Source organism: Vidua macroura, chromosome Z (assembly GCF_024509145.1).
Source record: "Vidua macroura isolate BioBank_ID:100142 chromosome Z, ASM2450914v1, whole genome shotgun sequence".
Lineage (NCBI taxonomy): Eukaryota > Metazoa > Chordata > Aves > Passeriformes > Viduidae > Vidua > Vidua macroura.
Genome location: NC_071611.1, coordinates 26,207,672 through 26,279,760, shown reverse-complemented (window position 1 = coordinate 26,279,760; position 72,089 = coordinate 26,207,672). Strand labels below are relative to the sequence as shown.

Below are 72,089 nucleotides of genomic sequence, written 5' to 3'. Positions count from 1 at the left end.
CATTGTGCAATGGAAACATAAGTGAGATCAGATAAAAGGATAAATACAGTGGTCACCCTATACGAATGCTAAAATTCATGTAACTTCTAGAAAAAAAATATAGTTAGCCTAACAAGTATAACCATCACATTAGTATTGTCTGCTGGGAGAAACTGTGTCAGAATATTCTGGACGTGGTCTGGCACTACAGACGGCTTTCCTAAATAGGAAATTATCTTCATAAGCACTGCTTTGTTAAGGTAGGATACCGCAAGATACTAGTAAAAACAGGAAAATGTAGCTTTTGGAAGACGTGTTATAGCAATAAATCAACAATTCAATCAAACAAATTATAGAACTGGATCTATAATAAGACTTTAGAAATACAGAATAGATTAAAAAAGAATAGAAGAGTTAATGCCTCTCAAAGACACTAATTAAGAATCCATACACCTTGTAGGTTTCCCAGCCATGAGCAGTGTCAGTCATTTGCTTGGCTTCCCTAAGCTGTCCTTTCAAATTTACCATTTCTCATTCTGTTTAGCTGCTGGTCTCATTGAATGTGTTCATGATCTGAATGTAGAAGGAGTAAATAAAAAGACAACAGATGAAAAAGTATGTTGGGTCTGATTACTTGTTAGGAATAGAGATTCTTTAACAAACAGGGATAGTTGGTTGCACATATTAGTATGTTCTCTAGCAAGGTTTCAAAGCGCTTTGCAAACCTATTACATAGTACAAGAAGCAACTAGAGCTCCTTAATCATCTTCTCAGTGAGGAACATAGATCCTTCCTTTTATCAATTATTAGCAAGGATAGGCAGGAGTATCTCTGGAAATCATGATTTTCTGTATGTAAAAAAAAGAAAACTATGCCTGTCTAAACAGACATAGTTACGATGTAGAGTAAACTGTAGAGTCTGTATCACTGAGGGGCTGACCTAAACCTCCATCTCTGATTAAATATAAAATAACATACAAGCACTTTAATATTTAAAATTGTTCCTTTAATACTAGGAATACAATGAGCTATAGAGCTGACAGTGTGATGCATTCAGTATGCAGAAATTCAAAAAGGACTATAACAGTATCTTAGATGTCATATATTCTTGCCATATAATGTAAGTGATGGTAACACTTAACTGTTCTGCACTGACACAATGCTACATCTGAGAAATCAGGAAAAAAAAGAAGGAAAAACTACTGACTTTTCTTAAGGGTTGCCAAGGCCACCATCTAGTTAGAGTCTTTGTGTAATTTACTTCATATTGCATTTCAATTGCTCCTTTTAAAAGTAAAGTAAAGTAAAAGTATATATATATATATTTCTTATATAGTTATATAGTTATTTCCAAGACATATCAGTATCTTTGAAGAAGTAAAACTGAAATGATAAAACTGTGGCATGAGGCAACATGAAGAAGAAAAATAAGATGCAGTCTTGCACTTAGTGTCTTAACAACTAAAACTTAATATACAGATTGCACTACCCTGCTTCATAATTATAGCTAAGACAATGTTTTATTTCTTTAAAGTATGTTAAAAGTCAACACAGATCACAGTCTCTGTTTACTGTCACATAACTTCACAGTTTTTTAACAAAGGTCTTCAGGAACAAAATCTACTTGCACATAGCGTCCTAAATGGGGAAGTTTAAATCTTTGAGTCAATTAAAATTGTAATAACATTTTAAAAACTAAAGCCTTGAACTTGCTATACTGAAGCATATCTTAACTATGTCATCTAACTAGAGAAAAATTGATTCCAGTTATTACTCAAAAGCCTCTTTTATTTCCAGGGCTCTGATTGAGACTATGTTGTTTGAAGAATCTGCTCACCATAAAACTAAAATGCAGCACTTTCAATAATGTCTCACAGGAAATGTTCTTGGTGCATTAATAATTTCCATCAGCAATGCTAATTCTACTTCCATCTTCCTGAATTATCTTTCTTAATCCAGCTCCCAGTTTTAGGATTCCCCTCTATCCCTCAAGAATTACTATTAAGTTAACTGATACAAAACTGAGTCTTACTTGTCTTTTCATTGTATCTACAGACAAAATTTTATAAGTTTCATTGGTAGGCATTTCAGACACTAGCAAGATCTCTCCATATATCCAAACTTACTTATCACTCAGCTAATAATTTTGCTATTTCTCAACAACTAAACAAAATCCTTGTCCTTTCCTTTCTGTGATGCAGTATTTCACAGCTGTGTTTATTACAGTAACAGTATACCCAGCTCAGAGATATTTTGCTAAATGTGATACATTATCAGAGGGAAAATCAGAATTGAAGCAACTTATTAACATCATGTAATTAACCAGCAATCAGTGATCTCTATATTTAACATTCAGCAATACAAATAAACCACAATATTAGATGCAAGCAAAATGCTAATAAATCACAATATTTGATGCATATGAAATGCTTACAATATACACAAACGAAAACTACCTCCTGCAACAACCCACCCCAAATGCCCTAATGACAGACACAGAAACACAGTTACAGGTGCACATCTTTCTCACAGGACCTCTGAGTAGTTACAATTGCACACACCTAATCTGGGTGTGCTTGTTGTCCTCCTTACACATCTACTGCTAGAGGTGTGGGTGGCCTAGCTTTCCGTGGATCTGTTCAGCTCATTACAACCTGCTGAATCACACACTAGTGGGAAAGAACCCCATGACTTCATATATGCACATCACAAGTGTAGGTATGTGTTATTGCAGCCTGAACTGGCAGTTTACTGGCTGGATGCAGACACTTCATGGTATCCAACACGGAGGATGCTTCTCCCTTAGATGGAGGTTTTAATTCCAGCAGAGAAGTTTCTCACCATGTCAAATGTTATTCTGAGTACTGCTGTTTCCAGTCCAATACTTCTTCTCCTCACAAATTCCCATGTTCCTTTTGTATTTCTTTTCAGGCTGTCACCTTCTTAGAAGAGCCAATACACATAACTACCTTTCTGTTAAGCTAAAGAAACGATAGTGATCTATCTCCCTATGTAACACTCCATGAAAACATGAATGTTGTGTCTTTGAACTTGAATCTGAAAAAGAAACTTGTTTTCTCCACACTCATTCTTCCTGCACCACAGCACAGTAAGGGTACCTTTACCTCAACAAATAATGGAATATTTCTCATTTAGCTTTAGATATCACCTGCATCCTCTAACAGGTTTAAGATTTCTGCTTTAAGAACAAAATAAATCACATATTTTGGCTTCTAGCTCAGATATAAGTCTGAGCTTTATAATTAAATTTATGCAAGCAAAATCTTATCCCAAATGTCTTCTAAATTAATGTCTTCTAAATTAGCATGAAGAACATACTTTTTTTTTTTTTTTTGTGAGAATTTGTTTAGTTGCATTTGCATTGGCTTCTGCCTTTGTCCAGAGTGAGGGAGTTACCATTTCTAAGGTTTTCTTGTCCTTTGCTGCATTTTCTTCTCCATTTTTTATTCCTGCTCCTAACTACAATCCATCAAAGTCAATTTGTAATCCAAAAGGAGACCAACACAAACACACACCCACAGTACTCTGTAGGTCAGATACGTTACTGGAAGTAATACAGGTTTCCCAGTTTCTGTATTTCAACCCAGTAGCTCATCCACTTGAGGCATTCTTTAAAGGTCTGCTTCTTACTACAATCTTTCAGTCACTAAAGACTTATTTTTTAAAATTCTCACGGTATTTTATTTTTGCAGGTTGTCTACTGAAAAGTCTTTTTCAGCTGAATTTTGAGTATTGTGTTATAATGTAATGGAAAGGAAAGCTGGGAGAACTGCAATACCTGCCTATAGATGGGTGGTTTGTTTCCAAGTACTGCAAAAAAAATCCCACATAGACTTTAGTGAGTATGAGCTTGATGGTAAAGAAAGTTAAAAGCTTTAAAGCTCTTCTAAATTATTGTCTTCATAGTAAAAGATATACATAATTGAATATAAGCACTTTGTCTTTATTTTAATACCAGTTTCATTAAATTAGTTCTGACTTTCTGCATCCAAACAGATACAAGACTGTTGAACAGGTAATGCTAAGTACTTTTGTGATCCCACATTCAATAATTCTGTTAAAATGAAAACTACATTGAAAGGGTACCTTTTCCCCTCACATCTCACATACACAACCACAACACGAGCAAACAGTTGTGCTCCTTTGTTTTCTTCCCCCAGGTACAAAGATCTATCTGCATTCACATCACATGCTGGAAAGTATAACATGCAGTCCTGAAGGATAGAAGTAGGAAAATGTGAATTACTGCAGCACTTCCCACAGATTTGGCACAGATTTGGTCCTCCTATACAAGAAACACAATGATAACAGTCTAAAATAGGAAGTCAGTGTTCTTGGTTTTGGCACAAATACACTTATTGCTCACTAAAGCTAGTGGGAGATAGGAAACTAAACAAAATCTAGCAAACTAAACCAAAAAGAGAAGCAAGATAGACTTTCTTCTTTGAGAAAGAAAACATCAGAGTTGAAACCTAGAAAACGGCAGAGTTAAAGATAATATGTCCCTTCACCACTTATTCTGCTATTTATAATCTTCACTAGTTTTGCTACAGGACTGACATACTCAAAAATTTTCAACATTTTTAAGCACACTCCTGAAACTACAATACAGAAAATTGTACTTCACACATAGAATAAGAAGGAATCGCTCTACTTTAAATGCAATCTGATAGATTTCATATATTTACCTGAAAAAATCTCAATATAAATTACACACTTGTGTTGTAATTCTGTTTTAACACTACTGGATAAATTGATTATTATTTAAAATCAGCTTTGTTTCTAACATGAGGGTGACTCTAGGTCAGGGCAAAGGCTACTGATTCATCAAGCTTAGTAACCATTCTCCAAAAAATCACCCAAAGTAAAAAGGGAACAATACAGCACATAATAAGACTTCATCAAATAATCTAACCTCCAAAAATTTGCAACATTTGGAATTCCTTAGCCAGTGATAATGTCTTTTTTTATTCAATTACTATTGGTATTCCTTCTCTAAATTATCCACTACTCTGAAGGCACGTAACATGTGTAGAGTGAATTTGTGAAGTTTCTTGAAAAAAATATTATAGATGTTAAAATGAGATAAGAATCAAGCCTTCTTACCTGCTTTGAGAAAGATATTACAGATGAAAAAGACATTGTAAATGCTAAAACAAGAAGAAGAACCAAGCTTTCTTGCTGGCTTTGAATGAAGCTCCCATTAGCTTCAATTGATGCTCAACATTTTTTTATTGGAAATGAGACTAAACAAGAAATCCTTAATGCACAACCTTCATACCATTTGGGGTTCTTTAGCCCTCTTTAATGTTTCCACAGAACAATCTTTTCTCCAGAGTAAAGAACTCTGGTTTGCCTAATTACTATTCCTATTGTAACATCACAATTTAGATCATCCTTTTTACCTTTCTTTGAATTTTTTTCCAGTTTAATTATAGCATTTTTAAGAGGAAAGGATAACAATCATTAAGAACCGAACTCATGTTGTTATTGCAACCAAAGACCTTGTTCCCAGGTAAAGATGGGCAGCTCAAAATCCAACATGGTGTGGGCAAAACTAGGGATGTTTTTATGTACATAACAATACATTTTAGATTCAGTTACATTTGCCACCTCAACCTTCAAACACTGTCTCAAGGTCTTCTTGTAAAGATAATCAGAAATGGTCTGTGAGTGCTAGCATTGCTACTCACCTTGAAATAAGAAAACTTTTTTGTGTGGTAACTAATGAATTTCAAAAATTAGTAAGTAAAACACAGTGTTTCTTGTGGGATTTCCAGAACAGTAGCCTCTGATTTTGCTGACTAATCAACTCATTCTAAAGTAGTCCCATACTCACTTTTCACCCTGTCACTAGTTCTGTTGGGCTTCACTCCAATGTCAAAGCTTTTGACATTCTGCCCAAAACACTGTCACTTATGTACACACACACACCTTCATATCCCTTCCTCTCCTTCTTCTTTCATTTAAGGCTACAAAAATTTCCATAAGCACTTTTTACTGCCTTAATTTTAGTTCACACTCAAGAATTCAGTTTTGTTTGTATCATTCCCTTCATATACACTCTATCTTCCTGTTCTCTTTCATAATACTACCTTATATAAAAGTTTCATTTCTCAGTTTGCTTATCTGCATGTTAAATACTTCACAAACTTTTATTTAAAGACAGCTGTGTTTTGCTATTTAAATTTGTTTTACAAATCTTAAAGAATGAGACATTTAAGCCTTTAACAAAATCTCTTCCTTTATATTGTTTTTACTATGTTTTTATAATGTTAATACAGTGAATTGAAATGGATCAGGCACCACCAGACTTATCTCTCACTTGATGTAGTGGGAGTTGTGTCTCTTTACTCCAAAAAATGGATAGAATGACTCAGATCAATGTGCAAGCCAGGCTTGTAGAGTCTGGGTGCCAATCTGAAAAAAAAAATAAATTGTGGCTTAATAATCAAATCCTTTGAGAACCTGTAGTTCCATTTGAAGTGCAATTACATTCAAAAGACTGGAATCATCTGAGTAAATGCAAATGTCTAAAATGTAGATATCTGAACTAGTTTTCTAGACTTTATAGTCACAACAGAATGATAAGCGCTTTTGTGGTATGATTCATCTGACCTTTTAGAAAAGTATGAGATCAACTGAACCCTGAAGGCACTTATTTCTTTGCTAGGAGTACAGAAGACTAGAAGACTTTCCAGATGAGGCTACCTCTGATGTCCCTTAAGCAACTATAAGGGCAATCCACAATGAATAGCCCAGAAGACGTCTGCAAAAAAAAGGCCTTAAGTTGGTAGTATGAATACCACACAAAACATTTCAGCCTGAATGTCACAGACATTGGAACATAAGTTTGAAAAGTCTTTTAATAGTAACCAAAGTTTTTACTACAGTCTAAATTGAAGGTGCTAGTCCTTCAAGTACTATGAATCTTTCTTTATTAGTGGAGAGAATTTTTTAGTAATTAGGTTCCAGAAAATTTGAAAGAAAAAGCTGTTGTAACACACAGCATTTTGCATCTTAAAATGAATGCCAAGAGCACTCTCTAAAACTTAAAAGGTACCTTTGGTGCATACTCTTACACCATTTAGACTATCTCATTGAATTCTTCCTTACAGTTAATGGCATTTAACCAGTCTTTGTCAACATTAATATAATAAGACATGTAATAACAACACTTAATTTGATTAAAAAAAAAAAAAAAAGGAGTAGCAGATCAGATCTGTGATGACTGAATTCTGCAGAATGCTGCATATTATAAGCGTTTTTTCTTTTAAAAACAGATCACGAGCAGAGCAGCATGATATGTTGCCACCTGGTGTAGAGGTGATGTAAAAATCCTCGGTGACTCCTGCGTGAGCAAAGGCTGCGTCACTGCAGAGGCACATCTCTGCGTGGCCCATGCCGGCAATGCCGTCAGCTACCTTGCCTGCTGACTCACGTCTCGGGAAGAAATCTGCTCCGAGGAATGTCCTTCAGCCCGCGGTGAAGCGGAGCAGGCAAGCACAGGGACTGCAGACCTTGCCGGAGAATGGAGAGAGAGGGAAATGATCACTGCAGGCAAAGGAGCTGAAAGCCTTCAAACCGGAAGGCAAATATACATGTTTACACCTGTCAACAGCTAAAGTGTTGATCCTGCCATAAGATGCTGAAGAGATGCTAAAACATTTTGACTGCTATACAATCTCTCAAGTAAATGGCAGCACTTGGAGGAAGGCTGACTGTCTGCTGCACATTAACCATTTCAAACTTTTCCTGCATTCATTTTCCAAAAGTGTCTGTGTTTTATGATGGAAATATCATCCAAAAATCTGCCTAGTATTCCTTTGTGTAAAGAACCTCTTAAAAGTGGTAAAAGCAAGAACAGTGTGCAGATTTCTTAAAGATAGCAATAAACATCACAATTGTTATTTATAAAGATTGCATTTTCCTTAGGAACAGACCATTAATACAATCAAGCTTGGAAAACCTTTCACTTATTTTCAACAAGAACAATTTAATTGCTGCCAACTCCTACAACAAATACATTTTTACCTTTCTGTAAAATCCTGTATGCTGCTGCAAGGAACAATTACAAGTCCAGCATTCATTCTTCATATATGATTTTCAACAGCATATTTCAGTGAGAAGTTCTAATGCTAGTCTTGGAAGAAAGCTGATGCTTTGCCTTTTACAGTCATTCAATACTCTAGAGCACAGTGGTGTTCGATTGCCACTGCAGCTGAATATGTCATCACAAATGTGTTGCACATTTGCACCCTGTCACTGAAAGATCTCTAGGGATGTTGATCTTTTAATATCTTATGAGAAGATATTTCACCTGTTCTCTACAGTTTAAAAGGAAAAAAAACACAAAAATATTCCCAGTGCTTTTTGGCAAAACTATTGACAGATCTGTTTTGGTATCACACTGGAAAAAGCAGAGAAGCTGGAAAAACAGGTGAATGTATAGTAAGCTAAGGTACTTAAGAGAAGCATTTTTTTCTGTGTAACTGAAAATCTTTATCTAACATAAGTTAATACATAATTATAGCAGAATTCATGAAAATAGCTATTCATGAAAAATCTCTTCATAAATTCTGTCATGATAGGTTGTCACTGATGGGGAAAAGACTGATGACTGACTGATGTCAAAACACTTGTTTGAGTGAAAAACACTCAAATGCCCTGGGAGAAATTTTTAAATACATATGAACATGCTTACTGGGCCTTTCATATTTATAGGCTCTTCAACACCATCTTGTGTCTGTCAAGATATAAGCTGATACACCTGTAAAAAAATGAAAAGGAGATTATATTTTCAGATAACAGCAAATACTAGACTTGAGACTATTTTCAAGCTCTAAATACTGATTACAATTCCCTTGGATATTTTTCTGAAAAACAATATATACTTGATATATGCACTAACCATTATATAAGAGACAGCATAGTCAGAAGACTATTTTTACAAGGGAAGAGAGGGATAATAGATAGAAGATAGAGCCCTTTAACACCGAGGTGTTCAATATTCACAAGGTAAGTTTGTTTCTATTATCAGCATTATCACAAGAAAAAAATGTCAATAATTTCCCAAATATCTGGAACAGCACTGCCACATTGCCCATATTCACTATGTTTACACATTATTTTTTGTATAAAATAAGGATTTCAATTGTGTATGAAATAGCGGTATTTTGAAAAACATTTCTTAATGTAGTCAGAACAAAAAATTCATTGTGAGGCTTGAAATGAGTGATCTGTCAACCATATATTTAATATTTCAGTTCATGTGGTGGAAAAGGAATGGTCCTGGAGCACCGAATTACAATGGTCCCACTGCACAAGGCAGTAGCCATAATGTCCTTTGAAAGTAAAGCCCCAAAAGATGTAGCTTAGTGCCTTCTGCCTGGCTCTTTGCCTCCAGACACTCAAGAGCTCTCTTTGAGACACCTGGAGCCATGGAGCACAAGAGAGATGGTGAGATCACACTGTACAAGGCACAGACGTACCTAGAAGCCAGGGCTGCATCTAGCACTCCAAATGAGAGGAGACAGATCTTCTGTTCACACAGCTAACACTCAAATAGATAATCTGGTAGAGTCAAACAATAACCACTCCAGTATCCACTGTTAAGTTATAACAAAATATCTGGTCTTTCATCACATAATTGTGATACTTACAGGGGGAAATACAAAACACTGGAAATGTGTTTCAGCAACCTATAAAACTACAGAAAAAACTAAAAATTCATTATTGTTTCATATAAACTGGATGATTTTTATTTTTAACTTTGAATTCCTCAAAAACTGTTCCAATGAAAGAAAAGGTGACTTTTTGACATTAGATGTGTTAATGCCATTAAGTCAGTTCAACTTCCTGCCTCCCTTCTATCTGTTTCCTTCAAAAGCTCCGGACAGCACCTGCTTCAAAACTAATTCTTAGTCTGCACAGACAACCAGACTTCAATCACTGCTGCAGCATTTGCTTGGGTAGAGCAGCAGATAAACATATGTGGTCATAAAAGCATAGAAAAATCTCCTTCCTCCTGTGAAAATAATTGTACATTCTATTGTACAATAGAATCCAACATGAATGATGGAAGGTATTTTTTAAATACAAATCAAAATCAGAAAGTTTCAACAGAAGGTTTCATCAGATACACCATAAAATCCCCAGTGTGGGAATAGGGTAATTATTGTAATTTCATTGGTCTCTAACTACCTACAAGTATCCCTTTATACTAGTAATCAGCTTGATACCATTTGATCTCCTTTGCTTTCTATCCATATAATTACAAAGTAGCAGTAGATGTTTGCATCACGAAGACTGACTGGTTTGAGTACTCATTGCAAACTCCTTCAATTTTCAAATGTCTGCATTTTTCCAAAGATGTAAGACTGAAAGCTAAACACATATTTAAAGGCTTTTATGTGCCAATGGTAGTCATGTATTTAAAAACTATTTTATGAAGAAAGATTCATCATACAAAACAAATTAGCATGAAAAACCATGATAGAAACATATGTCATCTCTCCCTTTTCATAAATAAACTTAAATTATTTGGTCTGAGACAGGAAACATGCTCTTTTTCACTAGCATGCACCAGTTCTGCTTTCTTATGACCTTATGTGAAACACACTCAAAAAAAAAAAAAAAAAAAAAAAAAGGTATATTTGGAGGCTGCTTTAGTAGTTAGAAGGCTCAGAAGGGCTTGTCTGGATTCTGTGATTTAAGTTAGTCTTTGGAAGATATTCTCTCTCACTCTTAGATGAGTGCCACCTCTTAAAACACCAGATATGTGTAGAGGAGATTCTGTGACCAGACATCTTGCCATGGTTCATGGCAACAAATGCCACTGTGCCTCCTGCGCTTTGCTATGAAGGCCAATTCAGTCCAGTCACAAACAGTATTACATCTCATGAGGCTTGTTTTAGAGTTGAGGGATGATCCAATCCTACAAAATCATTGCTGTTAGGGTACAGTAACAACTCTACTACTCCACTTTGTCCAGAAATACTTTGTTTTTCTGGTTTATTGTAATATCCTCCCTCATCTATGACCTTTTGGGGAAGCCAGCTGTGGCAAGGGAAAATAAGGTATGCTTTGCTTTGGTGTGGACATTGGTCACCAATATGTGATTACAGCTGAATGACAGGTTCAGTTCAGCACTCAAAAAAGGGAATGAGATGAGGTCTGAAGCCAGTGCTCCTGCAGTCCTTACAAAATGCAGTTCCTTTTTACCCCAAATTTAACCTTAACTGGAACTGAAAATCCTATCATAAATATTTGCAACCAAATTGATTTTAAAAAATATATATTTCTGAAAGCACACACTCCTTCATGCTTACTAAAACCCATCTGCAAATGCAGCCCTTCCATTCTGCTTTTCTGGAAACTAATATGAACCAATGTCGTTGTAGGCCTTAATGAAACACAATGACTGCACAGTCAGTGGCTTCTCAGGCTGGAATTTTTGCTCATCAAATCATGCTGATCTTATCAGATACTGCAGTTAAAAACAACCCTCCATTGCCACTTTGTCTAAATGAGAACTTTAACAAATGTTGAAGTAGGCTTCTACTGTGTGAAAAGGCTCACTGTAGGAGACCTTAAATGCCCCTAAGAGAGGTGAAATTTTTCGGTGGTCCTTACTTGCTCAACTGTTTCACAAGGGCAAAAGATTCTGGAACGAGGTCCATGTACTGCTGTGAACATTTATAAAGGACAAATAATGAGTTAGAGTTTTGTGCCTCTCTGCCTATTTTATGCCCAACCTATCTTTCTCATGTTATCAGACAAAATGTTGGTGCTATATAAGGTAAGATCTCATATTATAGAGCTTGACCAGAAGACTTGTGGCGCTAGCATGCCCAGTGCCATGCTGTAGCCAGAGTTCAGTGCCGTAAATAATTTTGAAATAATATTGCATCATTTTCAGTGATACAGCTTGCATACAGAAAGATCAATTACAATGTTATCAATTTAAAAGGATGGAAAATGAAAGGACTCTCTACTCCTTGATGCCTGAAATTAAAATCTTTAAAACCCACTGTTGTATTTCTTTCTATTACAACCCCGAGAATGCCTCAGGTGGGGTGTTTGACACACAGCCCTGCCACGGGGCTGGCCAAATTTAGCGCCGGAATCCATCCCGCCTGTCTGCCTACACAAAGTTTTAGGGAAAGCCTGTCCTGGAGAGAAATGCTGGAAACTACAAGCTAAGACCTCCTTCTGCAGCATTACTGTACAAATTATTTAAAACCCCTGCTCGGCGACGGTTTATGGCTTCATTATTAGCATAGATGGAAGCGCTTTAGAATGAAGGAGTTCCACCAAGGAATTCACTCTCTTCGTTTCCTTTTTTTTTTTTTTTCCTTTTTTAAATCTTCATTCTCCACAGGAATGCCTGTCAGCAGCTGCTCTCCAACACGGAGAGACCCAGGCCCCCCCATCAAAGCTTTTAATCTGGCACGGTCCCCTCCCCGGCACCGCCAGAACCACCACGCAGGGCTCTGGCGGCCAGCGCGGGGCACGGACTGGGAATGCGGGCCTGCGAGACCCGAGCCCGGCCCGTCGCGGTGCCCGGTCGCCGGCACGACGGGACGGGACGGGACGGGACGGGGCGGGGCGGGACGGGACGGGGCGGGGCGGGACGGGACGGGGCGGGACGGGACGGGGCGGGACGGGGCGGGGCGGGACGGGGCGGGGCGGGGCGGGACGGGGCGGGGCGGGGCGGGACGGGGCGGGACGGGGCGGGGCGGGGCGGGGCGGGACGGGGCGGGGCGGGGCGGGGCGGGACGGGACGGGGCGGGACGGGGCGGGGCGGGGCGGGACGGGGCGGGGCGGGGCGGGACGGGGCGGGGCGGGGCGGGGCGGGACGGGGCGGGGCGGGACGGGGCGGGGCGGGACGGGGCGGGGCGGGGCCGCTGCGTGCGCCTGCGCCTGCCCCCTCGCCAGTCCCACCAATCAGCGTGCGGGGCGGGGCTAGCGGCGTGCGCGCCCCTGGCCTGGCGACTCGATTGGCTGTTTCGCCGCCAAACCGCCCAATCGGAGGGTGCCTTGCAAAGGAATCCTGAGCCTATCGCAGAGGTGGTTCCTCTTCCGTTCCGGCAGTTTGAAACGGTCGGGGCCGGCGGGCGGCGGCAGGCTGGGGCCCGCAGGTGAGCGGGGGGGGGGCCGGGGCCGCGCCGTCTTTCCCACAGCACCCCTGCTCCTGTCCAGAGGCCGCACTGCCGCCCGCAACCCCACCCGAGTTTCCTGAGGGTGCTAGTGGGCACTCCCTGCCCACTGGTTGGGCTGGTTGCCTTAAATGACCTGTATAAGAAAAGCAAAGGAGAATCTCCTGTTCGTAATCTATCGCACTCCCCGCTGCCTGACCACCCCGGTGCCTCCTTGGTTTCTGTGGGACACTGAGCAGATTGTCGGTGTTTGTCCCCGGCTGCCATGGCAGCCGCGGTGTCGGCGCTGCCGGCATCGGGGGCAGCTACGGAGCTGCTGTAGTGAGGGGTTAAAAGCGTGAGCAGCGTGCTTTGCGAGGGGGTACAGCTAAAGGGAACGAATATGTTCTACCTCTACTGTAGGAGATGCGGTTCTATCACTGGCAGTGTCCCTCAAGGCTCAGTACTGGGCCCAGAACTTTTTACGTTTTTCATCCATTACATGGATGAAGGGGCAAATGCCTGCTCAGCAAATTCACTAAGAACACAAAGCTGGGAGGAATGGCCAACACTCTGGAGTGCTGTGCAGCCCTTCAGAAGGACCTTGCCAGGTTGGGGAGATGGGCAGAGAAGAACCATCTGAAAGTCAACAAAGGCAAATGAAGGGTCTTGCACCTGGGCAGGAACAGGCTCAGGCACCTGGGGCTGACCTGCTGGGGAGCAGCTCTGCAGAGAAGGACCTGGGGGTCTGGTGGACAACAAGCTGTCACTGAGTCAGCAGCGTGTCCTTGTGGCCGAGAAGGCCAATGGTATCCTGGGGGGCATTAGGAAGAGCACTGCCAGCTGGTCATGGAGGGTGATTCTGCCCTTGTACTCAGCCCTGCTGAGGCCACACCTGGAGTGCTGTGTCCAGTTCTGGCTCCTCAGGACAAGAGAGACATGGAGCTCCTGGAACAGGGGAGCAGAGGCTACAAAGATGATGACAGAATTGGAGCATCTTAATAGGAAAGGCAGAGGGAGCTGGGCTTGTTCAGCCTCAAGAAGAGACAGCTGAGAGGAGACCTCATCAATGTCTATAATTATGTAATGGGAGGGTGCCAAGGCAATGGAGCCGGGCACCTAGTGGTGCCAAACAGTAGGATAAGAGGTAGTGGGCAAAAACTGATGCACAGGAAGTTCCACCCAAACATGAGGGAGAACTTATCTCTATATTGTGCAGGGGACCGTGCACTGGAACAAATTGCTTAGAGAGATTGTGGAGTCTCCTTCACTGGATATATTCAAGAACCACCTGGATACAATCCTGTACCATGTGCTCTAGGATGACCTTGCTTGAGCAGGAGGATTGGACAAGATGACCCAGTGTGGTCTGTTCCGACCTTACCCACTACATGATTCTCTTTCTTAGGTGTTGAGTCCTCTTATCCGAATGAAACACTAAATTATTTGGAAAGCATCACCTTTAGTTAAAAACAAAGCCAAACCTGAGCACAAAAACCTGAGCACAGCTTAATTAATTCAAAATTAAGGAGAACAACCATGCCGAGTCAGACCAAGGTCTTTATAGCTGCATCCTGTTTCTTAAAAGTAGTAGTGTTACTATTGCAGTTGTATGCTTATGGTTTGGAAAAAAACTGCTGTTGTTAGCAGCAATCTTTCTTTAATGAAGTCAGAAATATATTTTGGCAGCTGCTCGGGTAAGAACCTGGTAGGCTTGAGGATATTCTTCTCACTTGTCTTTCACTATATAATGATTTGCAGCTTGGCAAGTTAACTTGTTGACCCAGTGGTGGTCTCTTAATATCCCTTTATTTCTCTTTTAGGAACTTACCGATATTTTGTAGTACTTAGTGCTTGTTCACTGAGATCAAAACTGACAAGTTATTCTTAGGCTGGCTTGGCTGAGCAGGATCTTCTGAAGGTAAGGCATATGCCCAGTGGAAAAAGGAAAGCATATGCCCAGTGGAAGCAAAGTCTGATTACATGGGAGAAATACAGAGATTCAGCTCTCCATAATAGACAAGAAATTAATGTGGCCAGAGCTCAGTTAGACTTGAAGCTGGCCGGTACTCTGGGGGACAGAAAAAGTAGTTTTTAAAAATATGTCAGTAATAAAAGGCAGTCCAGAAATAACATCATGAGGATGATCACCTCACAAATGGGGACACAGACATGGCAGAGATGAGTTCTTTGCTTCTGTCTGCAGCATTGATGCAGTTATCGATCACAGCCAGCACGGGTTCATGAGAAGAAGATCTGGCCTGAGAAACTTAATTCCCTTTTATGAGAAGGTGACCCACCTACTTGATCAAGAGAAACCAGTTGACGTGATCTTTTTGGATTTCAGTAAAGCTTTTGGTACTGTTTCTCCCAGTATCCTTCTGGAGAAAATGTCCAGCGCACAGCTGGATAAGCACATTATGTAATAGGTAAGTGGCTTATGGTGTGAGCACAGAGGGTTCCAGTGAATAGGGTGACATCAAACTGGGGACCTGTCCCTGTGGGGGTCCACAGGGCTCCATCTTAGGCCTGGTGCTTTTCAATATCTTCTTAATTGACTTGGATGCAGGCATTAAAGTAAGTTTATTGACAATACTAAATTAGATAGGGCCGTTGATTTCCGCAAAGGCAGAAAAGCCGCCTGGGACAGGGCAACCCTGGATGTAACAACAAACTGGAAAATGAGAAGCTGGAAAACAGCCCCACTGAAGTGGTCTGGTGAATCCTGGTCAGTTGCAAGTTGAACATGAGTCAGCAGTACCCTGGCAATCAGGAGGGCCAGCTGTGTGTTGGGGGGCATCAGGGACAGCATGGCCAGCTGGGCAAGGGAGGGGATTGTCCTGCTCTGCTCTAAGCTGGGGCAACCTCACCTCGAGTGCTGGGGGTAGTTCTGGGTGCCACAGTAAAAGAGAGACATTCTGCTATTTGAGAGCATCCAAAGGAAGGCAGTGAAGACGGTGAAGGGCCTTTACGGGAAGCTGTATGACTGACCGAGGACACTTTGCTTTGTCACTTGTGATAAGGAACCTTTTGAGTTTTGGAAGACCAGAGAGTAGTTTCAGTGACAAGTAGAGAGCTAGATCCACTTGATTGCATGTAAGGGGCATGATCTTAGAGAGCTGAAAACAGAATTCTGACAGTGGTCTTAAGTTATTGAACAAACTTCAGTAAAAACCTTTCTTTTCTACTTCCTTGGACATATCTGTTTTCACATTGAACTCCATTTGCCATCCTGTTTCTCAGAAAAATCAATTGTTTAGTTCTTTTGAAGTGTACTGAGAAGGGAAGGTATGACAATATTTCAGACTTCTGGCTGCAGAAAGTTCCTGTAAGTGCTAGATGGTTGGTTCTTTGTGGTCTTCACTAATGCACAAACACATCTTTGAATAGATCCAGGGTTTTTAGAGTAATAAGGATCCACAATTTGAGAAACTATGTAGGAAAGCATAGGAAGTTGACTTTTTAGGATTGCAGAAGTGTTTTTTGGTATTGAAAGACTTTATCAGCTAAAAGAAGGTAGAGTGTTTGTATAGACCTATTTCATTATATAGAGAGGCTAAAACCAAGGATATATATAAGGAGTAATTCACGTGAGAAAGGAAAGAAGAAAATTATCAGACCAGGAGGCAATGAAAAAGGCTGAGGTGATTAAGGCAGTATTTCTTCTGTCATCTACACATAGATATACAGGAATAAAAAGTACAAAGTAAACCTTCATTAGACTCCATTTTTTGTACTTAAAGAATGTGGTCGGTATATGAGGGCTCAGCAGGAAGTAGGAAGATGTCTTTTGAACCTTGAGCTACAGGAAATCTCAGCATTTGAAATTGTCTTTATACCGTTTTTTAAACATTCATCATCAGCATAGAAATGAATTTGCTGTTCTGAAAGGTGTAAAAATATCCATGGCAGAGAGACCTTTTATGCTGCAGGAGGAATCAGTGTATAGAACAGCTCAAAGAGCAAAAGGATAGTTAATTTCTATCTGTATTCCTATATAGAGAACTATGTGAGGGGTTTGATACTTTGAGAAACATTGATGGTGTTAAAATAGGATATTCCTGCCAGTTTTATGACAGTACAACTAGCAACTTAAAACTTACATTTCTGTCAGAAAGTGCATCTGTTTAAAAAACCAAGAATATTATAATTGATAGTTGTAAAGATCTCTCTAAAAATAAATTTTCCTTGCAAGTTGTTTGCTACATTGTACAGTCAGTCAGTTCCTCTGGTTATTTATGGTGGTATGCTTCCTTTCCTGACAGCTTCTTAGTGTGTATAATGGTCTTTCATGTGCATCAGGTACCTATATCGCACTGCCATTCATTCATTAACAAACTCACTTTGCTTTATACTGTTTCCCCTCATTTTGTACTTCCTTTCATCTTTCCCTCCCCTGCCATATCCTTTAGAGTCCTTTTCCCTTTATTCTGTCAAATCTTATCATAAGAGCTTCAGTTCTTCACTGAAGGACCTATACAAGGCTGTAGTTCATTAAAAGATACATATATCTTTTGCAAGGTCTTCAAGCTTCTTACCAATTCTTCAACATTGCCTACTTCCCAAATACTCAAAGAATGCCTCACTGTCTTGCTAAGATATTGCTGGTATTATTGACATTTATTGAACCTAAGGTTTTACTTGTCCTTCCATATCTGTTCATCTTCCTGGGCCAGAAACTCAAAAAAGTGATGAGAGACTGATGTTGACCAGTAAGATTCAGGGTATTGAACAGGAGTGTTCAGGGCACTATCTTATCTTGGGCTGTGGTTGAGGTCATGTAGTGGGTGGGCACAGTGTAGCCTAAGCATTCTCATGTTGCTCTGTAGGAATTTTGTACTGAAACAGCCTGATAAATTAAAAGGCAATACAGTGTGAATAAAAATGAAAGATTGACACAGGAGGTATATCTGTAACTGCAACAACTGACATTGTTGCTTTGGAGTCTTTCCTTGTTGTCTTATAAGTTAGTGAAAATATTTCCATTATTTTGAGTATGGTTTGAATCAGAGAGTTTCCAGCATTTAAGACTGTTCAACCAGTTTAGTGCACAGAATCGGCATTGATCCAGTTGTTACAGCAGAATCTATTTCTGGGGAAAATGTTGGTGAATATATGTTTACATACTGAAACTGAAAAATGAAGTTCTGCTTCTACTGTTTTATAGACATACTTTGTGCAGAATGTCATCTGATGAGAAGAAGAGCACAAGTCCAGTTTTCCCAGATGACTGTGTTCAGGACAGTTCTGCTTCTTCAAATTCTCAGGTGGGACAGAGGCAATATAATTTGATTTACTGTCGTGGCATTTTATTTGGCGAAGGATAACTATGAGGAAATCTAACTAAATGTGCATCTTTTTTATATTTTACATATATGGGAAAATATTAAAAATATTAGTGAAAAGAAACAAAGCAGACTGCAAAAAATACTGATACTAAAATATGTTCAGTTAGATTCCACTTTTGTGCATTTCACAAGAAATTTATGTAAAAATTCTTGCCTAAACTTTCGTGTTTGATCAGCTGCAAGTAAAATAGGTAGTTTTCTTACCTTTTTTCTCCTAGTGTTATTCTTTATTTATGTTAAGTCCTATCAAGAAGCCAGAACTTGATGCAGTGGGATAGAAACCCATGACTTTTGAGAGATGAAGAGTAACTATATTTTAGGCTTTCCCCATGATTCAGTTTTGTAAAAACTGAAAATTTTAAATGGATTTATTTCCCTTGGAGTAGTATTATGGCCAAGTTAATTACAGAAAGGAAATGATTGCTTTTTGTTTTGTTTTTTTTTAACTTTCTGCATCAAACACATTAGGAAATTCTGTAACTGTAATACTGGGGGTTGCCTTTTCTGTGCTCATCATGCTTTTGAGAGATACAATGATACTGGATAAAGTATCATTTATACAATTCTTTTGAAAGCAGCAGGTTTTCATAATTTAATAATTGGTTATTCCTATTTGCATAGTAGATTATGTAGTTTTTTTCCTTTGGTAGGATACAGTCCCAACCAGGACAGTTTTGGCAATAACATGTTTTGCTAGTTGCCCTGTGGATGTGCATCTCCACGTTTGTCACGTGGTGAAATGGGCATATACAGCAGCAGCAGCGCTGTTTAATTAAGGGGTTTTCTTCTTTCTTTTTTTACCGTTTGGATTGACTTGTACCTTTTAAACAACATTTTTAGGGGCAATTCATTTCTGCAGTTTGTATACTTCTCTATTTGTCCTTTTATCACACGGATAAATTTTCATAATCTTTGTTTAGGAATAGTAATGCATCTATGTTTCCAATGCTTTTTGTAGTCAGAGAACAAGATAAAAGCATCATGCTACAAATTTTGAAGGACCAGAATTTTCTGTTATGACTTGGTGGATTATCACGGAGGCTCTAAGGCCACCTTGTAGAGAATGATAAACTTATATTAATGAGTGACTGTTTTGTGACTGAGAATGTGTCTAGAGAAGAATAGTTAGAGTTGGAAGTGATCTATATCAATCGTTGGCCAAACTGCTTGACCATTTTGTGGCTGAGCAAAAGTTAAACCATGCTATTAGAGGGCATTGTTCAAATGCCTCTTAAACAGTGACAGGCTCGTGGCATCAAACAGTCTCCCTAGGGAGGGAAGCCTATTCAAGTGTTTGATTGCCCTCTCAGTAAAGAAGTGCTTCCTAATGTGAAATCTATCCTCCCCAACACAAATTTGAACCATTCCCACTCATCCTATCACTGGGTCCCTGGGAGACAAGATGGACATCTCTTCTCACTTCCCCTGCTCAGGAACCTATGCAGAGCAATGAAGCCCCTCAGTCTCCTTTTCTCCAAACTAGACAAGCCCAAAGCTACCCCTGGTAGGAGTTTGTTACTGTTGAAAAAGTACACTGAGGTCACAGCTGATCAATACGAATGTTGACAGGTAAGTACTCTACTCTATTTAGATAATTTTGGAAGGTCTGTTCTGTTTTGTTTGTTTGGGCCTTTTTGATGTGTTGCTTTTAGATAGAGACCATCTTATTACTTTTTCCTTACAAAAAGATCCACTGGCTCTTAGAGAATTTCCATTACTTATAATTGTTATGGAGGACTTTATCCATTCAATCTGTTCTTGTCATATTGTCTAGTAACCTTGACTACAATCCTTTGCAGTATCTGTAGATTTTTATTTTAAAAATAGAAAAAATTATCAAAAAAATCTGATTTTTTTGGTGCCATTTGTCCATTGCATCACTACATTTTCTTCTACAAAACCAAGGCATTAAATAGTCAAAATTCCACAGAGCTTCAGGTCATAGAATTATATTCCTCTAGTTTTACACATGAACAGAATTGTTAGCAGTTGACAGAACAGCTTGGAAGTTCTGTTTAAAGCAGAACCACGATAATAAACCAAAGATATATTGTTAATAATATTATGGTTTTATTTTAAATGTACTGGTCAATATTGCATTCCAGTTGCAGCATACTTGTTATGGAGTATTTAAGATTGAGGTAATACACTTAATCACTCAGTGTTTCCATACATATTCCCACTGCTCTCTCCAGGATTTTTTTTTTGTGTGTGTCTAAGTTTCTGATTACAATGAGGATACTGTGCTTGCTTTTAATATTTGCCTTTCAACTTCATTTCAACAGTGTTATAATATTGTAATTTATAAACATTTATTTCCAGATTTGTCACTGGATGCTGTCTATTGACACTTTGTTGGCACGTAAGCGTGCATATTCCTGTACAGATTGGATTCTTTGAGCTTTAATAAAAGAGTTAGAACTTGAAAGAAATTTCCTGACGTAGCTTGATACGTGTATTTTGAATGCTAGGCATGCCTATAGTAGGATAGATTGTTTGATAATGAATAAATTGGGTGACTCAACATGGGAAACCCACTTGCATCTGACATCTAACCTACTGGGTCTTTTGAATTGACTAAGATAATCATGGAGGCAGCTGGATCAGCTCTGTCTGAGAACTAACTTGTTTGTTGGGAAGAATTAGTTTTAAGTTGCTATTTGGTTACATGATCTCTTAGAAGAAGACAGAGGTATGATCTAACATCTTCTGTAGAATCATTTAATTTTTATTAGTTAAGGCTAATATTGGCTTTTTTACTCCACTGAGATTTTGCTGCAGGGAGTTTTGTATGGTTCCATGTAGTTCCTGATTGAGTAACAGGTCTAAAGATAACAATTTTCTTCTTTTGATATCTTATAAAATTTAAACTATACAGTTAGAAAGATATGGCTGTGGAAAAAAGCCATGATAACTTGTTGATTTGCAGCTAACTATACCTTTTACATGGAATGTGACACACTTGCGTGTCCAGAAGATAGATCACGTATTAGTAATTCTATAGCTTCATATACATTTATTTAGACTTCTACTTTGAACATAATAGATTAGAAGATGGGAAATGGACATTTAAATGGAAACTAGAATTCAGATTAAATGTACCAAACCTAGCTTCTTAAATTGTCTAATTAGTTGAAGCACACAAAAATATGCAAGTTACACTGAGAGTTTTGAAATATTATCCTTTTCAGTTGTTAGATTCAAAAACATATTGTATATAATTGGTACCTTTCATTGATTGTTTTCACTCTAACTTCCCCCAGGTTTAAGAGGAAATTAATTTTTGAATTCACTCTTGGTTTCTGAGGTTTGACCTCATTAGGATACTGAACAGAACTAATATGATAATATTAAGTGAAGAAAAAATAATTGCTAGTGACCTGCTTTAGTATTTTCCAATCGGCCTTGTTTTCCCATCTTTAATTAGTAGATTTTATTTGTTTTAGTAAGTAACTGGTCCTTGTTGAATTACCAGATTGTATGTTTAAGCTATAATACAGATTGTTTACAGTTTCACAATGAGCACTAAATACCATCATCCTGAAAATCTATTTCATTAGAAGGTTTCAAAAAAATATTAATTGGCTTACTTTGGTGTGTAGCATGATGCCATGTACCAGTTAGATAGGTTTATAGCTTCTTAATAGGAAACCTTCTTTCTGAGTTATATATACACATTTTGTGTACATGTATAATTTAAAAAATAAATAATATAAGGTGAGAATAATTATATCCACTCTAAACAAAATTGTGTATAATCAAATCTCTTTTGATTTATAACTTCCTTTACAACAGGCTTTACAACTTCCACCAAAGAAATTGTAATGTTACAGAGTGTGAAGTGTGACTGTGTTCAGTAGCATCTTTGTCATGGCTATAAAAATACATGGTTTTCTTTGAAGCACTACTAGCAATGATTAAAAATAATAATGGCTGATGAATAACTTACATGATCTGTGACTGGAGTTTTTTTCCAGTTCTTGTTTTCGATGCCTATTATAATATCCAATGCTGCAATCTCGCAGAGTCTTTCTGTGCAACTATTACAGTGCATATAGTTGTAATCAGAAGGAATGTGGACATTAAACAAGAGAAAGTTAAATTATTATAGTTATTGTAGGAAAACAGCTCACTTTTGCAACTTTAGGGGAGATCTTCTTTGTTTACACCATAATAATAAAAAAGAAACCTCTCAAAATTATAGAAAATAATTTGCACTTGTTTTTATATATGCCTAATTTTTAAAAATGTAATTGTAGTTTTATAATTCTTTGTCACCACTTTGCAACAGGATGAATATAAAGAGCTGTTTCATTTTACTGTAATGACTCCGAAGTTTGAACAGTGTGTCTCAAAGTTGCCAGAGCCTGCCTCAGAACAGAGACCATCTGACAGAGTTTCCAGGTTAACAGATGATGCCAGTCATCGTAATATGCCAGGTAGTATGCCCAAGGCTATGTGTTGAGCTTACAAGATCAATGATACAACTTTGATGACTTATATTTTTAATCACTTTAGTTTGAAAAATACATGTACCTCATTTGTAGTACATTTGCATTTTGCACAACATGTAGGAAGACGTATTCCCTGAGGGGTTCTCTCTCTGGCATCACTTTCAGATGACAGTGTTGATGTGCTGACAGTTCTTTGTGTTTTGTGATGCAGATGTTTAAAGATGGTTGATGTAATAACAGAAAAAGGGATACCCTTACTTACAGTATGCTTCACTGAAATTTGATGGGTCACAGCTGGTTTTGCTGAAGCTGGTATGGCTGTGATAGAGAAATGCACATAGAAACAATGATTCAGTGGAAGGGAGAATTACCTTAAAAGGGCTTTGTGTAATGACTAATCATGTCACTACATGAATGTCATTCTTACTTTTTTAGTTCGATCCTGTAATTCTAATTTTATTTTATTGCTTGGTATTTTATTTATCCATGTTACTAATGCATCACTAGACACTAAGTTTAGTGTCTTGTGATGCATTAGTAACATGGACATTTTTGATTGTGTTGTTTGCTTCTGTCATTAGTGTTTAGATTGAGAATTTTGCTTTGATTGAGAATTTTGCTTTGCTATTAATTTTGCTTCAGAAGAAATAGTAAACAAATACACCTTATTTCTTTCCTAGGAAGTTAAGTATAATCAGGAAAAACTGACTTTAACTTCTATTCTTTATCATTCTATTTAATTATAAAAATATTTAGCTGTCTTTCTGTCTCGCTTTTATAACCTTTTTGATGGCTTTATGTCTACTGTTTAGAGGAACAAGTGACATATTTATGCCTTCCAACTTGGAAGTTTGGTCAATACTGAAATGAACAGGGCTAATGCCTTTATTAATGTTCAGCTCTCTATTGAAAAGATGAGCTGGGCAGGGGGCCTGACACGGAACTCGCCCCGGCTGTTGTAGCTTTCCCAGGCGGCCGAAAGGAAGGAGGCGTGCAGAGTCTGTTGCTGAAGTCCAGAGCGGCAGCTGTCTCCTTTTCTTTCCTTGTGGCACACTGGTAGTCAAAGGGTGAGGACGCGTGCAGAGTCTGTTGCTGAAGTCCAGAACAACGGCTGTCCCCGCTCCTTCTTTTGTGGTAGCACCAGGAAGTTCTGTCTCTCCGTCTCTGCTTCCCACAGCCTACTCTAGTCTAGTCTTTTGAAGGTGATGGTGACAGGCAAAAGTCAATCAGGGGATGTGTTTCCCTCTTCCTTAGCTAGGGCATTTGTCTAGCCCCCTCTACTGTGTTTAGTTCTTTATTTAGGGGTGTCTTTATCCCCTAAAAAATGCTCCCATGGCCCCAAGGGTTTTTATTTGCATTTTAGTCCCAGAATGTCGGAGTGGGTGGGGGAGGCAGGTTATCTCCAGGTAGTTTAGAGAAAACAAACATTGCAGTTAGCTAATTAATATTTCAATATCGGTGCTCAGCTAGAGCCAATGCCGTTCCAGTGTTGCCATGGGAACTAGGAAGTCCCTGCCCTCACCGGGAACTTTGTTCATTACAAATAGTATTTAAGTTTTTAGATTCTAAAGCAACTGCTAGACAATCTGTCTGGAAGGATTAAGGCTGCAGAAGATAGCAAGTGGTAGGTGATGACAGCTGCATAATGATCTTTAGCCCTTCTGTCCATCATATCTTGCCTACCTGCTGCTCTTGCCTTGACCTCATGGCACCACTCCTAGGATACACCAGGCCTTAGCATGAGCTGTGTGTGAACCAAAATCTAAGCAGGACTTAGGTGAACAGTTACAGCACAAGCAGAGTGAGTGCAGTATGCAGATCACAGTGCAGCTGTGACTCCTGCTGCCAGTCTCTGTATATGAACTATCATGGCACAGTTGCTGTGACCGTTTGTGTGGGTTAAAGCCAGCTCAAGCCCATTGCTATGTTGAAAGTTCGTTTTGCTGGTTGCTTCGTTTTTGTACTGCACTGGCTCAAGCCATGCTTGTCTGGGTAGCACAGAAGTACGTTCAGAGTTGGCAGTTAATTAAGGCCACTTATGCAACCAGTTGATCCACTCAACTGGTGCAGCCTTTTATGAAAAACAAAGGCCACCCAGAGCCCCTTCCTGTGTTGAGATAACTTCAGCTTCCTTTAAAACAGCTGTGGTCACTCCCTGTATTCTTCCCAGAGTTCCATGAGCAGAGTGTTTATCTCCTGTGAATGTTCTTCCATTGTTGATCAGTCATATTGTAAGTCACAGATTGTCAGGATTCAAGTACACTTGCAAAGCTCTTGATTTGTAGAGCAGTTAATGTCAGCTGCTGGAACTGTTTCTCAACCTGAGTTGATGTTCTTAAAACAGTAGAAAATTTCAAACTCAGCTATGTGGAACTATATTATGGAGCAAATTCTAATTTGCTCCTCAGTGCTCTCTGCTTAGAGTTTTGTCTCCCAGTTTGAGTGGAATATTTTTTTGTAAGGGATTTTTTGTAACGTGTAAGAAAGAATATCAGAATCAAAGCACTAGACTCTTACACTTTTTTGGTACATGACTGTATACTCTATTTTCTATCTTATTTGTCTAAAGAAAAAATTGTAGCCAGCCACCCAGTGTCCTGTATCTCTGTAACTCTTTCAGATGAGTTATGGTTATACTTTTTAATTTTTTTTTCTGGGCTGCATTGGGTTTGCGTGGCCAGACTTTAGTAGTGGGGGTGCTACAGGGGTGGCTTCTTTAAGAAGCTGCCAGAAGCTTCCTCCATGTCTGACAGAGCCAGTCCCTGTCAGCTCCAAAGGATGGGAGTGCAGCAGGTTATGGCTGAGGCAATTTGAAATGGTGGTAACACCTCTGTGATAAGAGATTTGAGAAGGAAGAGAAGTTTTGCTTAGTTGTAATTGTGACCAGAGAAGAATGGAGTGAGAATGTGTGAGAGGAACAGCTCTGTACACACCAAGGTCACTGGAGAAGCAGGGACAAGGGGTGCTCCATGCACTGGAGCTCAGATGCCCCTGCAGCCCATGGAGGTCAAGGGGGTGCAGAGATCCACCTGCAGCCTGTGGAGGAGACAGACACATGCTGTCAGACAGACCCATGGACCAGGTGGATGTCTGAGAGGGGCCTGTGACCTCATGGGAAGCTCACACTGGAGGAAGAACCTGCAGACCTGCGGAGAAAGGAGCCCATGCTGCAGCAGCTTTCCTGGTAGGACTTGTGACACCGTGGGAGACCCACACTGGATCAGCCTGTCTTTGGAGGACTGCACCCCATGGAAGAGTGACCCACACTGCAGCAGTTCACAGAGAGCGTTGCCCATGGGATGGACTCACGTTGGAGAAGTTCATGGAGAACTGTCTCCCATGGGAGGGACCCCGTATGTTGGAGCAGGGGAAAGATTCCTCTCCATGAGCAGGAACAATGTGTGAGGAGCTGACCATAACCTCCATTCCCTGTCTCTGTGTGCCACTGGGGGAGGAGGTAGAGCTGGGAAGGAGAGACAGATGTGGGAAAGGTGTTTTTAAGGTCTTATTTTACTTCTCATCCTGCTCTCATTTTTTTTAGTGATAAATTTAATTCATATCTCTAATTAGAGCCTGCTTAGCCCATGATGGTATTTCATGAGTGATCTCTCCTGGTCCTTATCTCAACCCATGGACCCTTCATTATATTTTCTCTCCCCTGTGCAGCTGCAGAGCTGAGTGAGAGAGCAGCTTTGGTGGCTGCAATTTGGCATCCAGCCAACGTCAAACCATTTCATAGGGCTAAACACGTAGCCTGTCAGGTCTTTGATGCTTTTTATAGCCGTAGAAGTGAGAGGATGAAATTCCATTCCCTTGGTTGCTTCTCTTGAAATATTTGAACAGTGTTATCTTTTTAATATTCCTGGTGTTACCAAATTAGAATAGTCATTTGCAAGCTCTTGTTAATTCTCATGAAACAGGGGAAGAAATAGTCTTATACTTGATGGTGATCAAAATTTTGCATTGTAGTTTTCATTAAAGGAGTTGTATTGCTTATTACAAGGAACCACTCAGATATTTATTGTCTTTGCAAAAGGCAGCACCCTGCAAAATACAATTTGTCTGTTATTTTCAAAATAGAAAAAAAGTTATTAAAGACAATAAAGAAGGTGCTTTTGAATTTCCCAGAGAACAGAAGAGACAAGAAGAATATTTACACAGACTCATCCTGCTTCTGTCAATTACATGCTATAAATAAGTTTCCTTTGCTTCGCTATTTTATCAAAATATCTGTTTGCTGTTAAAAATATCACTATGTCTTCTCAGTCTGGGTCATACCTCCTAGAGATAGAGCTGCAAACAATCTAGTTGTAGAAAGGTTTTTTTAACTTTTAGGAAAAGATCTGATCAAAATCTTGAATTCTTCTATATAATCAATGATATTGATTGGTGATGATTATGTATTGAAGTAGTGCTGGCCACAGTGTTAATGCCCTCAGAATACCTTCTTTTTTCATTATGGTAATAATATGACTTTGAATGAACAGTGAGAAAACTGTTCAAGTTTAATACTATGCCTCTAATGCTTAAATTCAAGCTTAATACTCTACCTCTAATGCTGATCAGGTGGGATTGTTTATCAGGTTTTTTCTGAAGGACAGTTAATTTTTTTGTTAAACTCCATTCTTTTGGCACTGCTTGCTTGTTCATGCTAAAAATCAGGCTTTTTGTCATTTGCCTCTAATGCTGCTAGTGTGTTAAACTAACAAAATAATAAATTATTCAGTTAGTGTTCTATAACTGTAAAACAAAATGAATGAATGTGCTGAGCATGGAATTAAAATCTGAAAGTTTGCTGTTCTGCAGAGCTTCTCAAGTTTACAATGTATTTTCCCCTTCTCCATGTGATGGTATTGGGACCAACAGAGTTTTTAATGCCATGTGATGCCTTCTGAAATGAAGTTTTGGTTATGAAGTATTCTTTGGTCTGGATGATACCATTATGATGGTAGAACTCTGATTAATGGTAATCTCTATTTGTTGCAGAAAATGTAAGTATACATGGTATCTGTCCTAACAGTTCTCATTCAAATAAGAAAAGTAATTGGAATAAACATTCTGTATTATTCAATTCAGTTCAATGTCCAAATGTTTTTAAACTTTGAAACATAAAACTTAATTTCCTGTTCTTGTTATCAGTTTAGTTGATTAAATTTGAAAATTACTAAGACTGGAGCAGTAAATTATTTGTTGCAGAGATGTGCAATGATGACTCATACCCAAAGAGTGGAAAAAATGCTTCTCTTCAAGCCTGCCAGTCCTTAGTACATATCCATTAAACTTCTTAGAACATTTTAGCAAATTGCTGTGCTCAGCTTGGGCCACTAATAGCATGTCATGTGTGAGAACAGTGTCAGATCTTATTTACTTAATAAAAACAGAAAAAGTTAGATATTAGAACAACACAGAAAAGCTCAACTGTAGTAACAGACATCTGGATAAACAGCTAATTTCATTACCTCCATCTAGAGATTTGTTGCAGTAAATGCATATGGAGATTATTTAATATAGTGCATTTCTATACTTACATCCAAATGTCCCAGTATCCTTGATACCTTAGCGCACTGTAACTGAATGACATCATATAATTCTGTGAAGGAACAGAGGTGACAGAAGGAGAGCATTAGAAATAAGAATTAAATTAATGTGTGTACAGCTAGAAAATTATGGCAATGCTGGAAAGCCAAGATGAATTTTATAAGATGATGTTATAAATATGTAACATATACATTCAGTGGATTCAATGAAGATATGCATCCTATGGTAAATGAGAGAAATGAAGTTGTGTTAGGATAATCTGTTCATAGGGAGAATTAAGGGGAAGGGAGTGATGAACTAGTAATACTGTGATTCTCAGATTGTGGCAGTTGTCAGTCTGTTTTAATATCCTGTTTTGATTTGTTACATTTTGTTCTGTTGGGTTTTGTTTGGTTTTTTTGTTGTTGTTGTTGGTTTTTTGTTGTTGTTTTTGGTTTTTGGGTTTTTTGTTTGTTTTTGGTGTTTTGTTTGGGGTTTTTTTTTGGGTTTTTTTTTGGGGGGGGGGGTTGGGTTTTTTTGGGGTTTTTTGGGGTTTTTTTGTTGTTGTTGTTTGGTTTTTTTTGTTGTTTTTTTACGGTATCTTGCAAACTGTGCTGTGTAGGATATCTTTGTAATCTAGCCAAGTAGTAGAAGTATAAAAATAAAACCAAAGCTTTATGAATGCATAAATGTCACAACTGAAGGAAGGAATGACATGCAGAAATGGGGAGAAGTGGTGAAAGACAGAACTGTGAATATCTGACAATGGTAAGAGTGCCAGATAATGTTATTGTCAGATGCCAGCCAGATTCTTTATCACAAAAATTAGGTGTATTTCAAGTAATCTGGATCATCTGTCTGGCATGTCACGTATTTTGGAGATTTTTAGAAGCAACAGGTATTCAAATTCTGCCACTACTATAGCAACACTTCAGTCATTTTCAAGAGAAACAATGACAAAAAGCTAAAATCTGATTTTAATATACTCTGTGATGGGGACTAATCTCTTTATGGTCTTTTGCTTCTGTAATAGGGTAGGACATCTAGTCCATAGACATGGTGTGTTAGATGGCACTCCTGTAGCGTTAATTTTATGATGTGTGGTTGTATATTACCTTGAGAGAAATATCAAAAAACAGTTGTAGCTGCTTCTGCATCACGGTTCTTCCTTTATTTCCCTTTTGTTTCAGAGCGTGAGTGTAGTAGTTTTGTGGTAGAGTATTAGCCAGACAGCTCTTCTCATTTCCTTAGGAAAGGAGACCTAACACTGAAAATAACTGTAAAAGAATATCAACCATCAGGCTCTGCTATAAATAAATTAGAAACACACTTTTCTGGTGTCCACTGAAGATACTGCTTTGTGACAGATAAGCTTATCTCTTCTAGGTTGAATCAAAAAATAGTTCTCATCAGACAATATTTGTTTTCAGAAGTGAAGATTAAAATGTTGGAGGTTTTCTCTACTTATAAAAAAAAAAAAGTATTTTTTTGAAGTTGTCATATTTGCTGTTATTAGCAGGAATCTGCTAATACATCTTCTTTCTAATTTTCTTTTATTCAGTTGTCAACTGAAATAACAAATTTTCTGTAAGGAATAATTAAATATAAAGCAATATTTTACTTCACAAGTTTACTTAAATATTAACTTTATTCTCAGCTCAAATGCATACAAACTAGCTTTTGGGCAGGGATTAACTTTTATTGCAGTGGTACCTAGACATAATTCCTGAAAGTGAGGATTTATTGTATAAGGCATTATATAAATTCATGGTAGATACATCCTTTCTCAAATTGAACGCTAATTAGATGAACAGATTTAAGGCTTTAAGAAAAATGGATGCAGGTACATATTAACATCTAAATATATCCACAGGCTACTTTGTGAATTCGTAAAGGAACACCACAGACCTCAGGTGTTTACAGGCTCATTGAGAAAAAAGGCAGAAGTTTGTAGATTGTTGACCTGAGATGTTAATTGTCAAGAAGCCTTTAGATGTTATTTCTGGCTGTATTTTTAGTGCTTGCTGTGATCATTCTCTTTTAAATTAACTTAGATACTGTATTTTAAGGGAGCACTACTTTTGAATTTACTAATGTTATGATAGGATTGTCAGTTTAAATATATGTGTCCAGGAAGCATGTATTAGAATTGGATTGTTTTTTCTTATGTGGGGAAAGGACATTTCTGATGTCATAAATATTTTATTTCCTTTTTACCAATGCTTGTCTTCTGACTTCCATCCAGAATGTGGACCAGGCAGCCTTTCCAGAATGTTAGTTCTTATTCTCTTGTTTTATTTTCAGTCTCAACATCAGTGAAGCAGGCTGGTATGGAACAACCTGCTCTTCCAGAAGCAACTTCTTTCACACATGGTCCAAGAGAAGTCAGCAAAACCACAGTGACTGAATTAACTTCACCAGATGGAAAAGTCACTCAAATAGAAAATATAGTTGATCGCTGGAGTGGAAGTCTTAAGGTATTTATATTGTATGGAATCCTTAAAAATCATTCATTGATATCATTATACTGTAGAGTTAATGGAGGAAAAGTTGCAGTGTGATTGCTGGGAGAATGGTATTTTTTGTTTTTGTTGCATATTGCACATAAGCATATGTAGCACAAAATATCTTTTTTCAAAAATTTTGGAATAACTGTCTCCATTGGGGATGTTCAGATACCATAATTCCATAGTTCATTGTCTGGTAATACAGCTGTACACAGCCTGTGTAATGAAGGTATCACTGCAAATAAGTGTTTTAAGATTAAAATAATAGAGAGGAGGGAATAGTTTAAACTGCATTACTGTCATCCTTTTAACTTTTCAGACAAATATTCTGACTGAACTGAAAAATTGGGAACTTAATACGATTCAACATCACAAGCTTCAAATGAGACAAGAGAAAGAGAAACATGTCACACAAGTGAAGCAACTGCAGAATGAGATGGAAAACCTGAAAGAGTTACTTCATACTTATGAAATCTCAATTAGCAGGAAAGATGAGGTAGTAAATCAATTTCATATTTTAACAGTTCCTCTCTGTTTAAAAATATCTACACTAAATCTTTTGGTCCATCTCTTTGAACAATTTTTTTTTTTAAGCAAGTAACATAGAGAAGTAAATAATACATTCACACTGTATTGTAGAAAAATAATCATGGTTGCTAATAGAGTTGTCTATACTAACAATGAAAACGCATCATATGTGCATACTTTGCATTGTTTACCTCTTAAATCTAGAGTTTACTCTTGTTTCTCATTTATTTCATGAAGATCACACAGGTTTAGGTGAGTCTGTTAGCTCTTAAACTTCAAAAGCCTCTAAATTTTCAATTATTAGATTGGTTTTTCTCAATTTTAAGTAGGCAGCAGTCTTGTAAATGTTGAGGAGCCTCTATTTTAAGATTCTTAGGAATTCTACATTTGTACATATTCTTAAGATTGGACATTTGCAGTCTCTGGTTTACACTTTCCTGCTGGCAACAGTGCAAACAACCTGAAAATTAACTAGAACTGTGAAAGTGGATATAAAATCTTGGCAGTTTTGCAATCACACAAGATAATTGAATCTTTTTACTGCCACCCTGAACATATCGCTTAGCACTTGAGAACACTTAATAGAGTTTGGGTTTCTAATTCCTGCTTGCATTTTCAAAAAAACATACATTACAGGAGTTAAAACGTGAATGAAGATAGTGTTCTCTCTTCATTTGGAAAACAGACTAATCTTACAGACCAAGCAAATGTAGGTGTTGTAACATTACAATAACTGGATTAGTCTTGTACCATATAACTAGTACCTTGTGCATGTACTGCACCATGTAACTAGTACCTTATTTCAGCCTATACCTTTCAAACATCTAATTCTGTTGGATATCATTGCGTGTCAATCATATTTAACGTGCCGTAATTCTCAGTGATACCTTGAAAGCTCTATTTTGTTTTCTGCTGCCAAATAAATTATTTCTTCAGCCAATTTTATAGTTTTGTTTCTAAGAATTTGAATAGAAAATTACTATTGTTATCACCTGAATGGAAGGTGGCAGTGCTTCCCTGCTTCCACATATCATTCCATAATTATGAAATCTGGGGTATCCTGATATGGACCATATAAACCAAGGTTCATCAGCCTCACAAATATTACAAGTATTATATTCTTACTTCACATTGTAAATCTTAAATGCTTTTTGTTTGCAAAAATATGCTAATTAACAAAAATAGACTTAGGCGAAGACTTCTAGTGTGTAGCAGTATGCATGCAGCATTGAAAATTGATTTTTATGACACTTTTTCAACAAAAGTAATTAATATATCAATCTAATTTGTTTTCCATTTTTATTTTAGATATCATTAATTTCATTGATGTATGTTCAATAATTATTACTTGTAACAAATGCGTGATGTTAACATATGCTAGTATGTATTGTCATAAAATCTTGTTCTCAAAAATATTTATGCAGTAATTAAAATAACTTTGCATTATTCCCCAAAGTCCCAAGATAGGTCACTCTTGACCATTGGAGTTGCTCATATATGGTTGATGGCAGAATGTGGCATAAGAAGTTAGGGAGAAGTAGAGAGCAATATTCAGATTTGGTTTACCAAATTTGCATCATCCCTGGCTTACTTTTTAGTTGAGGAAACTCAACTGTTTATGTGTACTCATTAAATTTTAGAGATTGCTGGTAAAAGTCCCCAGCTGCAGTCTCTATCCAATATGACATCTTGCCTCTCAAACGTTTTAATTGCTATAAGCTTATATAGTATCTTCCATGAGAATTTCTAAAGAGAGTAACAATTTTTAATACAATTTTTCTGGTTTTTAGCAATGGCTTAGCTTGTTTATTCTGTTCTGACAAGTGAAACAAGCTTCTAATACAAATGTTTCTGATTTATTAAAATTCTCTTTGAAATAAGAAGTTCTTCTAATGTTATGCTACGGTAACATTTAATTATGAGAAAGTAGCTCAGAAATCACCAAATGTAGGAGGAAATAACAATAACAATTCAGTTGAACTTCTCCTAAAACTACACAATGGAAGTGCCACAATCTGAGTGTCAAAGCCACAGGACTTTTACTTCTCATTTGAACTCTGATTGTTGTTTCTCACTTGATTAGAGTAAGGGGAAGTTTCAGTAGAAAGCATCTGTTAAAAGCAAGTGCTTTAAGTGAAAAATAACTGAGACATAAAGTACATTCTCTTTGATCTTACAGTGATCATAAATAGTGAAATAGAATTAATTAATATTTTTGCAGGTAATAATTAACTTGACCCGAGCATTAGAAAAGCAAAAGGAGAGAGCAGTGTTGATGAGAGCATTTACACTGTGGCGGATTCAGCATGTTAAAGCCAAACAAGAGGTATGTGCACAAAATCAAAATGCAGTGAAAATTAAACCTCTGAACCCAAAAGAGTCAGAGCTGCTGCAGTTCCTATTACAGTTTGAGGAAACCATGGTGTTTCTATCTTGATGTGTTTGACAATGTCAAATAACAGTTTGAAAAGATCGGTTCTAAAAGGAATGTTGCTGTCAGAATACTCTCTGGAATGGGAAAGAACTGTTGTCTGCTGATTATTTTGCTGTAGAGTAGAATAGAGTTGTTTTAAAGTAGTTTTTAAACAATCCTGAAGTCTAAATTTATTCAAAATATAAGTGTTTTATGATAACTATCTGCAATCTTTGTGACTGCAGGTTTTATATGATTCCTGCAGTGAATCCAAATGTGCCACATACCCAGCAAATGGCTTCATATGTCTCTTTATATTGTGTATGTGAGGTTGTTGTTTGAGTGTCATTAAACTAAGAGTAAGACCACTGTTGTGTGTTGCCTAGGAGTTCATAAATACGGTTTCTCATGGTGAGGACAGTAATGTGCCATGGCACGCATGAAGAGGCAATGCTGAGCTGCTGACGCCGATTGTGTAACACTTCACTGCAGAACCTGTAACTCAGTTAAGGGGTTTCTACTGTGGTCTTTGTAATAATGTGTAAAACAATCATGCACAGGAGAGTACTGAACTTTTTATCAACCCTCAACTTTTGTATGATGTGGTTGTATTTACTTCCTAAGGAATATGCAATTAGAATGGCAGATAGACATTTCCAGACGGCTTTGATGAAGAAAGTGTGGGCCGCATGGTGCTCTGTTAGTGAAGAAAGACGGAAAGACAAAGTAGCAAGAGCCTGTCAGTTAAGGGCAGAAGATATGTGTGTTCAGCTTGCCAATGATTGTGAAGCGAAAATTGCAGAGGTAAAATCAATTTTTTTTTCCTTCTCTTGCTCCTTGACTCCCAACTCCTGTTCCTCCCAAGTATGTATTTCGCAGCAAACCTAACAAAACGCGAGTATTTTCCAGTAGAACAGAGCTCCCAAATATGCAAGAAGATCCAAATGGATCGAAGATCTCTGTTGTGTCTTCAGACATGCCTTTTTTTCCCTGCATCTGATATAAAATGTTGCAAATCTGCATGCACAGATGAAATAAATTGTACTTTCCTGAAATAAGGAAATTTCTGTTTGCCTACTAATGGGAATGCCATTTGTTTTCTAACAGCATTCTGTTAGTAACGGCTATGCATTTTGAGGTCTTAATGAAGGAGACAGTGGAAATAGAAGACCATTATTACTTTGAATGATCATGATGAATACAGTATTTTTTTCTTTAATAGCTATTTTGTTAAAGGCTGAAACTAAGTTTGATTTTTCTTTAGCTTGCTGATTAAGCTTGTTAAAGAATTTTCAGAGCTTAAGGTGAAATTGTCAATCTGTGCATTGCTGCATGCTAAGTAATCAGTTTTAAAATATCACTTTCAAGAGCTTTGTATTTCAGCAAGAAATTAAACCTAGAATTTTAAGAACAGCCTTACCAAATGTATTTTAACAGCGCAAAAACCATAAGTAGCAACTTGCTCTGATCTTTGCTCAGCATTTTTAGTTTTTTACAGTATTTAGAGAAGAGAGACTGGTGATGAAAATTTACCCTTATACTTAAATAATCATCAGAGAACTCTTGCTCTTCTGTTGAATGAATCCATGTCTCTGCAGAGATCTGGGTTGTGCCAGATGCCAACTTATAAAAGACAAACTTGCAACATATATTTCTGCTTAGGTTGAGTCTGACAGTCCTTTTGAATAGTCTTGTCTTTGATATCCTCTATTATTAATATTGTGCTGTACTACAAAGAAACTACAATCAGCTGTTCATCTCTGGTGAAGCAGAGATTTTCAAGTGAAAACCTCTATCTTTGTAAATATAGTAAATTATTTTTAAAGTTAATTGATGAATATGTTTGTAGTTTGCATTCAGAAGTAAGAAGTAAATTTTTTGTTGTAATTTTTGTTGTAAATTGTGTGTCCACTATTATGCTTTTTAATCAGACCTCATCTGTTTCCTCATTCCGTTTCATAGTTAACTGCTGCTTTGGAACTGTCAAGAGCTGAGATTCTGCGACTGCATACTGAAAGAGATCAGTATGAAGACACTGTGAAGAAAGCCTTTATGCGTGGTGTATGTGCTTTGAATCTGGAAGCAATGACCATGTTTCAAAGCACGGACAGTAGGGCAGATCCTGGTTAGTGTGACTAGCAGGTTTAATCTGGTAGCGTGTGTGCATTTTTGTTGGATTTCTTTGGGATTTTTTTGTTTGTTTGTTTTAATGGAGTTCCTTTACTCTTTTTTATTTTTTTTTTAATTTGAGAATTTTTGGCAATACAGAGTTTATTAAACTTTTATTGCTTTAAAATGTCCTGTTGAATATGTTGAGAAGTACTCTGATGCTGGACTTCATACAGCTGTAGCTGAAAGAAGGAACATGTTCTCTTCATGCCACATTGCTGGGAGAGTAGTAAACTGCAGCTGAAGGCAGCAAAGGAAGTTAGAAGTGGCAAACTTCTTAAAACACCATGTTTTGGAGCAGTGAAGACAAAATCCTGAAAATTCCTTTGTACTCTGGAATCTCAGTGTGTCATGAATCAGCTTTTCTCAGACAATCAGCTTTTCTCCCTTCTTTCTTAATCCTGCTTTTGAATGTAAAAAGGGCAAGCAAATCTCTCAGGTTCTGTATTTAGTTGTAACTCCATGCCAGAACAGGAAACACCAGGATATTTTAATCAGCAGCATATCTGTAAGACCTGTACAGCTACACAGGAGAGAGCTGCACATGCTTACAGATGTAATGAAATCACTCTCTCAGACTGAGACAGTCCCTAGCAGTGGGAACATAATCGTGCTGGTGCAGCAACCTAGGTTAGAAAGAAAATAGCTGTGCCAGCAGGAGTGCCACAGCGATATGTGTGGCTCAACAACCATCTCTAGTGGCAGCAGTGGTTAATAGCCTTAGACAAGTAACTTCAGTTGCTAAATTTAACAGTCTTACACAGAAGTTTCTGAACTACTTTAGAGAAATTCTTCACCAAAAAAAGGTAGATAGGAAGAGGAAATAAAAACCTGAAGAAGATGTAAGAGGATACTTTCCTGAGCAGCTGTCTAAGCCTGTTAAACATAAGTGGAATTAGTGCAGTTGCTTAGGAAATTAATGTGTCATTAGCAAAGTGTAGTAGCTGTGTGCTAGTAAAAATTTAGGATCAGTATTTGTAGAAGGTAAAGAATAAATGATTTCTTGAAGATACTGGGTTTGGGAATAAAATTACAGGGCATTTCCCAAGTACTTTTTCACTGTGTCGCTAATTAAGAATTATTCTATCTTGAAGCATTATCTTTCATTTGTTTGTCTATTGTTTTCAAAAACATGCAATAGACACCACGTCTCCCTAATAATGAAGGTTAATTGACTGGTGTGAAAGCATTGTTTCTGTAGGTCTATAAAAATGAGAGTAAGTAGTAAGGAAATGAAGAAAACTGAGTTCTATAATAGTTGTGCCCCCCAACCGTTTAGTTTTATGGACCAAAGATTTTGCTTGATTTTTACTAAGAAGCTGGAACTGATACTCTACACCAGCACAACATCTAAAGATTTTGTTGTGCTGAATGTTAGCATACCTGTAACTCATTTCTTTGTGTGTCCATTATGATGCTTTTTAATCAGGCTTCATAACATTTCACAGACTCTGTTGTCCTCGGTCCCAAGCAGGTCATTAGCTTCCACCACCTCTGGTACCACCTTCTCCCCTGCCCCAGGCATACTATCTTTTGCTTACAGCCAGGTGGTGGTTTTAATGAAGTTAGTTACATAATTGTTTAATATGGTTGAACAACTGTTCAACTGTTGAACTGATCTGCATTCTTAATCAGTGATCAGGACACTGGAGGACTGCAAACATCAGAGAGGATGATTGTGATTTGTTTCTAGTCTTTTGATCTGTGGACATCAAAACTTCCATGTGCCAGAATCAGTCAGCAATTATAAATTTATATGAACACTGCAGTGCCACCTGCTGTCATTGGACATAAAATCCAGAATTTTGCCTCTATAAATTTATTATTAAGTTATTTTAATATACATTTAATATACACACAATCTACAGGTAAAATACATATCATATATCATTATAGTGTATTTATTAATAGTGTGCATGTGTCACAAACTTGATGGCTTCATAATATTTAATGTCAGTGTTGATGGTGTTAAAATTACCTGCCTAATTTGCTGACTTTTTTTTTGGCTAGTAGTATATTAACAGTATTTAACCTCTTCATGTATTTAAAGGAACACTGAAGCCACAGGAATTCATAACTTTTTGTTTATAAAAGTCCTAATACAGTTTTTCCTCAGTAACATAGGTCAGATCTTACTAATCTATAACTGTGCATTGGTCCTGTCTGTGCATAAGCTTAATGAGCGTGTACATGCATAGATATGAACAAAATGCACATTCTGGTATCCTTTTATTCTTGACATATACTAGTATTGCACAGATTTGAAGCACCTTCCTTTTATTTTTCCTACTTATTTCAGCTAATTAAAAAACCAAACACAACTACCACACGGTGTCAATCTAGTTCCTGGAATGAGCAAATTACCTTTGTGTTTTACTATCTAAACTGGATTTTGTCTCTTAGGATAAGAGCACCTCTTGCACACTGATTTTAGTTTTGGCAAGCAGTAGGAAGAACCTCAGTTCTACACCTACAAGTAGGTGACATGTGCCACAGAGATGTTGAGACATAACAGAGAAACAAGCCTTTTGAAAAACATTTATAAGCATCTCAAAAGAGGGTAAAATACAGGAATGTTTGTTTATATCTGTCTACCTACCTACCTCTCTAAAGAACAGCCTGCTCTTTTTTATTTGATTATACAGAAATTCCAAAAACATATTAAATTTTTTGTTGCAAATTATCTTCTACCATATCCCCACCCCTTAGGGTTAGCTAGATTGTGTGCTTATCCCATTACTTTGTGTTTCTAATAACAGATGTAGGAAGCAGGAGAAATGATCATGCTACCACTGGTGCAGGAAGGCCACCTCCTTCACAATATAATCAACCGTTACCACCACCTCCACCAGCAGCTGCTCTTCAGATGGAAAACATGGTAAGCATGTAGCTGGAACAGAATTGTATTTCCTAGTGACAAAAGAGAAATTTCTTGGTTGGGGCTTTTTTGAAGAGAGTCCAGGTCTAAAAGGAAACATGCAGGTGTGCTCAGACTGTGCTGTCAATGGGGCAAAAATATGAATTTAGTATACTCTCGAAAGATGAAAAGCTGGCTTGACTTCAGACTTCTTTTTTAGGGGGTAACACTTACAGACATTGAGGGAACTGAGGTTATTGTCCTGTCATACCAACTTAGCCAGATCATCATCTAGTACCATGGTTGTTTTGGACCTGCTCTGGAGTTATCCCGAAAACTTTCCTACTGTAAAATGGTATCATGCTAGAGAGTAGGTTAGAACAGAGATGATGTGCATGCCTCTCTCCTGACTTTTCATTCTAATAGTGACAAATGTTATTCATACCATTTCTACAATTTTTAGACAAATAATTTTATATTAGACAATAAACAGTAACACTAGAGATAAAATATCTACAAAGACATTGCAATTAAAAGAGTAATTGGGATAGTCAGAAAATTGGCTATCTAAGGAGTAAAATTGTATTTTCTAGAAAATAGTACTCATTCTGTGTAAACTCTCATTTCATTTTAGTTTTGCAGCCACCTGGCTCATGCAAGCACTCCTGAGACCAGACTAGGTTCTGATTCTCCAGTTATCTTCAATAGCACAACATCAGGATCTGGTGTGACATCAACTCAAAAACTGGTAACATGCTAAAGTTAACTTTTTTTCTTCTTTAGGGCATAATCATAACGAATATTAGTGTGGGTGTTATTTTTGCATTTCTCAGAGCAACACAGGTATGTAGTTGAGTACACTGCCACAGAGTTTACATAGCAGTATGAAGACACTAGCTTGAAAATGCTCATTTATGTTACATAAACTCATTTACACTAGGAGCAGTTTTTAATTCTTTTTGTAGGTAGGGCAGTGTGGCAAAATGAAGAATAGAAGAGTGCACTCAGGTATAGTGCAACAGGAACAATTGGTGTTTGACTTGATAACCTTTTGTTGTGGAAAGTGCTTTGTCTCATTATCCTGCTCTTTGAAATTTCTCCCTCATTCCCTTTTCTATGCTTCATGCTAAACTGCCCTCCTTTCCTTTCCGCATTTGACACAGTTTGCTATCAGCTGTCAGAGAAAGATGCATTTTTGTATGCATGGGAGTTTTTTTATTATCTGCTCTGTCATTGCTAGAAAGGATTTCCACAATGATGGAAGTGCCTTCAGCTGTCACTTAAGCATGCAGTCAGCAAGCAAAGCTAAACTATCCATGCTTTTTGATTTTTGTCAAATTAGTCTTACTTCCCTCAGGACAGAAGTAATTTACTTGAAATGCTATTGCACAAGTAGAAAAAATGGAGTAATCCTGGTTACAGCCAGGTGGAGCACATTCAGTCCTGTGTAATATAACTGGACTACCTGCAACATCACATGTTCCATTTAGGCATGTGGCAGATAAAACTGAGCAGAAACACCTAGCATTGTAAAGATTATGTTTAGAATTTTTTACTAATTAATATTTAATTTATTTATAGCCCACAGCAAAAGTAATAACATCTGCACAACAGAAAGCAGGAAGAACAATCACTGCTCGAATCACAGGCCGAGCTGATATGGGACAAAAATCCAGAGCTTCTAGGAGTTTAATAGTGAGGAGAGTTGCTCCACCCACAAGTTCAGTTATTGTTGAGAAGCATCATCCAGTCACTCAGGTAAATCGGATTGCGTATTTATGTTCTTAAAGTATTTTTATTATAACACATCTGGTAATAGTTTGAAGAAAAATTATCTTTTGACAAGGTATTAGACAAAGCTCAGGCTTGAGGCCTGTTGACAACAGCAAACAGTACTTGCTGTCTTTGTGGAGAAGGCACTGGTGAGGAGATGTCATGGTTTAACCTCAAGCCAAGCCCCACACAGCCACTCACTCACTCCCCCACCAGAGAGTTTGGGAAGAGAATCAAAAGGGTAAAAGTTGGAGAACTCACGCATTGAGAAAAAGACAGTTTAATAGGGAAAGCAAAAGCTGTGCACACAAGCAAAACAAACCAAAGTATTAATTCAGTTTTTTCCCATAAGCATGCAGGTGTTCAGCCATCTCCAGGAGAGCCAGGCTCCGTCATGCAAAATGGTTACTTGGGAAGACAAACTGAATCACTCCAAATGCCCTTCCCTTTCCCACTTCTTTCCCCCACTTTATACACTGAGCTTGGTGCCACATGGTCTGGAGTATTCCTTTGGTCAGATGGGGTCACCTGTCCTGGCTGTGTCTCTTCCCAACTTCCCAAGCACCCTCAGTCTGCTCACCATCATGGCAGTACCAAAAGCAGAAAAGGCCTCCATTTCTTGTTGTGACTCACAGCCATGTGGCTTGCTGCACATAGTTTTCAATAATCTGGGTTCCTAAGCCGAAATTAATATTTAAATTGTATGTTCTTAGGAATTTAGAGATTTAATGAGGTAATTATTTAATGAAGAACAATTTCTGGATTCAGATTTTGTGACTAGTGTGACAAGGAAAAAGCACCTGAACTACTGTAATAAAAAATGACTTCCGAAAATGCAATAACTCTGACAACCCTGGAGATATATTCTGTGTACCCATTCTGCAAATAAAAATCTTAAGTCAGGTATTTGTCTTGAGTTAATTTGAGAGGGAAGAGAATTTACCTTGATTAAAAGCAGAATGACTACCATTTATTATACTAAGGTGGCTAGTTTTATGGGCAGAAAATTAATTCTTGATAAAATTTCAAACCTTTTCTTTTCAAAGATCTTTCAGGGACTGCCTCATAGCAAATACTTCAAAAGGAAAGTTGGCATGATTAAATTAGCACTACAGGGGAAAATTGTGAACAGTATAGTAAAAACCTAAACCAAACCAACCTTGAAATAAGGTTGAGGTGATAAAAGCTCAAAATACTTAGTTTACTGGAAGTTTAGTACTTTGTATTCTAAAAAGTGTATTACAGATAAGAAAAGAAAAAAATTTACTCTTTCTGTTAAATGACCATTTATTTTTTCCTTCTTGATAAGTGTATTAGAGTTTGCTAGGTTGCAGGTCTTTGTTTTTAAACTACAGCTCACCTAGAGCTATTTTAATGTGACTTTTTTATGTCATTAAGTGTTTTGATGTATCTGATTACTTTTCAGCAAACCACATCACAAGCCAATGCTGCTAAGTATCCTTGAACTGTGCTTCGTTCTTCTGGCTCTACGGCTGTGAGACCTGCAGGACAAGCTGGACGAGTGCTTCAGGGCCAAACTCATACCAGTGTTCAGTCAATAAAAGTTGTTAACTGTCTGTCTTTCTCGCCAGTAGGGGATTTTAATCAGGTACCTCTTCCCAATCTTTTCAGATTTGATGCAGTAAGGCCTAAAGTACATATCATGTTTTTACCCTTTTCTAAAAATGAAGGTTTTTTAAGTAAAAGTGCTTTTTTAATAAGACATAGAGGGGGAATAAAAGAACTTGGAACTGTTGTTCTACCTCCAAACTTTTATTTTTAAGACAAACACTTTTTATTTACGGAGTCTTTAGTGCACTTTTTAAATAAAGGATATAATGTGATTTTTGTCTGAATCTCTTGTTTAATCCCAATGATACTAATATCTATGTTCAAGAGAAAATTAATTTTTTTTCTTACAAATACTTTTAGTTGTTTATGCACGGAAATATAGCTGACATGAACCTTAATTATATGCTGCAACACTGTTTTAAATGGAGAACAGCAGGGTAGCATCCTCCACACCCAGGGTCCAATTTAGGCTAGGTGAGGTACCCAGTCCATCAAATTCTTAAACATTTTCATTTTGCAAGCTAATGTTGCAGAACTTGATGAATACTGTAGGGTTCCAAGCATCTGTACTTTAAATCTCTAATTCCAAAACCTTACTATTTAGTGGTCTATTCTTCATATTCCTGGGATGCTCTGCAGCAGAGTCAAAGAAGGTTGCAAACAGGAGGGCAGTTTGGAATAAGACTTCAGACTAAGATACAGATCACCTTTTTAATACAAGCAGTAGAATTCAGCACAAAATAATGCTAACTATATGCAAAAAGGAAATGCAATTCAACTCCTCCATTACATGATAAAACTATTGCTATGTTATAAAGAAGATCACTAAGATAGACATTTACATAATTTTTCAGATATTAAATATATTCGGTAATAAGAAAACCTTTAAACATATTCAGCAGGACACTGCCAAGTATTAATTCAAGAAAAAACCAATAAATAAGTAAATAATTGCTAGATGTATGAAGTATTAATTATCAAATGCTCCTTTGAGGGTATGTATACAGTGTTATGCCATGGTAGAAAATTCTGCAGCCAGCCACCCATGGTGTTTACACATGACATTTTTGTGTTTCTTCACTACATAAATCAAATGCTGCAGTGGAAAGATTTGTCATAATCCTAGCAAGAATTTATAAAAATCTGAATCCCAAATAAGGCCAGATGCCAACTTATTTACCAAGCGTTAATTGATTTATACACATAACTTTCACTTACTAAATTTATTTTTTTCATGTAGAAAGCATTTTACATCAAACACAAAGTGGCTTAATTTGCAGTTAGGTCAGGTATAGAAATTTTAAGTGGTGAATCTTGCTTACCAGTTATAAGCTACCAGTCAGCCATTTGTTCTTAAATTTTTTACATTTCTATTTAGCAAGTATTTGAGAAAAAAGTAACCATTTTAGGAGTGCAAGTTCTTCTAGGGTGGAAAAAGTTGTTCAAAACATGGGTTTTGTTTCCCAAAAAGATATTTGAAAGCCACCTTCCATCCGGCATGTAATTCCATCATATATGCCATGTTTTGTTGACGAACTCATGAAGTGACACATTTCCTGGAGTCCATGCCAATGCTAATTGAAGCTCTGATCTTCTCTGCAAAGTAAGAGAAAACACTTGGTTGGTGTGCTCTGCTTTGCACAAGGTCAGACTAACTGACAGTGCAGGAGATGAGGGAAGCAAAGTTTGCATGTGTCTTCCTTTGGAAACCTTATGTCTAAATGCTTTTTCTCAAGCAGCCTCACCCCTTAGGAAGGGCAGTCCCAGAAAAGAAGAAAGTGCCCACCACCCCTGCCCTGGCCACAGCTTCCCAGCACCAGTAGGGACCTCAGCATGGCACTGCAGTCTCATAGAGGACACTGTAATGTGCTGTGTATCAACTTACCAGCTAAAGGCTGAAGTCCTGCTTCCACCAGATCTTCATATAGTTGTTTAACTGGATTCTGATGAGCCAGCAGTGTACCATGTAACCAGATGAGCAATATTCTGTTCCCATGTTCCTTGTAACTTTTTTTCCCTATGTAATACACAAAGTATTTTTTCAATATGCTGGAAACTGTATTTTGTGCTTTTGCACTTAAAAAGTTCCAAGAGGTTTTAGACTTACTCCTTTACTTTTATTACCTTTCTCATCTAGCAGAAAAATTAAGACTGAAGCTTACAAAAGTTTTTTTTTAAAAATCTCATTTTATCCTAACACTACTGTTAAGACATAAAAAACACCTAATGCATCTTAAAATTAATTTTTCCTTTCATTTTTCCCCAAGCTGTGGAAATATACCCTGGAGTAGTAGTAGCAAGTACAATATGTGCTGTAGAAGTACTGTCTTCCCAGCACTTGACAGGCCTGAAACCAGAAACTCCTGTTTCATGGCACCTGTGCAGACAGAGCATGAGCAAAATTGCTCTGTGTCATAAGGTTCCCCAGGTCCTGACTTGCAGCATGACCCCCAAGACCTGCTATGATGCTCATGGCTTCTAGTTTTGATCTCCCAAGAAAAAGGTTCCTTCAGGCCAAGAGACAGCGCAGAAGTGTCCCTGTACTGCTACAGCACTGCTTCCCAGGAACCAGGGACAAGGCTTATACCCCCTTATGGGGTACTCACATAGCTTAAAAGCAACACTGCCTTGTGGGGTTTTTCTATCCTATATATTTTGTCTGGCCATTCAGATATTGCTACCTGTCCACTGTTCTTCAATAGCTTTAATTTGTTCATCTGTGAACCTCCAGAACATAGCCAGTTCTTTCCATTCACGGGGTTTTAACTGGTTGTATGCTAGATTCCAAAGGGAGGAACGGATTTGCTTGGTCTGTGTGCTGTGATCTTGTTTGAAGGACACGCTGAAGTCTGACCCATTACCACTATGAGCTAGATGTGTCTGAAAAAGAAAGCAGATGATAAACTGTGTAACAGAGCTGGGAACCTTTGCTCAGTGAGGTCCTGTACAGGTGTAGCTGCTGACAGATGATTTACTCAGTGCCGGTAATGGAGGTGTGAATGGCTTGTAGAAACTGAAACAAGGAGTTCCAGTGTCTGTTGCTATGTATTACTGAGTTAATTGCTAAATAAGCCACTTTCTCTGGTACTTGATACACAAAAGCAAAGTAACAGCAAGTGTTGTGTCAGCACTGCTGTGCTGCTTGGTTCTGTCTATGTCATGTTTGGAGCACAGCTGGGTTTCAGGCACAATTCTCTCCATTTTCTCTTGCTTCTCAAAGCATTAATCTCTTCCTGGGGAGAGGGTAGGCATCATGGACACAGCTGCTCAACCTGTTCCTGCCTCTGCCCTGTCAGCTTCACTTGGCTGAAGTGGGGACTTCCAGATCCTTTGCTGGCAATATCAGCCATTAGGTTTATCACAGGGACTCCCATTCAGCAAAGTGTCTAAACACCAATGTGCACATGTGTGTTGAGCATGTTTCTAGTTTTATTCCTGCATAAGTAAAATCAGAAACCAAAACCACATGGATTTTACTCTCCCGATTAAAAGTGATGTTGCTACTGCATGCCTTTTGTTTGGGCATCTTGGCAAAAACCATGTCAATCATTGATTTCAGTCCTAGCTAAGCTGTGCCCAGGAACATTCCTAGGTAGGTAAACTCTAGCTATTTCTGTATTTCGTTACGTTTATGTACTAGTCCTGTTTCAAATAAATCTTCAAAGGGAAGAAATTTCTTTATGAATTTGATAGAGAATGACAAAGCAGATACTAAGCAAAAAAGGAAATGGCAGTAGTCCACATTTTTAAAATACTAAGCATAAAGTGCTTCATTCCAAATTAAATTCAGGAAAATACAGCAGGGTTATTTCCCAACCCTGAGAGAGACTTACAGAGAAGAAAAGTCACAGTTCAGTAACTAAGCATTGTCATGTATTTTTGGTTCCATTCATCTGATGATCTGATGCAGTCTTTATTTCACTTTATATTCAGACTTCTTAACACATGCAAAGTAAAGTTTAGGACATTCTACAGGACAGCATCAGGGTCTCTCTGATTAGATAATTTGCTTGTGATGTTTAATTAAAAAAAAAACCCACAGGAAAAAAATCTCAAGCAAACAAACAAACAAACAAACAAACAAAAAAAAAAGCCTTTGCAGCAGCACAGCTTCCCTTTGCTGCTAAGTGTGTTTTGAGGCAATGGCAAGGTGGGATAGTAACAGCTGCCTTCAAATCCAGTTAAACCCAGACTGGACAATGATAGGGAAGGGTTGGGTAGAAGTGATAAATAGAGAAGAGGGCAAACAGAGATGACAGTCACACTTTAGTATCATGTGCCCTTCCTCTCAGCTACATATTTCCTTTTGTAACTAAAGCTTTGTCACAAATGACAAGTCAGCTGAATGTAACAAAAAGACAGTCCTTAAAATAATGGTTCAAAATGCTGTAGTTCCAGTATGGTAACACCACCAGCATCGTATTCCATAGCTGTAAAATTTAAGCTGTTCCTGCACTCTCAGCTTCAGGCAACAGGATACAAATACTTACATTTTTATTTCCTGACATCTCTGGTGCTTTTGCAGAAAAGCATCTGCTTAACACCTTTTATTCTCTTCAGAAAATTCTGTGAATGATACCAAGTGGTTGAGAATACTATGGGCTTACTGCTGTCAGATTTCTTATGTCTTCTGTGGCAATGGACTACTTCTAATTCCTCTTTAAACCAAAAGAAACAATAATGTACCTGACAATTCCAGCTGAACTGGTGCAAATCAAATGCACAATACAGAGTGTTCATAGATTACTTTTGCAGTAATTAATCTAGATCTGTGATTTACCAGCCCTGTAACATTAAGTGTCAGGATTTGGCAACTCAGGACAGGAATGGGGTAGTAAAACCAGCTAATCCCTGTACCTGCTCTGAGACAGGATCAGTATGCTTATACACTTGGCTAACTCAGCAGGAAGCAAAGGAGTGAGAACAAAATCACAAATTGATATGGCAGTTACTTGTAGCCCTTTAGAGAAGCCCATCACTATGTAGTGTACTTTTAAGTAACAACTAGGGAAAGAAGGTGAGAAATTCAGACAACCTAAGCCATGTCCTTCACACTTGTTATGAAGTTCTTTTCCTTCTCATTGATTTAATTTTATAATTAACAGAAGAGGGAGCTTCTGTTGAAGTAGCTGAGCTCTTGCTAGCAAAGGACATCTTCACTCTGCTATTTTTCAACCATAGATTTTACTGTACCAAGGATCCAGGAATCAACGTGGATCCATGTTATCCCAGCCATGGTACCAATGGTACAGTTTGGATTTGGCTTAGAATCTCTCTCCATCCTTTATGTGTAGAGCACAAGGCAGGAAAATGCTAAGATGTGCTTACAGTTTTACAGCTAGTCAGGAATAAAGCCTGGATGGGCTAGAGACTTTCCCATTCCCAATCCTAACTTTTGTTCATCAAGGCCAGTCTTGCTGCCTGCCAAAAGGAACCACCTCAGCCAAAAGGCACTTCAAAATCAGAATTGGCTTTTCCCATAGGTATCTTATGTTTAATGAAAGATGACTCTTACCTGTTTCATGGCAAAATACCTTTCTGCTTTAATGATCATATCTACAATGAGGGCATGATGGCTCCTTGATGCTATGGCTAGTGCAGTCTTCCCATGCTGAAAGCAGAGACAATGAATCAGAACATTATCTTGGGTAAGTGTGTCATAGAAGAAAAATACAGGGGCTGATTACAGAGCCCATCCCTTTTTTATGGCTTTTGGGTAGCTACAATCAAAGTCCTATGCTCTGTAGAAGCTGTATCACCTCAGCCCAGGGGTGGTCACTTTTCTCACACACTAAACTCCCCAGAAACCTGCACTCAGACTTGCATACTTCATACCAGCTTGCACACTCCAGTCACTGTGTCCACATTCAAACTACCACAAACACAGTCCATTCCCATGCTATGGTTAAACTGGCATTTCAGATGGATAGGCTGGCAAAGTTGGCAATCTCCAACTTACAGGGCAAACCTGTGCCTTGTTTTAGATGGTAAGAGAAGGTGGCTCACAGAATAAAAAGGAAATTACTTTCTCATTACAGCTGAATGAAGCACAGCTGTAGGATTATGCTTCATGGGTATAGAAGGAGTCACAGTTATTCAAAGCCATTGCTGTAACACCAGCAGAGGTTTGCTCAGTCTTCCTGAACCCATCTCTCCTATCAGCACTTAGATGCACAGGCATCATGGTGGCTCTAAAGGGATTTCTCTGCAATTGTTTATTTTTAGCAGATCTGCACTGAGTGCAACTGCCTGGGATTTAAATATTAGTATTATTTTCCACATAACAAGTACTAGGCATTTCTAGAAAATTAGATCTAAAAGAAGTCAGTCCCTTAATTAGAAGTTTCATTAATGAAATTATAAAGTATTTCAGTTCTCCAGATAATATGAAGTTCCCTTTTGTATTTGAGTTCTAGCTCTTGGCTCTGCTCAAGATCATTCTAATTAACCTGTTTTTAGAAGAGCATCACATCAGAAGCCAAGGAACATGCATTTCATTAAATCTTTTGCATAGATATATTTTATATGCGAAGAGTCCAGAGACTACAAGAACTCCTTGGGCTCACCTCTGGAGAGGTGCTCTGCATTTCACAGAGGCAGAGAGAGGCAGTGATAAGGGGGGTATTTCTATACCCCTGTGATAGTATAGACACTGCTGGCATCCTGCATGCGCATGCAGCACAGCAGTCTTGCACAGGGGGAGCTCTCTGTGCACTCACAACCAAAGACAGAGTGCATTTCCTGACCTCTGACAGGAGCAGATGCATGGCATTCTATGGAGACTGAGTACTCCTGCTGCCAGGGCATGGAGACTAAAAAAATACTGTGCAATCAAAGCAGTCTCCCCTTCTTCCTGTCTATTGTTCAGCAAGGACAGTAACATTTTTGGCATCTCAGCACCAATTCAGTTTAAAGGGCACTGTACTTGCACATGTATCCAGCAGTGGCATGGTCTCAGGCGTCATCCAGCAAATAGGCAAGGAAAAAGCTACTCCAGGAAAGAAAACCAATGCAGAAAGGTGACTTGTTTCAGAACTTGTACTGGCACAGAGCCAAATTCTCGTAACAAGCTCTATCAGTTCTGCTGTAATACAAGGGCACTGCCTCCCCCAAAGACTTGCAGGTGCTTAAGGTCATAGGCAATAAGTAAGTTTTTGTGTCTGCCTTTGAAATACAAATAGGTTGAAAAAATTTCCCAGTGGCTAAGGTGCTGTTTAAAGTGGACAAGATTTCATTCTGGGTTGATGCCTATGAGAACTGCAGGTCTTTGGCAAGTGTAGGCATGATTCTAAACGGAAAGGCTTAGCTACAATGCAGCATCTTACCTCAGCACCCCAAAACATACCAACCATGCAACCCACACTCAGAGCTCCAGGCCTCATGTCAGGCTAGGGCAAAACAAGACAATCCTAATCCATAAAGCCTCATTTCTCATCAGGACAGTTTTGGGCAGGTGCGATGTTGCGTTATTTCTCCCGGTCCCGGGCAGCTCCGGAGTGCCCGGCTTGGGCCCTGCTTCTCGGGGGACCGGTGCTTGCCGCGATTCCCGGGCGCTTCTGCTGCTGCGCACCAGGGCGGGCTGGCCGCGTTCTGCTGTCAGCGTGAGGGATGAGACAAAGAGGCGAAGGAATTGTCCACTTTGTCCGCGTGGCGGCTGGAGGCTTTAATGGCCATGGGAGCCGCGGTGGAGAAGCTGTGAACTGCTCCCAGCGCCACGTGGACAAAATGGTGCTGGGACCCGGGAGGCGCGGGATTTTATAGGGGGCGGGACAAGGAGGGCAGGAGCCCTCCTGCCCAATGGGGACAGGCACCGTGGCAGTGACGTGGACCACGGCAACCAACAGGGATGCGGCAGGGGCGGGCATGGGGCTCTGTGGTGAATGGCGTTGCGGGGACGGGGTGACAGGCACAGAACTCTCCAGAGTGGAGAGGGGGGTGGTTACAGGACTGGCAGGGTGAGCTCCAATGGTAAGAGACCTGGAGCAGACCACCACGGGGAGGGGAAACACAGGGGGTGCACAGGGGTACACAGAACCGGCTAGCTAACACATATCAGAACCCCTAATCTGAACGCAACCCGGGATGCAACAGGCAGGAACTTTTTAAAGTTACAAAAGGGGGAGATTTTGCTCCTAATAAACATCAAAACCTTCAAGTCAGTCATACAGAATATCAAGAAAAGTGGTAACAGTGTAAAAGGGAACACTCAATCTTGCAGTAATTTAGCAAAATATGTAAATACTGGGTTTAGTACTCTGTTCTTTCAAAAGCCCTTCCCCAGCAACTTTGCTTTGGTACTTCTTCCAGCCATTAACATTGTTGTTTCTATCTTTCGGGCAAAGCATCATCTCAGTGTTTAAGTATCCATCTGAATGGATCTGGAATGTCACCATGATTCTAAGATGACCAGGAGTGCTAAAGGGCAAACTCTCCATCACTGCACCTGGTGAAGCTGCATCTCTCCTGGCACTGAGTACAGCTGCAGGTGCACAGTCACAAGGAGCCACAGGTCATTTTCCCCTCTGCAAGCCTAGACCATTTTTTCCATGAAAGGTTTCTGGAAGCAGTGTTTATCCTTCAAATCACAGAGCTTGGGAGTTTTATAGCTCTTCACCAAAACCATCAGATCTCTGCAAGCTGCAGGTGTAGCAATATAAAAAGAAGACTTCCTTTGTAGTTAGTTTTACTTAGCAAACACAACTAGCAACATGTGCTTTATGCATCTCTGTAAGGAAGATTACAGAACAAAAAATAAAATCATGTAATCCTTATATGTATGAGAAATGCAATTTACCTTATCCATGGTCTTGAGATTGCAGCCTGACTTGAGCAGGACTTCCACCAACTCCACATTGCCAAGATCAGCTGCCAGATGTAGAGGGGTTTCCTGCCTCTGGAATTGAACACATCAAATAAATGCATTGAGTCCAACTTACTCATAGAAATAACATGCTCACAGGTTGAATCTAAAATAGATTCACAACAAGAGGTGACCTTGGTGAGAAAATACTGAACAGAGGGAAATCCTTTAACTTCTGCCAGTTTTGTTTGTTTGGCAGAGAAGACGGCATATGGCATCTCTGCAGGAAAACCAGGCAGAAGTTCCAGCTGGCTCAGGAAAGGGTTGCTGTTATGCCCCTCTAATGTACTGTAAACTAACAAGCTTGCTCTTTCTCTTCCCTCTTAAAGCAATGTGCTTGGGACAGAGGGCTTCATGTGTCTGGCAACCCACACCCATATTATCCTCTCATGTAAAGTTTTGCCTGCTGAAATTCATGCCAAGACAACTGGATATCCAGTTTTCAGCAGTACGTTATGCCATCCATCCACAATACATCCACAATAGAACTTTTTAGTCATCCCTGCCACAAAATGATACACAGCAGAAGTCTACCTGCTCCATAATGGGTTCAGTGAACATTAAACAGCATACATACAAAAAAACCCCAAAACAAAATCATTAAACAAGGCCAAAGCATTAACAAGAAATACAGCTAAAATGGCATTCACCTTCAACTAAATCTTTGAGTCTGAAAGGAGGGTTATATAGTCTCTACATAGCTACATATACCCAAATATGTATTTATTTATTCTTTTACAGAAATCAGAGTAAGAAAATCCAGATATCTGCGGGTGAAATGCAGCAAATAATGGAGTAATTGTGGAAGCTCTGCATATATCGGAATGTTCTTTAGTACGTTTCTTGGGACACATAATCCTTCTAAGTTGAATGTTTTGTGCCTGTGCTTCTCTGATGTTGCAAGTTTACATTCTATTGGTCTGGTTAGAGAACTTCTTTGGCCTTTAGATCTTAACCAAAGGTTTTCACACTAAGAAACATGAGACTCAGGGTTCCAAATTAAAAGTCTCATCAGTTAATTTTACAGTTTACACTATGATCACACAATCTCATGTATTTACCTTACTTTTTTATTCCCATGAATAAAAAGTATTTTTTTAAATTCATACACCCTACTTTCTTTCCTGCAGAAATTTAGGGATACGTAAGTACCTACTGCAGGCAACTTCAGGCAAGCTAGAGACATAGTGCAAAATATTTCTAAAAGATGTGTTGAAGAAATTTACAGAATTCTCTGTTTTATGTGACCAGAAGATCTTGTCATTATACTTTACTCCAACCACAAATGACAGCCTGTATTCCACAAAAATGTGTATAAATTAATCTCTAAATGTGTATAAATTAATGTGTATAAATTAATGTGTACTATGTGTATAAATTAATCTCGAAATAAAATGAACAATGGGAAGGGGTGAACCACATATTTCTCAAAGACTCATCCTTGTTGCTATTGTGGGGAGCACCTCTACATGTCATGAGGGAGACCAGGCTGCATTTCCCCAGCAGTGAGCCACAGTGCCCTGACTCGAGAGGCCTGCTGGGACAGTCTTTCCCCTGAGATGGATGGCTGAGATGTAGGGTTGATGGGGAGGTTGTCCTTGAAGTGCCACAGGTGGCAGGCTTGTCTGTACACAGTTGGACCATTGTAGTCTGTCATGATCAGGAGCCAGTGTATGTGAGCTCTGTACAGTCTTCTGCCACATGGACCACAGGCACTGGATGTCACTGAGATTTTTGGAGGCCTAGCTGTTGGCCAGGTCACTGTAGTCGACCTCTACCACCACTCCCTCAGATATTGGATACCTTCTGCAGTAGTTTACTTGCCTTGCTGGTTTGCAGTATGTTCTTCAAGGAGACACTTTGCATTCATGCTCAGTAAAAGCCATCTCCAGAGACTTGTGAGTGGCTGCCTCTGTTATGATCCCCTTGTCAATCCCTAAGTCCCTAGAGGTGGACTCCCCTGAGCTTCCCTACATTCCCAACACTGGAGCAGTCAGGTAGCTGTGTGTTTAATTTATCTTGCTGACAGATGAATACTTGCTGCCTACCTAAGAGGTCATTCAGAGATGGACACCAGGTAGCTTTGCTTCTGTTGTTATTCTTGTCTTTTCCCTTTCCTGTCCTGCTACAGGCCAGGCTGCCTCTTTTGAATCTTCCCCATATTGTCCCTCAGCAGGAGCTGCTATTTCTCTTTCTAACCAAATCAGCTTCTATTTCCATCATCTCTCCTTGAGTTCAGGCACAATTATTATATTTGAGGGCTGAGTCTCTGGTTAAGCAAAGGAAATTCCCATTTTTACCTCCAGCTAAGTGAGTTTTCACTTACAGTGGCTTCAGAGCTTCTCAGGGTCCCTTTGCATGCTCCTTGACCAGGAAACCCTTATTCTCTTTTGAGGGCACTCGATGGCAGCTCAGTAGGCAAGGGCCAGACCCAACACAACGTTGGAAATCCCTGTATTTCATCAGGGCAGGCAAGGCTCCCCTCCTTCAGATGGTGTATGAATTACTTGGGCCTATATTCCTGCTAAGGCATGAAATCCCAAACCGCTGGAGGAAATTAGAGCCTCAGGCACGTGTCCAATTCCTTCCCCACATGATGCCACCTGAGAATTTACTACCTCCAGGAAAATCCCTGTGTGGAATTCCCAATTAGCTGTTAATTGTAACTCACAATAATCAAAACCATGCTCACAACACATACTAGTATGAAGAGTGTGATTATGCGAGGATATTCAAGGAACTGAGTGGGGTTACAAGAAGGTGGGAGAGACCTGTCCTGGGGAAGAAGAAGGGACAAATGCCATTCTTTCCTCTCTCAACAAAGCACCTCTCCAAGGAGGGAAATGAAAAGGTGTAATTGGTGATTTTCTCCATGAGATGGTCACCTGAGTACACCTGAGATTCATTGCAAGGCCCAGAAACACCAGAAGAGGCACAGGCCAGTACTTCTATCATCTCTCTACCAGGCAAAGCAACACAAAGTGATATGCAACACAGCAAAAGCAGAAATGGACATTAACAATTATAGGAGGTTTTATACAGCAAAAAAGGGATCAAGCATGACAGCACCAAAGTATGGCACACGTCAGTGGTGGATATGATCTACAGTGAACTGGCCAACAACTAACCAGGTCTCCAAAGGCCACTGACACCAAGCAGGGTGAAAGAATCCTGGTTAAGGTAAGGAAGACAGGTGTAGCTGTCCGTGGATGGGCTCAAACCAGCATCCTTTCAGTTAACAGCTACTCACTGATTGCATCAAAGAGACCTATGACCTTGTCATTCTGGGTTGCTCAGCTCTGCTCAGCTCTGCCCCTTCCCAGCTCCCTGAGCACCCCAGTCAATTAAGGTGGGGGCACAGCGTATGAAACAGAGAAGATGTTGATGCTGTGCAAGCATTATTCAGCAACAGCTTTAACAGCATTGTCTTTACCAGCCCTGTTTTGGTCACAGATCTAAAACACTACACGTGGTAGGTTAAAGGAAAAATTAACTTCTTTCCTGCCAAATGACAGTCTGCACTGGGCTTCCCTCTGAAGCCAATACCATTAGACATTTCTGTCATTTATTACACATGAACCATAACACTTGAACAATATATTACCCAATCGTTTTCTGAGTATACAGCATTGTGCTATCCTTATCTTGCTCAAACAATATTAGCACAGCATGTACCAGTGACTAATACATATGTATACACACAAAAAGATTAGGAGGGAACTTCCTTCCTATTTTTTTGTACCCTGAGTTCATAAGAGAAAAAAAAATTCAAGCAAAACCCACATAATCTCCCCTTTACCAATAAAGCTGTATAAATTCCCAGATTTTCTTACGTGATTTAAGGAGTTTATGTTGTGATTGGCATCCAAAAGGCTTTTTACTACTGGTAGATTATTACTGAGAACTGCTAAATGGAGAGGGGAATTCTTCTGCTGTGGAGGGAAAATAATAAATTATTATATTTGGGAATATTATTACAAGCTCATGCAAACAAGAAAGAGGTTCTTATTGAACACACCACTTGCAAAGGTGACATGCTCTAGCAAGAGGCTCAACACTGCAGAAAACACACCTGTATGTATGGAGTATACCAGAGGTGGTAGCCTGCTCCCACCCAGAAGCAGGTAAACAAACACAGCTGAGAAGACTGGAAATGCTGAGTGTATGGGGTGTGCATCAGTGTGCCACCACTTAGGAATGCAGCAAGGCACTCCTCTGAAGTGTTCCTACCTGGGATGGGATCCTGAGATCAGGATAATGTTTCTGCTCCCTCACAAAAGTGGCCTTGCCCTTTGTTGAATGGCCTGGAAACTGACTCGTTCTGTATTCAGTAAACTGATGTCAAAATCTACTTTCCAGGAACAAACCTTTGTCACATGTTGCTGCTGGAAATGCTCTTTGTACTTAAGTGACTTGATGTCATATTTATAAAGTACAACAAATTACAATTAGTAAGACAGAGTTTTTATTTTATTGATTATTTATTAATATAAACAGGGCACAGATTCAACACCAGTCAAAATTCACACCAGGTTGGTAAGATCACTTTGTATGTTGAACCTGTGACTGATCGCTTTCTTGCAAAATACAACTAAAGAATAATTCCATACCAGTACTATTCATGGTGCCAGGCACCAGTTCAGTGTCTTTATAATAGACACTGTGTAAAACATTTCTTCAGGGCTACAGAAAAATAAAGCAAGCTCTTATGCAACATTGTGATGGAAACGTTTGCAAAATGTAAGTTACAATTTTTTGAGTTGCTTCTGCTACAGAAAGCTAAGGAGAACAAGCAGCACAACAAGTATCTGACCTCTAAATCATTTCAAGCACAACAAATTGTTATTCCTTGATAGCCTTCTGCAAGGGGTCACTGATCAGGTCATAAGTCATGAAGTCCAGATTCTATTTTCATCCTGTACTGTGGAAGTGGAAAATAATTTTCTGTTTATAGAAAATCTCAAATATCTGTAATATCTAAACTGAGAGAGGATTTGGATAATATAGATACCTTTCTTTTTAAATTGCAAAGAAGGTTGGCATGCAGATTTTGAAGGCACTGAGGGTGCCTTTACCTGCAGTGTGAAAGCACTGAAATGTTTACTTACATTTTCGTTATCTTTACTCAAAATCATGTTGACTCTTTGCCCATAGCATTACTACTGCTAAATTCAAGCAGGGCGCTTTGCTCTTCTTCTCTGAATGCCTGGCCCTTGGCATAGCCTGGCCATGTCTATTCTGCACATCACCAGCCTGCTCAGGCACTCATTGGGCTGGCAACAGGATTTTGTCTCTATTGGTCTCTATGTGTTGCTAATCAGCATCTAGAAAACAAGTAATAGTGTGTCTAGGAAAAAATTCAAGGTACTACTCAATCTCATTCAGCTGTCTGAATTCCCATGGAAAGACAGGACAGGCTGAGCAGTGGAAGAAGAGTTATTCTGATTAACACTCACCTCAGGTTTAGGAACCAGGTCAATATTCTTATCAATAAGAAAAGTAACCAAGGATAGATGTCCATTCTGAATTGCAACCTGCAAAGCACTGCTATTGTTCTGAAAGAAATTTGATAGACAGAAAAATTTACATTTTTATTGCTGAACAAACAGTATTAAAGAGAGGTATAAATATAGGATAATCTTGCATTTAAATTTGTCTTAGTATCCCCTCCACCAATAAAACCTTTTGATAAAATGATACAAAATGAAGCACATCAGCAGTTGGCATGATATTTTGTCAACAGCGAAGGAAATTCCCGTTTTTACTAAATTACAACAAACATACTAAAGAACACCTGTATCCTATAGCCCCATCCAAATTCTCTTAAAAAACAGACAGATCAGCATCATCTATACTGTGCCATGGACAACAACAATGCCAACATGTCTCCTACTCTGTCACTCAGTTAGTCTGTTAGACCCTGACCAAGCAAGTATGGTCACATTAACCAGTAAATCCATAGAATAGTTAATAAATCAATAGAAAAATAAATAAAAAGAAAATAATTTTTTAAACTAAATTTTACAAAATAGTTCTGCTTAAATAAATAAGTTCTCATTCTGCTGGAATCATAAACTTCTTGCAGCAGGCTAGCCAAGGCCATTCAGCAGATATGAGTTGGACTGCAGTTCAGGAATCAGATGTAGAGAACAAGTTTGTCATCAGATCAGTCACATGCACTGCCAAAAACGAGGATTTTCCAGTTATCCTAGTTGGTCACATTTTCTAGTCATTTGTTGTACTAGTGGGCATACAGGAAACAAAAAGCTCCACCACAGTACTCCATCAAATAAAGCTAATGCTGTTTTACTTTCACATTGGTTTTATTCTGTTCATACTCTCTCCATTCCCCATTCTATTTTTTTAACATGTTCCATTAAAAAAAAAAAAAAAAATGCTGGTAAGGTCCTTTTCACAGCCTAGTATGTCCCACTAGGAGGGATACTGTGTACATACCTGTGTTGAAATGTTAATGTCACTCCCAGCCTCCAGTAAGAGTTCAGCACATTTTTCATGACCTCCTTCAACAGCCAAGTAAAATGGAGTTTCTCCATTCTGGACCAAAAGAGACAAAATGTCTGTTCTAATTTAAGAGAAGTGACTACAACAGTGAGACACAAAACACCTCCGGTAGGCTCCATCAGGCTCATCCAACTTTTGAATGACATGGCTACCCACCAGCAGTTAAGTGGCAGATGATGTTTATCTGGACAGATATATAGTAAGGTTTACAATACAGAAAACAATTCATAAATATTAATCATGCTCTTTTTGGTGGGCAGCAATTGTTGCCATTCAACCCCAGAAAACACCACTAGTGTGCTAGTACATACAATAATTCCAATTTCTGTCAGTGCAATGTCATGGATTTCTGACAAATTCACAACCCCAAGTGCTAGTTATAAGGAGAACTTTAAGTAGAAATAATCCTGTTGCATATTTATTTCAAATCTTTTCACACTGAGGAGTCTCCATGTCTCCACAGCAAGTCTATAAAATGGGATACATCAGCTACACAATTATCTAGCTCCTGCTTCTCAACATCTAAAATACACAAAGGTTTAATGAAAGTTACTCTGGTGTTTCGACAATCACAAAAGAATTAATAAATCGTAATTTTTATTTAGGATGTTATTCTGGTAAACTTAATACATTTTAGTACTTTGCTCATGCTATGGGAAAAGAGATCTGTTCCTATGCAGATCACAATATCTCCTGCTGGAGAGGAAGGTCATACCATTAGCCATGTCAAGACAGGGGCACAAGCAGCACAAACTTTGTGTGCAGAAGCAACATTCTTAGGCAAGCCTTGGGAACACGAGGGCTCCACATTTCAAAGAGGCTCATGAGCCTCACAACAGGCACAGCTGAAAATAGCAGACAAGCTGGATAAGAGGGAACTTCTCAACTCACCAGTCTGTCACTGATAAATGAAGAGGAGGGCCTTGGGTAGGAGTTACTCATTCTGCCCCGTGGCCCAGCAGAACAAATCATCAGCCACGTGGCAGGTTCCCACAGTGGGCATTCCAGCCCACAACAAAGGAAATTACCTTGCCCAGGTTGTTCCAGCTGCCCCATAGAAGAAACAGAAGAGACACAAACCCTTTGCAAAGCAAGAACACTGAGAGGAGCAGCTAGTGTGCACTTCCTTCCTCCACTCCATGTTTAAGCCTTAAAATGAACCTCAAGAGTGCATTAACTCAGGGATACAACCTTCCCAGCTAATACATAATTGATGAATATGCTAGCTGAGCTCGCCTACACTAAACTGGGAAAGCAAATTGGATAGGCAGTGTCTGCAGCTACTTTTGTGCAACTGAGGTCAGATGGGCAAGATACAAATTACCTCTGCTGAGGTGCTTGTGATGGTATGTGCTTGGTATGCAAGTCAAACTGGCTCAATGAATAGGCTGAAAAGCACCAGAAGTGCTTAAAAGTGAGATGTTAAAAGGAATGGGATCACATAGCTAAAAATGCTGTATGACAGAAAGCAAGGGGCTTAAGGCCTTCCTCTGTTCTTTTCTGCTAGTAGTTATGCAAGGGCTTGCCAAATGCAGGGGAAGATGTGTGCAAGGGATAGAGGTCAGAGGAAGACACTGAAGGAGTTAAGGGAGGTTAATTTATTGGACAAGGAACAAGGAAACGAGATGCAAAGTTACTAGGAAACCAGCAAGACTAATGAAGTATCCTCAGTGCCACGTCTCTTCCTTTAAAATTTGATTTTATAGAAAATTTTTCAAATCTCTAACTATATTTCTTTCAATAGTTTAGTGTACTTACCTGATTGAGGCCATTTATTTCCTCCCATTGTTCAAGCAAAATTTCCACAACTTCACTGTGACCATTTTTGGCTGCTAAATGCAATGCTGTGTTTCCCTCCTTTAAATTAAAATGTCAAATAATATATTTTAAAATCCAGAATAAAGATATTAACCAAAACCAACACAATGCCTTTGGTCTTTTATATACAATTTTTTCTTACATACAAGGAGAGGGAGGCAACTGCACACAGCATGTACCAAGATTCAGTCTAATCTTGATCTAGTCTGTTCTAGTTGGTTGTCTGAAAACTTCAATGTATACCAGCAAAAAGATCTGAAATTCTAACTCCTAATATAGGAACCAGAAGAAAACTTCAGATACTGGTTCCCGAAAGGGTGGGTACTACACCGAGCCCCCAAGACTACTGATTTAAAGAGTAAAAAAACCTAGGTCAGAGTATAGAAATTTGTCATGGCTTTGATATCAACATCACAGTCTTTGATCTCTGACACCATCAGTGCAATTTCTTTCCAGGAAATTAAGAAACACAAAACAGAAACAAAACCAAAACCAAAGCACCACACCACCAAGCAAAAAAAAAAATTAACTAACAACCTCAGGCAGAGCAGCAGCTTTTGAACTAAAAGAAAATGTAAGCATACAAAATAGTATAAAAATGGCAAAAAATTTTAGGAGAATCCTAACTCTCAGAAAAATGAGAGTCCAGAAGAGTTTTTCATTCACAGCATTGAGTGGTAAGATGTGGGAATCCTTTTTAACATTGATGGTTACAGTGTGATTTGGTTTGGCGACCCAGGAGATGAGTTTCTGTCCTGGCTTCTTACTTAATTTTCAGGACCACAGCATTTACCTCCTGGTGCTCTTGACACCTTTAACCTGCTAGATATCTGGGATAACACTGTCTTTCAACCTCTGCTGATAAACTGCTTAGCATAGCAGAGCTCTGGGTGGCACCGCAGCTTTTAAACTATTACCAGAAAAGCAAAAAATCCAACATCTCTTTCTGAGTGCTTACTTATGTGGTTCTGTAAATGCAGTATCTGACTTATTCACATTTTTTTATGTATTTGTCCTTACAATGCCCCAGATGCAGAAAAATACTAACCTGCTCATTCCAGAATAGTAAAGTGAGGAAAAATAAATTTAAGAGCAGACTTCAAAAATTAATAAGATACCTTTAAATACAGTGTCAAAGCAACTCAATCAGATTGCAACTCAATCAGGTATTAAGGCTGAAAAATAATTTATAGGTGTTTATTTTCATCCTGAAGCTTTTAAACACCTTTGAAAAATTGGTCACACAGTGACACACAGTAAAATACAGAGAAATATGATCTCCCAGAAGAGGCTGACACCTTTATCACCAGGCTTCCCCACTTCTCTCAACAGAGAGCATATACTAGTCTTGCTTTGCATAAATTATGAATGTGTACGGAAAAGTCTCCTGGCAATCATCCCCCTGTCTTCCCTTTACCACTGAAAAATCATCATCCTTTTATATTTATTGGTCCCATATATTTCTGTAACATCTGTGCAGAGCACTCAGATATTCGATTGTATAATAATCACAATGAAACAAAATAATCTTTCATAAGCACATTTGTAGTTGTACTTCTGTGGAAAAGAAACATTTACCTCATCTTTTTCAGATGTAAATAGCTTCAGAGCAATCAAATTTTTTATCATGTCAACATGGCCTTTTTCAGAGGCCAGAAGAAATGGCTTTTTACCTTTCTAGAAAACAATTATGTAAAGAAACATAGTATTACAGAAAGTAGAAATACTTTACTTCTAGTTACTAGATATATGGCATGCATATGTAAATATGTATCCTACATAAAAATTTATGTATCATATGACTAAGGAGATTAACACAATAGTAGATACATAGAAAAGCAGTAATTAGAATTATACTTAGTGTATACAAACAGATCATACATCTTTCATATCCTGAATAAAATATATAAAAACTGTTTAGAAATTGTAAAAACGTGGAAAATACACTCAAAATCTTTTAATCCTATTTTTTCCTCAGTATGAAAATCTTAATTAAAATAACTGTGTCATTAAAAGTCTGAGGATGCTCAGAAACAGGCCAAAAAGAAATTACAAAATTTATTTCCATGGGTGAATTTGTTTGATCCAAATTCTGGAAAGAGAGACCAAAACTGACATGTCTCAGAAGTTTCATCCAGGAGGCCTGAATTTAGCACTGTACATTGTAGGGGGTTTTGGTAGTGTTGAAACTACCAAACAGAAACTTTTCAAACCATTTACGAACTCAACTGCAGAAAGTTAACTTGACACAAAACCATACCACTGTTCAAGACATTAAGGCATATAACCAGCTAGGTAAAATGGCTTCATATAATTTTAGGTAGGATTCACATCACTACCAGTACTGTCTATAGAAATGTCTAGAAAAAAATGCATGCACCTAGTAGAGAATTATGATGCAACCTCAACAGGTGGTTGAGAAGGTCCTTCTTCATCTTTCCCTTCCCAGGGCCTAAACCTTCAAAGGTATGTTTTGTTAAATTAACTCTGTTTTGTCAGACACATCATTTGTAAAAAGAACTCAGAATTTTACACCCTTGGGTCAATAAAACTCAAGAAACTCAGAAAAAATAAAGGGAGATTTGTTCTTTAGGTGTCAGATCTCACAGGAATAAGTTTTCCTCATGTCAAGATAAAATATCTGACTTAGCTACATAGCATTTCAAAACAAGATCCCAACACTGTGGAAATTAAAAATAAAAACACAGAAAACCTGATGAGGACAAGGCACTGTTGGAGAGTCTGCACCACTCTAGGATGGCTGCACAGAGTTCTATGTTTTACATTGGTGAAACATGTCCATGTTGGCCATAACTGGCATGTTTTGGTAAGGGCAGGGGTCTGTGAAATTGAGCTGTGTGGGAAATGTCAGAGGCTGTCCTGTGCTGGTCACAGACATTTCCAGCTGGCTCCACAGTAGATCAAACTGCCCCACGATGTGCCAGCATTTAACCCACCACAGAACCAAATGATGCCTCTATGTAAGAATGGCTAGGCACTGCTGTGGGAAGGATGCACAAGGAGAGATGCAGCAGGAGACACAAGACGCAAGGAAGGAGACACAGGGGAAGGTATACCACAGGTGACTACAGCCCATGCAAGAAGCTTTCTGGAGCAGAGGAAAATAGTAAGAAGCAAAGAGCAGAAAAAAAAGGAATTGATTGGGGACTGAGCCCAACCTCCTCTGCCTCCCATTGTCTTACCACAACTAAGCATCACTGATGCATCAAAAGCAAGGACAGCAGAGGGTGTCTGCAGGCCAACTGAAATGGGCAAAGAGGGAGGAAAGGTGTTGCCCCTAAGTTCTTGTCTGGCTGCTTCTTTTACCTGTTTCTCAGCATCCAAGTGAGTAATTAAAAGTATATGTAACTGTCAATAAACTAAAATTCATTGAATTTCCCCAAGTCAACATTGTTTCCCCCAAAACAAGAGCCTCATGACATCAAAGAAATAAACAGAAACACACTGTACCCCATCGGGTTTGTTCAAGTCATTCAGATGAAGATCTTGAAGGAAATAATCAACTATTTTAATGCTGTTGCTCTGAGCTGCAAAATGTAGTACGTTCATTCCTTCCTGAAAAATGATAAGTCAGTCTGTAAGAATGTTTGATTTTTTTCCTAACATAAACATGTTTAGGGTTGGTAAAAATTTGTCATCAACAAACCTCATTCCTAGCCTTTTGATCAGCACCTGCTTTAACTAATTTTCGCATTATATCCAGATTTCCAGTCCAGGCTGCAAGATGAATCACTGTCAGGCCGTGCTTCAAATAAAATGACAAAGGCAGAAATTACCACCAAAATACCTCAAGCCAAATTTCTTTAAACCTTTTTGACTTATTCAGTGTATCAGTGGGTTCTAATCTGCAGGCTTTTAGAAAAGCAATATGAACACCTGACAGTGTGGGTGGGATTCATCTCACTTAAATTAAGCTAAATGCAATAGAACAAGACCTAGATAAATGTGACTTCTTCACAGAAGGTCTGGAATCTCTAGAGAAGGACAGATCCCATTTTACAACAGAGGAATTAAGTCCTACCTGGAAATTATTTTCTCTCTCCAGAAACCATGTAGATAGATAGTCCTAGGTGCAGTGGATGACATTTCAAGTGACAATATGCAATGACTATACTTCTACGAGTCACCATAATTTTCCATTTAGACCTCTTTCTAATGTTCTCACTTCTCAAATTCTCTAAAACCTTTTTCTCTTATAGGAAAAAATGAACCCTGTTTTGAGCATCTTAAAAACAAAAGGACTAGCTCAACTCTGTGCTGCTGCGGCCTCACCTCAAGTGCTGGGAGCAGTTTCGTGTGCCACAATACAAGGATATAAAGCTATTAGAGAATGTCCAAAGGAGGAACCAAAGATGGTGAAGGACTTTGAGGGGAAACCATATGAGAAGCAAACTTGGTCTGCTCAGCCTGAAGGAGACAGAGGGTAGCCCTCACTGAAGTTACAACCTCCTCGTGAGGGGAAGAGGAGGGGCAGACACTGACCTGGCAGGACCAGAGAAAATGGCATGGAGCTGTGTAAGGGGAGGTTTAGGTTGCATATTAGGACACCTCCTCATATACCCTGTTCTGCACTTCTAATCCTTCTAGAGGCTCTGCATGGGACTCACTCCACTTTACCAGTCTTTCGCATATTTGCAGAAATTGCAGTGGGAAACAGGGGAGGGCAATATGGAATACATACCTGGCATGCAGGCAATAAGATAAATCTAGGCTTCAGCAAAATTTGTGGTTGTGGCCTAAAAGTCTGCACTGAAATACCTTCCAAGTTAAGAACAGCTGGAAGCCAGTCATAAGCAATGCACTAGGCATCCATCCTGGAAATGCTATTTAACATCTGCATTAATGACCTGAATGATGGGCAGAATGTACCTGCAGCAAACTTGGTATTAAATTGGGACAAATGGCTGATAGATTATATCGGTATGCTGCCATCCAGGGAAACTTTGACAGGCTGGAGAAATGGCCTGGCAAAAACATAACAAAATTCAACAGGCGGAAATGCAATGTCCTGCCCCTGGGAGGAGCAATCCCAGGCAGCAGTACTGGCTGGGGACAGCTGCCTGGAAAGCAGTTTGGCAGAGGAAGACCTGGGGGTCCTGGTGCGCACTAAGTTGAACATGAGTCAGCACTGCACTCTTGCAGCATACAAGGTAAATAATGTCCTTGGCTGTATTAGGTAAACACTGTGCCCTGTCCAAGAGAGGTGCCTTGTGATCACTCAGGTATTCAAGTTATCCAATACTTTGGGCAATGTGTTTTTCTTCTAAAAATGCTTTTTTCATACAAATATGTGCAGTTCTAAGACAAACCAGAATTTTTACTGCAAGCTCTTAATTTTTGCACAATTGGGAGCACAAGAAAATTATCTGTTTTTACTCAAAGGAGTTCCTATACATGTGAATCAAAACAAGTAAACCAGCTTACCTGATCTGCCATGTCAAGCCTAGCTTTGTGATGAAGAAGAAAATCCACCACAGACACATGGCCTCCCGCAACAGCAAAATGGAATGCTGTGCGCTTCAGCTAGAATAAGCAAAGCTTTGTTTGTCAGGTCTGTAATACAGTTCTTTCCCTGTACATGTGGTCAGGATTTTGGAATTCTCTGATTGTTACCAAATGTACCTGTTAATATATACTTTTTCATATTTCTCCTTCAACAGTCCCACTTGATCTTTATCTATATATTTTGTTTTGTTTCCTTGGATAGAATTTAGATATTGGTCTTAGAGAATTCTTGTAAAAACAGAATGATTTTGTTAGTCTAGATACTATTGTCCTTTCATGGAAATGTCAAAATGTGATTAAGTAGTCAAACACTGCATAGAGGAGGTGTTTGCAGTACAAGAAGCATCCTTGTTTATTATATTATTGCATGGTGTAGTTTCAATAGCTGAGGTCTATATGTATGTAGTTAGACTTGCTTTTGGTATCCTCCTTGCTTTTGACTAAACTTCTGCAATGCAAGCCAAGATTTCTCCCTCACTCAGTTAGTCATCTTCCCATACTAAGTCATCATCTACATAAATGAAAGCTACCACCTTGCAAACAGTGAGTAATTTTACAGAGGTGAATGAGCACAGTGCTTCTCAAGAAGACTTCTGTAAAGTTATTAGTGGTATATATTTAAAAGGGATTTGTTAAATTGATTAAAATTTTATTGGAGAGAGTTTTGCTTTCAGTTAAAGTGGGCATAACTGGGTTTAACATTAGTCACTAATAGTTTCCATACAATAATGTCTAAGAGATTTAATCAATTAATTTTAAAAGTCAGTTTGGATTTGTTTTCTTAGCTTCTCTGAAGATCACCTGACTTATATAAATTTAAATTTACAATCATATGCATCAAAAGGAATAAAAAGGTGGGATTTATGATGTGTATTTATGTCAGAAAAAAACCTCTTGTACTATAGAAAGAGTACTATCAAAAAGCTCATCTTTTGACAGCCTTTCTTATTTGACTTGAGAGTACAGAGGCAGGAATGATCAACATTAACAAAACAAATGGCTTTGCCAGCATAAGCTACATCCCTACTAGGATAATCAATCAAAGCACAATGCCTCTGCAGCTGTGTTAGTAACTCTCTCATCTAATTTAAGGATGACAGAGAAAAGTTTCAAACTTCTGAACTGAAAATGTATTTCGTTTAACTTCCTGAATTCTGGAAAGCAAGAAGGAAGAAAGAACTACTTTAAAGTGACCTTTTAGAGTGTAATTCAATTGATACTCTCAGTATTCAAGGGAAGTGTGCTCAGAGGAAATGTTTGTCTCCTTGTCTGTTTAATAAACAAATCAAGGAATGCACTATACTATCTTCTAAATTCCCCAGTGAGTGAAAATGCATGTGGGCATGGGAGGCAATATTTTCAGAACCCAGAATAAGTAACACTGGATACTCATGGGTAGATGATTTATATGTAGCTATTGAGAGGGCACTGTTACACAAAAATCCCAGATTAATATAATGACTGCTTGGTTGGTGTTGAACTACCTCTCATGTGGAACACAGTGCTATATTTAGCTACTGTGAAGTATATATCCTCAAATTTTAGGCCTGGTGTTGAAGTCAGCATAGGAAATGCATTTTTGTATATCTAGGGTAAATCTGAACTCTGAGCTCAGGCTGGAATCAGAGGACATTGTAGAATGCTCCCACGGTTCCATGCAAACCAAAGAGTAATACTTCTTTTTAGAAATTTGTAATGCTAGCAGCATGAATACATTCTTAAAGAGACTGTGAGGTAAAGTCATCCCACTCAAAAGGATGGAGAATTTGAGAAATTAATCACCAAAGAGCTCTGAGGAAACACTAGAGCAGGGGCACAATTGAGAAGTCCTCAGTTCCCAATGTGATACACTGACTACTGCAAAACCTGAGAGTTAAGCTGTAATGTCTATAATGGCTGTATGAAGTGATTTCTTCATCAGGTCCTACAGGGCACTTCTGCAGCTTCACTCCTGCAGCTGAGGGGGCATGCTGGCATTCCCCCATGCAACCCCAAGGACTCACCCTTCACATCAGTTATCTTTCAGGCACTTTATACTCACCGTATCTACAGCATTTATGTCAACATTCTTTTTAAATAGCTTTTCCATGGTATCCAAATTGTTCATTTTAGCAGCATATTGAAATTCTCTCTCATCTGGCAGTACTGTGGGAAAACATGATAAAAATCCCCGTATTATTAAAAAAGTAACCATAACCAACATAAGGGATGATGATACTGTTTATACTTTCTGTTCTTTGTACTGATTTAATGTTATAAGAATCACTTGCTTCTCATCATCAAAGCATTTAATGACTAGGTTTTTCTCCTTTAGAGACATCTGGCTGATATTTCTAGTTTCAACTTTTAAGTGCAACTAAAGGGAGACTTTTCACAACATGGATTACCAGAGTTGGCACTCACAGGAACAGTTTGTTTATGAAGCTCTTACTACCTAACTGCATCTCAAATTACTGCATAGGCATAGCAGTGAATGCTACAAACTTCAGCATTTATTTCCTATTCTTTGAGAAATTGTTCTGTTTTAAAATACACCACCGAAACACAAAATATGTAAAGCAGTAACCAAACAGTGTGACATGACTGGAAAAACAAACAAAAACAAACAAAACCCACTTTTAAACTGAGACCTTCCTTTAATGTTTCAATCCAAAAATTAGCATCTGTTTGGTCAGCTGAAGTAGCAAGACATATTCAGTAACTTTGAAAAATAAAATTCCAGTGTCTGATAGTAACCCTGAAAAGTAAAATTTCAGTGTCTGACCTCCTTTAGCTGGAGGTCAGAATATTTTTCATGTTTTTTTCTGTAACATTTCATTAATCACTTTAAAGAAAATCATGTAACAATTACACCAGTTGCAAAAAATATTAGTACATACTTTTAATCCAATAGCATGTCACACTTAAAATATAATTAGATGTCTTCTGTCTAGACTATTTTGGGCTGAAGGCCACTTATCCAATGATATCACTAAGGAGGCACCACTCTGTTGGACCAGGAACTACAGGAATTATTTATTCCTTAGAGCCTTCTCAGGCAAGTTCATCCTACTGTATTATGTCTAAGTTCATTAATGCCTAATCAGGACACAGCCTGAGGCACTATGACTGCAGAGCATACTAAGGAAAATCAGAATGGCATTCACTTAATTGCATTTATATGTTCCCTGTAGCAATCATCCCAGGGAGAATAATCACATTTTTATTGTACAAAATGAATCAGAAATTAAACTGGATACTTGCAAAGGTGTTTCCAGTTTTCCTAAGAAATTATCCAAGTGCCTCAAATAAAAGAATCATCCTTCCAAACTTCTCTGGCAATCACAGCGTATGTGTTATTTGTATTATGACATGCAGACACAAGGAAGGAAAAAAAAAAAAAAGCTTTTGCAAATAAAAATGCTCTCCTGGCATTTGTGACAAGGAGCGTGGATGACAGCAAAATCATCATTATGAACAGTGATCTTTGAAGACTAAATGCCTCAGTCCCAGTTTTCATAGTCGTTACCTTAGGAAGTATCCAACAGAGCTTTCTACTAACTTGATTTCAAACTCAGATAAACCAATGGTCAAAGGATACCTTGCTCAAGGCAAATTTATGTCAAATGTGGAAAAAAAATACAGCACTAATTAGCAGTAATTAATTACAATAAGGCCACATTCATTCCTGCTGACTGCTGTCTTACATGAGGATGCAAAGATAAATGCATCTCAGGACAATTAGGAACAACCCCAAGACTTTACTCTACTGCCTTCAAAAACAAGATAAAATTATGTTTCTTTACTGTATATGCATCAGCAAGGAAAGTTTTGCAGTTCTAACAAAAAATGAAGTGTTCTTTTCTCTCTTGTTGAGAAGCCATGAATTGGCCATGTGCTGCTAAAAAAACCTCTTCCTCTGTATATTATATTTCTTAATAATCTCTCTTCATACTTAGTGATTCAGGAGTTGAGAACTATGACAACGTAGACACACCATAACTCTGATTTCTTGCCCAAACTTTTGCAGTATTTTTTTTTCATGTATGAAATTACAGGAGTACATATCCGTCAGACTAAGCTTTATGGAAGCCTTCTATCCAAGCAGGGGTCTCCAAGATTTAGTACTTTTCCTGTAACTAGCAATTACTCTATTTTCAAGTAACAGCAGCAATCAATTATCTGTGTGTGACTGCCAGGCTTTTTAGGGGGTATTTTCTTTGGCACCATACAAAAAGTCTGGTGTATATAATAACAATATATTTATATAGTAACAATTTAATAGCTATATTCCAGAGTTTTTTTGAGCTAACTGAAATTAGTACTTTGATTTCCTCTACTGATACAGTTGGTCTCCTTCATAGAGAGCCCTGCCAGCAGTATATTGAACATCCCAAGATTTTTCATTTTTGGAAGAGCAAGGAAGTAATTAAAAATGCAGAAAAGTAAATTGCTTAGTTGACGTCAAAAGAAAAAGTAAGGTATTGTCAAAATTTGGTTTTTTTTAAATTTATGTCTTACTTTAGGGGCCTCATTCTTTCTTGCAGGAATACCACAAATGAGGATGATTTCCAATGAATTAAGAAAATGCAGCTGAGGTTTAGTACTTACAGAACAGTGAAGTGTGTATCCCTACCTCCCTGGTCTGCTTTTAACTTCCTGTTGTGATGTCAACAAGATGAAATCCACATCTTAAAAAACACATGGGAAAACAACCCCTGAATATGAATTGGCTGAAGAGGTCTAGGGGAGGTAAAATTTAAAAAAAAACAACAATATTTGGATTCAAATGGCACTAAAAGTACATTTACCCTGTTGTTTCTAAAAATAAAATAATCTATTTAATTATCTAGTAACATTTTTAAAGTTTTCTCTGGGTTTTCTTTTTACTGGAAATAAAATTACTAGAGCAATGTAGGGATCTTGTTAAGTCACTACGATTTTTTTCTAAAATAGTAATTTGCCATTTCAAAGAAGTCATGGGAAAAACTACTTATTGAGTTCAATTGTGATATTCCATAGTTATTTTCTTTTTCTGCCCTCTTTACCAGCCTGGGAGCAAGAACCACAGCCCAAGATAATGGCTCCTGGCTGTCACACTGTGATCACAGGACTGGGCCGAAGCAGGGTTTGGCAACTACCTCTCAGTTTCCACAAATCACCTGTTTTCACTAACTACAGCTCACACCAGAGCAGTTCTTTCACAGACTGGTTTGCAGGTTGAAGGCTGGAGACCCCATCACTGGGTTGCGTTTCTGAGTGCAAGATCCTGTGATTTCTGTGTGCCTCCCAAAACTGGGTGATTGCCTGTGAAACTGATGGCAGATGGTCAGCTCCAGGGACGTGACTAATACCACTGAACCCTCTCAGAGCAGTTCAAAGGGAAAGTTAAAGCAGAGCAGTGGGCAATTTGTAAGACTTGCCCCTGGGGACACCACATGCCAAAGCTCAGCTCCCAGCCCCACATCCACACGTTTGCTGATGTCTTTTACTAGATGTATAACAGCTCGTGTTCAACGTTGCCCTTTCCAACCTCCACCGCTCATTTTGTTCTCCGGTCAAGGCAAAAAGCAGGTTTGCGTGGGTCCCAGCAGCCCTAACGGGGCCTGGCACACTGCCTCCAGGGAAGGCACCGCGGCTGTGCCGGCCGCAGTGCGGGAACTCGGAACTGCGCTGCCCGCCTGGCAGCGCTGCCCCCCGGGCGGCCTCGCCTCCAACCCCCGCAGACTCACGGCCCTCGTGGCTCACTGCCACGGCTCCCTGCGCGGCATCCTCCCCGGCGCGGAGCAGCCGGCTCAGGCCCTTCATTGCTGCCCGGGGCTCCTCCTCTTCCTCAGCCAAGGGAAAGGGCCCCAGGCCGGTGTGCCGAGGGAGGTGTCCTGCGCTGGCCCCGACAAACCGGTTCCCAGGACGCCAGCACACGCAGCTGGGCCAAACACACCCCTGCGTGCACACCTGCACAGCACGCCACTGGCGCCAGGACACCACTGCGCGAAGGGGCAGAGTTGTGGAGCAGCTTTAGGAGTTTGTTTTAAGAGAAACCAAGCACCAAATACACATTTCTTGCCAGTGGCTAGGCACTGAACGGGATCATCCTTTCCCCAACCAATCCCCCGCACATCTTCCCTAGGGGCTAGCATTATGTGCCAGGAGCAATCGGCACCCTCAAGCACACACACCAGACAAAAGGTAATTCCCTTGCACCAGACAACTTTTGAAGCCATGCCATAAGCACATGTGTACAGACACACAGAGGTATCACAGCTTGTATAGGATGCCTGGAGCCAGGTGGATCTATTGGTAGTCATGGAGCTCTCTATGCAGGTTGAAGAGTTTTTTGGGAGTTATTCTCATAATTGTAACCAGTGTTCACTGGACAGGAGAGGGTGACCATCCCTGCACTCCTGCATACTTCACACAGCCTTAGGATGTGAGAGACTGAAGTGCTTCTGACATAAATTTGTGCATAACTATGCACGTGTGGTAGCAATATTCATCCAATCACAAGACCCTTCAATTTCAGGTAAAAGCTGTTTGCATTTGCTTTTGTCAAAGTCCCATCAAAAACAAAACATACATCCCCAAAGGTTCATGCTTTATGAACTGACATACTGAGATCCATCTAACCTACCTATTTCTCAACTTATCTTGATGTCCATTATGACTTTGGTCTTTGTTATTTCCTTTCATATAGACAACGATTTTTCCACAACAGAGCATGATTTTTTAAAGTGACTACATTGAATTTTACTTTTAAAATAGCCTTTGATGTTTCTATTTAAAAATAAATATAGGAAAAGTAGTTCCAAGAAAGCAGAACCACCAGTATTCAGCCTCACACAATTGTAGACACATTGGAGTTCCTTCAGTGTAATTTTTTTCTTAAATTAAATTCCACAATCACCTTAATTTCCAAGATGACTAACACCGTCATCTGTCCATAATAAAATTAATCTAAAAGACTCAAGAGTTTGTAAATTTAACTAATATGGATACAAAAACTACTTGCTCGGATTCTTCTTACCTTAGATAAAGAGATTTCACAGTTCTTATCTCCTTTAAACATTTCTGGTATAGAGAGGCTGTGATGTAAAAAAAATCTTTACA

At 38.8% G+C, this 72,089-nt stretch overlaps 2 protein-coding genes and 1 long non-coding RNA gene across 5 annotated transcripts; 2 read left to right on the top strand and 1 right to left on the bottom strand.

Moving 5' to 3' along the window:
* The first annotated feature begins 13,054 nt into the window (after window positions 1–13,054).
* POC5 (POC5 centriolar protein) lies at window positions 13,055–42,282 on the top strand. The gene is made up of 14 exons (XM_054003941.1): window positions 13,055–13,142; window positions 14,963–15,060; window positions 15,346–15,568; window positions 18,307–18,406; window positions 22,779–22,926; window positions 30,763–30,935; window positions 31,285–31,461; window positions 33,715–33,819; window positions 34,531–34,710; window positions 35,869–36,031; window positions 38,835–38,953; window positions 39,567–39,680; window positions 40,514–40,690; window positions 42,132–42,282. The coding sequence occupies exons 4-14, from the start codon at window positions 18,323–18,325 to the stop codon at window positions 42,168–42,170; spliced, it is 1,479 nt and encodes a 492-aa protein (XP_053859916.1). The 5' UTR covers window positions 13,055–13,142; window positions 14,963–15,060; window positions 15,346–15,568; window positions 18,307–18,322; the 3' UTR covers window positions 42,171–42,282.
* A 127-nt stretch (window positions 42,283–42,409) lies between these two features.
* On the bottom strand, window positions 42,410–70,795 carry ANKDD1B (ankyrin repeat and death domain containing 1B). 3 transcript variants are annotated; one of them, XM_054003937.1, is made up of 16 exons: window positions 70,715–70,795; window positions 67,045–67,148; window positions 64,923–65,021; window positions 63,145–63,243; window positions 62,949–63,053; window positions 61,056–61,154; window positions 59,418–59,516; window positions 58,551–58,706; window positions 57,594–57,692; window positions 56,594–56,692; window positions 54,971–55,069; window positions 51,072–51,170; window positions 47,793–47,888; window positions 44,959–45,157; window positions 44,163–44,294; window positions 42,410–43,873 (listed from the first exon to the last, which is right to left on the bottom strand). In XM_054003937.1, the coding sequence occupies exons 1-16, from the start codon at window positions 70,788–70,790 to the stop codon at window positions 43,815–43,817; spliced, it is 1,719 nt and encodes a 572-aa protein (XP_053859912.1). In that variant the 5' UTR covers window positions 70,791–70,795; the 3' UTR covers window positions 42,410–43,814. The 3 variants fall into 3 exon arrangements, with proteins under 3 accessions (XP_053859912.1, XP_053859913.1, XP_053859915.1); XM_054003938.1 differs by lacking the exon at window positions 58,551–58,706; XM_054003940.1 differs by lacking the exons at window positions 42,410–43,873; window positions 44,163–44,294; window positions 44,959–45,157 and adding an exon at window positions 46,378–46,469.
* On the top strand, window positions 64,960–69,785 carry LOC128822269 (uncharacterized). The gene is made up of 3 exons (XR_008441425.1): window positions 64,960–65,049; window positions 69,331–69,463; window positions 69,530–69,785. It is a non-coding gene; the product is annotated as an uncharacterized LOC128822269 (long non-coding RNA).
* Window positions 70,796–72,089: the final 1,294 nt, after the last annotated feature.

What these genes read in the sequence shown, in the direction of transcription:
- POC5 (XM_054003941.1), top strand. Translation starts at nt 18,323, where the DNA reads ATGTCATCTGATGAGAAGAAGAGCACAAGTCCAGTTTTCCCAGATGAC. An exon ending in GGACAGTAGGGCAGATCCTG is followed by an intron (nt 36,032 to 38,834) that starts GTTAGTGTGACT and finishes TTCTAATAACAG; the next exon opens with ATGTAGGAAGCAGGAGAAAT. An exon ending in AGCATCATCCAGTCACTCAG is followed by an intron (nt 40,691 to 42,131) that starts GTAAATCGGATT and finishes ATTACTTTTCAG; the next exon opens with CAAACCACATCACAAGCCAA.
- ANKDD1B (XM_054003937.1), bottom strand. Translation starts at nt 70,790, where the DNA reads ATGAAGGGCCTGAGCCGGCTGCTCCGCGCCGGGGAGGATGCCGCGCAG. An exon ending in GGCTTGACATGGCAGATCAG is followed by an intron (nt 63,244 to 64,922) that starts GTAAGCTGGTTT and finishes TTTTATTTGAAG; the next exon opens with CACGGCCTGACAGTGATTCA. An exon ending in ATCAAAAGGCTAGGAATGAG is followed by an intron (nt 63,054 to 63,144) that starts GTTTGTTGATGA and finishes ATCATTTTTCAG; the next exon opens with GAAGGAATGAACGTACTACA.